This window comes from Pinus tabuliformis, chromosome 3_2 (assembly GCF_031772625.1).
Source record: "Pinus tabuliformis cultivar Carrire ecotype Pingquan chromosome 3_2, CPIR1, whole genome shotgun sequence".
In the NCBI taxonomy this organism is placed as follows: Eukaryota; Viridiplantae; Streptophyta; class Pinopsida; order Pinales; family Pinaceae; genus Pinus; species Pinus tabuliformis.
The window spans coordinates 746,013,331-746,085,419 of record NC_142302.1 but is presented as its reverse complement, the minus strand read 5'-3'; positions in this window follow the sequence as shown (position 1 = coordinate 746,085,419).

Genomic DNA, 72,089 nt, shown 5'->3' with positions numbered 1-72,089 from the left:
GAGTCCAATTCCTGCGCCAACTCCATCCTTAGAAAATGCTCCATCAAAATACATTTTCCAAATATCACTATATGAAAACTGAGGTATATTAACAATATCTTCAATTTTGGTTTGAGGATTAAAGAGGTCACTTTCAGTCAAAGTAAAACATCCAAAATATTGATAAATAACATATATAAGATCATTTATTGCTTGATTAGCTTTACAAACAATATTTATGAATCTTAATTCTATGTACAACCTTAAATGTTCACCTCCATAAACTAGGATTGTATCATAAGACATATCCATCTACAAGCTTCCTACAAGCCTAGCACAACAAGATCTTGATAATGACATGAAAAATTTGGGGGGAATGTCTATAACAACTATATCCAATACTATTCTTTTCACAGGGATTTGAGCAAGTGTAACAACTAAATATTTGATTAATCCAAAGGAAGGTACTTTCTTTGAATCAAATGTGTATAAATCATGATATGGCCTGGTAATTTGCAACTGAAGTTGGTCCATGATAAATTTAGACATCAGATTATGGGAAGCACCAGAATCTAGCATACAGTTGTACAAAATAAAATCATGAAATTTTAATGTAACATATAAAGGTGGCACACTTCCATCAATCATGTCTAAAATAGGCCCATAAACAACTAGAGGCTTCTCATCTTGTAGGCTAATTACATCCCCTTCAACATCTGCACTTGAATATTGTATCCATTTGGAGAGTTTTTGTTTATAAGTTGGATTTTTGGAAAGTTAAAATAAGGGAATTGGAATTTTTACCCTTTCTAATTCTCTTTCAACATTAAAAATAGTTGGAACATGTTTTTCTATAGAAGAATTCTCTGGTGACTGATTTTGTGGTTGGACAGATAGTGTTTCAACAACTTTCATTTGAGGCTTATCAAAGGTAATCTTTTTACAGGTCTACCAGGACCTTGTCTAGGTCTTATATCATATCTTCTATTCAGTTCACGAATGAGAAACTTAGAAAAAGCTTGATATTTAGAAACTTGAGAGGACTCTCGATTTTGAACTAGAGGTTGATCCTGACTAACTGGGAAAATAGCATTTTGAGATGATGGATTTTAAAAATAATTGATATCATTTGTAACAATAGGGACAACTTCTTCAGGGTCTTGATCATTAATCATTAATGGAGGTTGAATTTGCTGGTAAGTATTTGGAATTTGAAAAAATTTAGGTTGGAAAGGTATTCTATATTGAACTGGAGGTCTATTTGAAGCATGTTGGGTTAATCTAGACTGAATTTCCATTCTTGAGATTCGATTAGACATATTTCTTAAAAAATAGTTTCTTTCATCAATTTTCTATTATTCATCTTTATTCTTTGATGATGAAGTACTTTCCTCCCTAGCTTTCATTTTCCTTTCAACGTTTTTTGCCTTTTCTTTCAATTTACTAGATGTTGACCTGTTAGCTTCCACCTCAATTGCATTAGTTTGCATGTCTACTAAGGTTTCAGATTTTCTGTCTCTAAGAATTACAACAAAATCATCATCAAATGATTTATAAAATCTAACTTTAGTTGCAGTGACTAGGGGTTTACAATATGGTGGCATCTTATTGTAAATCTTATTAAATATTTTGATGAAGTCTGCAATATGTTCACCGAGGTTTCTTCTCAAATATTCAAATTCTATTAAATAGTAAAAAAAATCCTTTTTAATTGATCCGAATTGGATCACTATATTGTTTTTCATCCATCTTGATGCATTTGGAGTGGAAAAGTGGAGGAATCAACTCATGGTACTGTTTTACCGCTGGGACCCAATTTGGTGAAACGAGGTTTGAAACCCTCTGGGAGCATTTTGAGGCATCAAACGACTTTTTTTGGGGGAAAAAATTTGTTGGTTTAGCATAGAGCCTTTTCATTATATTCTACACACAAATATATTTCCAACGACGTAAGAAGCATGCAAATTAGATTCTGTATGCAAAAGTTATGCCACTGAGAAGTTAACCTTCTAGTTTTCGCACCTATAGTTCGGGAGGATGGCGTGTTAGCTAGAATTATTCATTGAAAAGGGCATAGCCACATGTTTATGTTGTAAAATACTATAGAAGAGTCTATTTTGTAATGCTAGTTAATAGTTGATGTAGTTAAACTTAACTAGTTGTAGGCTATCGGGTTGTGTTATAACAAGGGCCACTAGGAGGAAGAGTCATTTGATTCTTTTGAGAGCATTTTGTTCCATATCTATGCAAATATAGCTAGGAGAGATAGGAGGTAGAAAAAATAGAGAGGATCTATGCATTGTAGTAGTCCATGGGCCACAAACATTGTTTCTTTGTACTTTTATGCATATTTCCAGACAGAGAAAGAGAGCGAAGCAACCTCACCTTCTAGCTAGGTTTTCTCCCAAAATGGTTTCCCAGAGAGAATATCTTGTGTCTTATGTGTGTCTGCTTATGTTTTCGTTCTCTATTTTTTTTGTAATTTCCATTCACATGCATGCACTAATTATAGTTAAATCCACTGATCTTAAAGTTTAATAAATTGTAACAGTGTAGAATTTTCAAAGTTTCAATATAATACTATTAGATTTATTGTGATGAATGATCCAATGGAATGTCCATGACAGTTTACAGATAATTTGGTATTAGATCAGGTTTCTTTGGATATTCGTGGATATTTACACGGGATCTAGGTCGGCGAGGTCAAAAATCATAAAACCATAATCATGGTCGACGAATCTGTAAATGAACTTCTTGATCCTGTAGAGTTGAGGTTTTCACGGCTTGAACAACAAGTCATGGATATAAATCACAATGTAAACCTCCTCATGGCAGCCATAAGAAATAATATAGGGATACTTGCAGAATACAGGGGTTCGAATGCAGAGGAAAACTCAGAAGGGGGATTACGAGATTGGGAAGACACAGAGAACCAACCGAGGAAAGAACCTAGAAAAGATCAACCCAGTTCGAGTGTCATGAATCAATCCCTATTCAAAATGGAAGGAAAAGTTGCTATCAATCCATACTATGGCGAGATCGACTCTTTGAAGCTGAACCACTAGTTGTAACAATTGGAAGTTTATTTCAATGTCCATTAGATCGAGGAAGGGAAAAAGATCTCATTAGCATGGCTGAAATTAGAGGGCCATGCACTGACTTGGTGGGATAGCCACACATAAACCCTAAGGTTGGAGGGATAACCTCCAGTGAATAATTGGGAGGATTTCAAAAGCCTCATTAAGCCATGGTTTTATCTCATTGGGTACGTGGAGGATCAACGGATCCAGTGGCATTACTTAAGGGAAAAATTGGGCCAAAACATGTAGGAGTAGACCAAAGAATTCAGAAAGATGGTTATAATGTTGGGTGTCTCTCCAAAGAACCCAGATGTACTCCTCAAATATTTGGAGGGTCTACACCACCATCTGTGTGAGCAAGTGATGTTGTTCAAGCTCAAATCGGTTAATCAAGATTGTGTATAGGCATAATACCTAGATAACATAGGCCTGAAAAGAGCACAATCAAGTGGATCGATGCAGAAGGAGCAACATGAAGTTTCTAAGGAGTGGAAGAAGAAGAAAAAAGGGGGAAAAGATAAAAAGGAAGCAACCAAAACACACAAGTGCAAAGATATTAACAACCAATGCAACATTGATGGCCATACAGAGGAGAAGTGTTGGAAGTTGCATATAGAGCTAAACCTGAAGAACAAGAAGAAAGATAATAAGAAGAAGAATCTCATGGACACTAATTCAAGAAACCAAATTGAAAGAAACTTGTACGTGGATGAGAAGATTGTCTATACATTAGTGCACAAGGAGGCGAATTTGAGTAGAATTCAACAATGGGAAGAGAAAGAAATGACCAAACTCTTCCATATAAGGATACAGGTCAAGAAGATAGATTGATGCTTTATTTGAATTAGGATCGTAGGTGAATCTCATTACAACAGAATCATTAAGAATTTGGGGCTCAAAGTTCATGACCATCCAAACCCATATCCAATGGGATGGGTAAATAAAGATGCAGAGTTGAAGGTAACAAAATAGTTCAAATTTAGATTTGCTATCAGTGTTGATTTTATTGATGAAGTAGATCTAGATGTGGTTCCCCTTGATGTATGTGGAGTCATGTTTGGGAGTCCATACATGTACATGCGTGATGCAATATTCATGAGGAGAGCTAACTAGTACTGACTCATCAAGGATGTAAAATCATTCATCATCAACGCGCAAAAATTAAATTCAAAAATTTCATTGGTAAGTGCCAACCAAGCCAAGAAATTGACCAGTTCCAACAAGAAGTATGTTTTATGGTTTTAAGAGAAAGTTAGTCGGAAAAAGAATCAATAAGAGGCAAGGTATCTCTGGAGGGGTGTACTAAGAAATAGAAACAAAAAATGAAGGATTTGTTACGAGCATACAAGGATGTGTTCCAAGAGCCTAAAGGGTTACCATCGAAGAGATAAGTGGGGCACACGATCCCACTATTTCCAGGCATTCTATTATAGAAGCAAGTGAGGTGAAGAAATATTTGTGGCATCTACTGGATCAGGGTGTCATTTGATTGAGTACATTACCATGTGGGCCACCTATCATCATTGTGCCAAAGAAGTATGAGACTTGATGAATTTGTATAGATTACAGGGTATTGAATAAAATCATGCTCAAAATCAAATACCACCTTCCTAGGATAGACGATCTTCTAGATCAGTTGTAGCAAGAAAAATATTTCACCAAGTTGGACTTGAAGTATGGATATCACTAGGTTCGAGTCAAAGAAGAATATACATGGAAGATTTCCTTCAAAACCAGGCATGGTTTGTATGAGTGGTTAGTTATTCCATTTGGCCTATGTAATGCAACAACTATGTTTATGAGATTAATGAATGATATACTGCACCCTTTTATAGATTCATTTTTTATTGTCTATATCGATTATATACTAGTATATAGTGCTACCCGGGAGGAGCATGTTTCACATTTTATGCAGGTGCTGGAAACCACAAAGAAGCACTAGCTACTAGGAAATCTCAAGAAGTTCAAGTTTTCATAGAAATCTTCAGTGTATCTGGACTATGTGATCGGTGGAGGAGAACTGAAGATACATCCTTCCAAGATGGAGGCCATCATGAAATGGTTGGTTCCTACTAATGTTTTTAAGGTTAGGAGCTTCAATGGGACAACACAATACTTGAGGAAGGTCATAGCCTCATTTTCAGCGATAGTAGCACCGCTCGATGCCATAACAGAAAGTGGTAAGATTTTCTAGTGGGGAAAAGGTTAGCAAAGGGCTTTCGAAGAGCTAACGAAGAAGATCATGCAAGAACTAGTTATGCAATTACCAAACTTGTAGCGAACCTTTGAATTGGAGACAGATGTGAGTGGGTATGCTATGGGAGTTGTCTTGATGCATGTAGGAAGGCATGTATGCTACCATTCTAAAGTATTTTATGGGGCAATCTTTAACTACCCTAACTACGACAAGGAGATATATGCCATGGTGCAAGATGTGAATAAGTATAAGTACTATCTAATGGGGAAGGAGACAATAGTCCACACAGATCAACCATTATAGTACTTGCAGGATGAGAGTAAGTTACAACATATGAGACATTACAAGTGGATGGGGTTTTTACAATAGTTTCATTTGCTAATCAAGTATAAGAAGGGAAGCATAAACAAGTTAGGCAACATGATTTCAAGGCAACCCACATAAAATATTACATCTTTGGGGATTCTTATGCACATGGATCCATTCACCCATGCTGCGTACAAAGAGGCATATTCAAAAGATGAGGACTTCAAGGAGGTGTATTAGAAGTTTGAGAGTTAGAGTCATGTGCACGATGGAAATAACACAGTTGACTACCATCTCCAGGATGGTTACTCCATAGGCTGGATAAGCTATGTGTTCCTAAAGGTGAGTGATTGTAGGTAATCAGAGAGGCCCACAACTCCAAGGTTGCAGGGAACTTTGGTGTAGGGAAGACCATGACTAACTTGTAGAGGTATGTGTATTGGCCCAAGATGCAAGAGCAGGTAGCTAGGTTCATAAGAGGATGTATGCTTTTTTGTACCAGTAAGCCTAGCAACATGAAACATGGTCTCTATCATCCCTTACCTGTTCCTATTCTTCCTTGGGAAATAATTCCATGGAATTTGTGGGAGGTTTACTGACAACCAGGAAGGGACATGAATACCTGTTCGTGGTAGTTGAGAGGTTTAGTAAGATGTGTGTTCTCATGCCTTGCAAAAAGAACATGAATGGCCAAGAAGCAACAAACTTGTTCTTTGGATAGGTCTCAGTGCACTTTGGGATACCAAGAAGCATCATTTCAGACAGGGACACAAGTTTTCTCAGTGCATTCTGGACTACATTGGGGGAGAAGATGGATAGAAAGTTGAAGAGATCTACAACATTCCATCCACAGACATATGGGCAGACAACAGTAGTCAAGAAAACTTTGGTGCAACTTCTGAGAGGATACAGCCAGAAGCATCTAAAGACCGAGGATGAAAATATGGTTTATATACAACATTATTATAACAAAGCAGTGCAAACTTCTAGAAGAAAGTCCCCATTTGATACTTGTTTTTGATATTTTCCACCTTCACCTTTGGATATTGCATATGGGTAGTAAGGAGGAGTAAGGGAAGATCTTGCAGGAGATTCTATGATGGATGAGAAATTTATAGAGAAGGTTAGGAAGATCCATCTACAAGTACAAGAAACACTGCAGAAATTGCACAAGAAGTATAACGCCAGACATGATCATCACAAAATAGAGATATCATTCAAGGTGGGAGATAGAGTATGGCTACAGTTGAGCAAGGAGAGGTTGTAGGGGTCTTGTAAGAAAATCAAGGTTCAAAGGTATGGTCCCTTTGAGATACTAGAAAAGATGGGTGATAATTCCTATTGACTCGGTTTATCACCATATATGTGCATTTATTCAGTTGTGAATGTAGAGAATTTGAAACTCTATGAGATTTCCATGCTGGATTAGGAAGAGGAACATGTCCTACCTTCTATGGAGGACTTGGCAATAGATGCTCATGCAGAGTTGAAAAAAGATACTGTTTTGCAGAATAGGTCCAGAACTACTAGACAAGGGTAGCATGAACTTTGATATATTAGGTTGAAGGGACAAATTCCAGACAAAGCTAAATGGTACACTAGAGAGAAGGTGGAGGAAAAATTTCCTCACCTCATTTAGTAAAAGCTTTTGGGGAACCAAAGCCTCCAAAAATGGGGAGGTGTGATTGAAATTAGACCATTATGTTGTTTTTCATCCATCTTGATGAATTTGGAGTGCAAAAAGTGGAGGAATGAGCTCATGGGACTGTTTTTATCGATGGGACCCATATTGGTGAAACGAGGTCTGAAGGAGTGTTTTGAGGCATCAAATGATGTTTTTTTGGGGTAAAGTTTTTCCACTTTAGCACAACACCTTTTCATTCTATTCTACACACATAGATATTTCCAATGACGTAAGAAGCGCACCAATCAGAGTCCATATGCAAACGCTATGCCACTCAGAAGTTGATCTTTTGGTTTTCACACTATAATTTAGGAGGATGCCATGTCAGCCCACATTATTCATAGAAAAGAGGCTAGACACATGTTTGTAATGTAAAATAATTTAGAAGAGTTTATTTTGTAACTCTAGTTAGTCGTTGATTTAGTCAAACTTAACCACTAGCAGGCTATTAGGTTGTGTTATAACCGAGCCATTAGGAGGAAGAGGCATTCCATTCTTTCGAGAGCATTTTATTCCATAGTTGAGAAAAGATAGCCAGGAGAGAAAGGAGGTAGAGCACATAGAGAATATCTATGCACTCTAGTAGCCCACAGGTCGCAGACATTACTTCTTTGTACTTGCAAACATATTTCAAGATAGAGAAAGAGAGCGAAGCTACCTCACCTTCCAGTTGGATTTTCTCCCGAAAGGATTTCCCAAAGACCATATCTTGCGTCGTGTGTGTGTGTGTGCTTTTTTGTCGTTATTTGTTTTTCTGTATAATTTCCATTGGCATGCATGCACTAATTACAGTTAAATCCATATATTTTAAAGTTTAATTAACTGTAATACTGTATAATTTTCAGAGTTTCAATATATTATTATTAGATCTGTTGTGATGAACTGTCCAGTGGAATATCCATGACAGTTTACAGATCATTAATTCCCCATTGATTCTTGAGGATGTTGGTTAATTCAACTCATGAATTTATAGAATTTGCTTGTAATTGTCTAAACCATATTCTAACATTTCCCTATAAAGATTGAACAAATAGTCTTGTATAAACATCCTCATGTTCAATTTTCATATTGTCTGCAAAATCGAGAAATGCAGCCAAATGATCTTCTGCAAATGGTCCTATTTCTCCATTAAATATGGGGAAATGTTTCAAATACCCTTAAGGAAAATCATGAAGGCTGCTGGTGGAAGTTCTAATGCCACATGTCGAGCTCCTACAATTGGCCAAAATCCAACCATTTGGTGCTGTAATAGAACTATCTATTTAGGAGAGACAACTTTTCTTGAATATGGTTGGGATGGAGGTTTAGGTTTCTTAAAAAACAGAAGATGAACAGCCAATTTATGAACTCCAGGTATGATTTTCTCTTGATATTCAAAGGTTAGGGGATTTGTATAAATGCTAAGTTCCTCTTCAAGCTTGGCAGAAATAAAAGGATAAGTATGTATGATAGAGGAAATGAAATCAACTACTTTCAATTCAGGTAATTGAAGTTCAAAATCTTCTTTAGTATTAGATGGTTTTTAATGGGAAATAGGAAAATCAAAAGACTCAAGTTGATGAACTCAAAAGAAATGTAGATTGAAGATCTACTCCTTCATAAAGGAGTTCTAAGACTTTAGGTGGAAGATGTGATAACTTAATGGGGATTTTGATTGAGAATGATTAGTTTGTGAGGGTATCTTAGGTGGAAGAGAGGTAGAAGTAGAAGTGGAAGCTTCTAGTATACATCTGATAAATGCAATTATCACAAGTCTCTCTCAAAATGATAAAGGAGAGAAGTCCTATGGATCTGAATGAGACCGGGCATGCCTTCATGAAGCAAGATTTAACCAGTGAATTCATGAGATGAAATATTTTATCCCACTAACCTCTTATTCACCATTAAGAGGTAAGTTTGATCATTTTCCCAGGGAAAAAATTCAAATTTAGTTCCCCGACAATGACACTAATTTGATGTTGTAACTTTGTAGACTATTCTAGGATAGGGAACTGTGATAAAGCATCTAAGTAAGGCTTTTAATTATGTTGGATGGCCAATCCATTAACATTTAACACTTGTAAAATCAAAATATTTCTAAGAAGTTTCAAAGGGTTGATTTTGAATTATAACAATATAAAACTTTAATTGATTGTGAAAGTAGAAAATGAGAAGATATTTAATAATCAAGCATTCATATTGAATACTTAATTAATTAAATATAGTTGATGTGTGAAAAATAATTCTATAGCAAAAAAAATATATATTCAAGAGATGAAAAAAAGAAACAATTTAAAGATGTAGAGGAAGTAATTTAAACAAATTGTTCAATTATTTAATCTCCATAAAGATAATAAATTTGCAGTGAGATTTCAATGAAGTTAATACTTAACTTAACCTTACCCTAACTCCTATGTTACCTTGAATATATGATGAAAAACATAAATGAATAAACCATAAAAAATCACATGAACATAGAAGATGTTAAGAATGAAGTTAGAATCCTTTGATTATCTTCAGAAATATTTCAGAGTAGTACACTAGTGTCACTGGATCATCACAAGGGTTCAACCTTTATTTCTTCAAGTTACAAAATACTTATAGTGTGTAATTCAAAAATATCTAAATCTGATATAATTCATTAAAAAATACAATATTATCCAAAGCTGATTTGGATATTTTACAAAAATAGAACACAATTTTTTTTTTGAACTGATTTTGACTAATCAACACACTATTCGAGGATGTTGTTTGATGACTGCTACTTTAAACTGATTCCATGATTTATGCTCCTGTTACCGGGCTTTTGTTCCTTATTTCACTGCAATTAGTTGCTGAAATTTTGCATTCTGCTCCTTTTTCCCTCTAACTGCTTCTGAGAAATTCACCTTTCCTATTCGATAAGCTTAAGGAATTTCTCCCATTCCTCTTCACTGGGGCATGAAAACTTAATGAATCCTCTATAAGTTTCATCTAATTTATTATATTTCTCAAATGTGGGTTTAGTTAAGAAGAGGTGGTGAATTTCATGTTCAATAAATAAATCATCTCGCAAACATTCTAGGAAGTCTTTACCAGTGACCATTCCTTTTACCTTAGAAAATTTGGAATTATAATTTTCTATATTGTAAAATCTTTCCTGGTAACTTTCTTGTGAAATGATGTGATTATTCTGATTTGTCAAAGGAGGAAGACCTCTGCTAAGAAAAATAGAGATTTGTTTATTGAATTTATTTATCTGAACTTTCAGACTTCAGCAGTTGTCTTCAAGCTGTAACATGAGGTTTTTCTTTGTCAAACCTCTCCTAACAGAGAGGATTGTTTCAATTCTTGTTATCGATCCTTAAGTCTTCCATCTCTTCTTTAGTTTTTGAATTTAAGAATTTTATAATTTTGGTGGCCTCCCTAGGCTTGTGCTCCAATTATTCTTTGATCTGTGGTATAGCTTCATTTACCTTGTTAACAAGATGTTCTTGTTCGAATATAATTTCTATTGAGGTCCTATTGTACTGTTCAACACCTTGCCCATATTAATACATTATAAATTTCCTATGAAATTTATTATATTAAAATAGGGACCCTTCAATTTTAGAAAAATCTTATAATCAAAGTTTAATACTTAGGATTTTTAATTAAAACCCAAGTATTAAACCTTGATTATCCAAAAAAACCAAATTAAATAGCCCCCGAAACCAAGACTTATTCTTAGGCTTAAAAAAAAAACCTTAAGTAATAAATAATATGGGTTATTTGATTAAAGAAACAAAATAAATAAGAGTTTTTAATCCCCGAAGGTTGAAATCCTCACAAGCTCCGACACTCTACTATACATTGCATTGCAAATAATACAAAGTTTCAAAGGCTCAAGACCCCTTTGACAACCTCCATTGCGATAGCGATTAGACCGGACCCGCGGGAAAATATACAATACAATCCATAAGTCCCCACATCCATGACTATCACAAAAAGTTACAAAGAACTTAAGTTTTAAGCCTTAATCAATTGCAATTGCGATTAAGCCCAGACTCGACGGGATTCAACACCGCAATTCATAAAAAATCTCGCATCCGTGGCTATCGCAATAAAACTTAGAACTTAAGTCTCATACCTTAAAGAATTCCGATACGCAATAAAGCCCGGACCCGACAGGATTATAAAATCCAATCCATAAAATCCCGTGTCTGCAGGCTATTGCAAAAGTTTAAAAACATTAAGTCCATACTCTTGCCGAACACCGATTGCAATATGTGATTAGGCCCGGACCCGACGGGATTATAAAATCCATTCCATAAATTCCTCGCACTAGAGCTATCACAGTTACCAAAGGGTCCTACCTCATCCAAATTGGGATGGCGATAAAACCCCGGACCTAACGGGATTAGTCATTCTAATTCATAAATCCCCCATGTCCACACAATCGCAAGAATCACAGTCTTAAACTTTTCTCATACAGATTGCAATTTGTGATAAGCCCCAGACCTGATAAAAATTATATTTAAATTCATAAAAATGTCTTGTGTGCGGCTATCACAGCTCTTTTATCCGTACCACTAGTTACTAAAGACTCCTGCCAAATGCGATGCGATATACGATTAGGCCCAAGCCATTTGCCACGTCATCCTTGCTGTCATCCATGACGTCCTTTTCCACGTCATACTCGATGTCATCGCCACATCACCCACCACATTACATCATGATGTCATTCATGACATCACTGCCACGTCACCCCGGGACCCCGCAATTGCAAGTTTCAAAAGGACATGGCTAATAACAATTCTACACCCCAGCCGATTTGTGATTGCGATAGTCGAACCTGACGGGATTATTTGCTCCAACATATAAATCCCCTGCATCTGCGCAATCGCAAGAATCATAGTCTCAATCCTTCTGAATGCCGATTTTGATATGCGATTAAACCTAGACCCAATAGAATTATACATTCAATTCATTTAATTCCCGCATCCTTGACTATTGCAAATAAAAAAGGATCACCATATCACTTCCTCCTCCATATATTCTGATTGCGATTGTGATATGTCTTAAGAATGCCCCCTTTGGATTTTATTTGGAATACTCCCGGTTTAATACGATTGCAATTTTTCTGAGTTCTACCCTAGATTCTAATCCGATTGTAATTTTTGTATGATTTGCCCCAAACTTTGATTTTCGTTTGCGATAAGCTGTAAATTTCACCTCCTCACTCCGCATTCCTCTCCTTGATGTCTGTGTTGGGATTTATTGAACTCTATCTTTTTCCTGATTTCCTGCAAAACGCAATTCGTTTCAAATAAAATTCGCTTATCATCTCATTTATGTTTATCTTATCGATTCCTCTTTTCTGTGTTCAGGTTCATGATAGAGGAGGAAAAATGTGCTGATAAGTGGCATATCAATTCAAATAGGAAAACAGACATCTAGAGAATTCGATGGAATAAACAAAGTTGATGAAGACAACAAATAACTTTCAGAAACTTCTACCAAAATATTGTTTTCCTTTAAGCATTGTTGAAGGGATCTGTTTAAATACCCTCAACGCTCTGCACAATAGATTGAATTGTTTTCTGCTATTTAAACTTATTTTTGTATGAAATAAAGGTCTTAAATTTTATGAAGAAAGGCTTACAAAAGCTCGCACTACTTTACTTTCATCATTTTCTCAATAGAATGACTCGAACATTGTTTAGGAATTTTCATAAAGAAAATTGAGAAGTTGCATTACTATACTTCTGAAATCATCTTTGTAGGAAGGAATAAATTAATGTTGTTCTTTTATGAGATGGGTGAAGTGTATCTGGTATTTCTATCATTGTACCTCTGTTTTGTTCTTAAGTAAATAGTAAATTATCTTTTCAAACTACTTATTACTTGATATTTCCAATGTTACAAGTATTCACTACTGATCATGTTGCCATTGATATTTTTATACATGTTAAGCAATTTGCTTTGATATTATAAATGCGATATGAGTTTACACATTATTTTGATTAAATATTTAATCAACCTAATAATCTTGAAATAGTTTCATTTCCCTTGGTGTTTGAGACTTCTATATTGTCATTTACTAAGGAAAATCGTTATAGATTACATCTAGATAAAAGTTAAAAAATCCCGGGTTATAGAGTAGATTAATGCATATTTTTTTCATTTAATTCATTACTGCAAATCCATCCATTTGACTTCACTATAAGCATTAAACACTCATTCAATCACCTTTCATTAGGAAACTGGTCCCATACAATCTAGTCAGAGCCACTGCCTAAATGGAAAAGGATCTGTCTTAAGGTCCAGATCGAGTGGTTTTCCCCCTGTGTTGAAGCAACGATTTTTGAGGCCTCAACACTTTTTGGTGCTTGAAGGAGGGCCTACAGATTATGAATGGAAAGTAAGTCAATCCAGAAACAAAAGGCCATTCCAAGATTCATTCTCCCTCTAAATCTCCTAAAACTTCTAGATCCCCTCCAGAATCTCCTACTTTAAGATCAAGAGTTGTACAATCACATCCCAAGTATCCTAGAATAATTCCTGAGGTAATATCTACAGATTATACTCCAGAATCACCAGAAATTATAGCTTTTATAAAGAAATTGGAAAGCATCTCCATTTAAACAGAAAAAACTGAATCATCCGAATATTTTGAAGGAAGAATAACTTCTATTTTTCAAGGAACTGGTGCTTTAACTTAGTCCCAAAGTGAAAAACTTGGCATCTCTCCATTTGAATTTCCACTTCAATCCCACCAAATAAAAACTGCTACAACATATTCCCAAAATTATACTAGTGATATTACCTCATTCTCTCATTCACCAACATCTCCATTTATTCCTTTTTCATTTCCTTTCTCTCTACCATTCACTTCATCTATTTCCATTTCCTCCATACAAAAAACTAGTGCTTCCTCAAGTAGTACTATCACAACTACCAGTTCTTATTTCATCACATCCACCTCTCCAACTATTACATTGGTAGCTAGACCATGGTCCAATCCGGGAGCTGTTCAAATGCGAACACTAGTTCATCCTCTACCAAAACATCCTGAAAGATGCCTTCCCAAATTCAATCCTGATGATGGGTTACCTGCTGAAGAGCACATTCATAATTATATCTTAGCCATCAATCTCAATGAGGTAGATGAAGAAGACATTGTTGTTAGATTATTCCCGTACACTCTTACAGGATCAACAAAGTCTTGGTACTTTTCATTACTAGCCAATTCTATTACTAGTTGGGATATTTTTGAAGAACAATTTTGGACTAAATGTGGTGATGATCACTCAACCACATCTCTTATCAATGACCTTTCCAATTTAAAAACAAAGATTTCAATTCCATATTTAACAAATTGTTAAATAAAATCCCAGCTACTTCTAGACCTAGTGTTGATGTACAAATTGAATGGTATATTTCATCTCTTCCTTCTAACATAGGAATTTTTGTAGATAGAGCTAATAAAAATACATTGGTAGAAAACATGAAAGAAGTTGTGTTTGTAGAGAAGGGGATAAATGCACTAGAAAAGAAAAAAGATCAGGAAGATAGAAAATTAAAAAGAGTTGCATTTAAGGGTGAAGCTAAAAAGAAAGCACCTAAAGATCCCTTTGATCTTGAAGGCTTACAACAAGTCCTTAAAAATTTATCTAACGAGATGAAAGAGATAAAAAAAAGTAGTTGAATTCTCTTCCAAAAAACATTTTAAACCATTCAGAATAATTCAGGCACCTAATCCTCAACCTCTAAACACAATCTCTAATGTAGAAACTAATGATGAATATGAGGAAGAAGCAACATTTTATGCTGGTGAATCCCAAGATGAACAAATAGCTGAGTTAAATGGAATGTAAGATTTTATTCTTCCTATTTCTGATAGTGAAAATGAATATGAAGCATTACCTGTTAGCACAAGAAGAAAAAGTCCAGTTTATCCTATACAACCAATTCAAAACAGAAACCTTCAACTTCCACTGCTAAAGATAAAGATGCTATTAAAATATCCACTTCCACCTCTCCCCAAGTAATTCAATCTTCATCCAATTCTTCATCTTCACCCAGAACCTTAGTAGTTTCAGATACTATTGAGTATAATATAGTTGAGGATATAGTGAAAATAAAAGAAAACATTTCCATCCATGAACTCACTAAACCCAAACAACAACATAATTTTTCACTGAAAGAATTGAATGCAGTACTTGCTTCTCCTCTTCCTACTATTGTGGTATCCAAAGTTTCTAACGAAATGGGTAAACCTCCTAGTAATCCATTATTAGATTCCTTTGATGCTATTATGATATGTTACAGGTATAACTCACACACTCCTCCTTTTCTTTTGACTTTTGAAATATTTAATAAAATTGTACATAACTGCTTGGTAGATTTAGGGGCTTCTTCGAATATCATGCTATTTTCAGTTTGTCTGAAATTAAACATGTCACCTCAAAAAACCCTAATTCACATTGTGCAACTCGATAGGATAGAAGTAAAATTCATAAGAGATATGAATCTAGTTCTTATTATATTATCTTAGAATCCTGAAGTTCGTCAAATAATTGATATACTTGTTGCTGATATCCCAGATTTCTACGATTTAATTCTTAGTATAAAATGGCCAGAAAAACTACACGGTTATTGTGCCACTGATTGGTCTCCCTTATGGCTCCCATTTAATGGAAAGTCGAATCAAAACATAATCAATTGAGAAAAACATATGAAACATTCATTAACATATTTCGAAGGTGAAAATGAGGCAGTAGTATTTAATAAAAACATTCTTCGAAACTACTCTATTGAATCATTTTTTGAGAATTTGAAAGCACAAACGTCACAATTTCTGAGTAATTCTGTAACTTCTCAAATTGAAAATTGTTCGCAATTTTTTTTTGCAGAGGTGTAAATATGATAGAAGAGCCATTATTTAGTTATTTATTCTAGACATTATATTTTGATGGGTTGAAATCAAGTGATGGTGTAGGAGCAGGTTGCATATTGATTAATCCTGAAGGTGTGAAGACAATGCTGACTTGCAGATTAGAATTCGAATGCACAAATAATATTGTAGAATATGAAGCATTAGTCAAATGTATGTATAAATTAATTAGCCTTGACATTAAATACCTTCAAGTTTATGGAGAATCAGAAATTGTAATCAAACAAGTAAGAAACATGATGCATTGTATCTCTACACACTTGAAGCATTATCAGTCTTTGGTTCAGTATCTCACTTCACATTTTTTAGTGTTTAATATTTATGCTATTCCTAGGATTCAAAATGCCAGCACTGACCTTCTTTCTAACATTGCATCAAAACTGATCCCATCCGAAGATTATAGTCCCAATATATTTTCTGTAGAATTAATATTTAGGCAATCCATTCCTGATAATATCACCAACTGGCGAGTATTCAATGACGATGAAGACATTTTTAAGCTTCTTAACTTTTGAAAAATCATACAATGACCAGATAATCGATGAGGATGAACACGATGATAAATTAAAATAGAATATTGATGATAATCCCATACTCAAATATGTGGTTAAACTTGAGGATATCTATGATTTCAAAGACAGATTTAAAAGAGTTACTAATTCAAAACTACAAAGTTCAACTTTGAGATTTGAATTAATAAATCTTGGGACAAATCTTAAACCTCAGAACATCAATTTAGGACTTGGTCTCTCATCTAAAGAAATATTATCCTTCATCCATTTGTTAAAAAAATATAAGGATGTCTGTGCTTGGAGTTATTAAGATCTCAAAATGTTTGACACTTCCATCATTCAACGTACAATTCCGATGATATCAAATGATAATTATGTCCAACAAAAATTAAGGAAAATTCATCTGAACTTAGAAAATCAAATCAAAATGGAATTGAATAAACCCCTTAAGGCTAAAATCATTTTTCCTGTTAGGCATTCAATATGGGTTTCCAACTTGGTACCAGCTAGGAAGAAAAACAGTGATATCCACATTTGTATAGATTTTAGGAATCTTAATAAGGCGAGTCAAAAGGATAATCTCCCATTACCCAATGTGGAACAGATTTTATGATCAGTTGTTGGTTCCGAACTTATGTCTTTCCTTGATGGCTTCTCTGGATATAATCAAATCATGGTCCACCTAGATGATAGGCTAAAGACTACTTTCAGAACCAAATGGGAAACTTATGCTTGCCAAAAATTCCATTTAGTTTAATAAACGTAGGGGTCACTTTCCAACGAGCCATGGATATATCTTTCAAAGGTATGTTAAACAAAATGGTTTTTTATCTGGATGGCATTACTATTTATTCAAAGAGCAAAATAGACATTTACAAGACTTAAAACAAATTTTTGAACACAGTAGAAAATATGGGATTTCATTAAATTCGAAAAAGTCTTTTTTCGCTCTTTGTGAAGGGAAACTTTTAGGATTCATTGTGTCAAAAAATGAAATTTACATTGACCCTTATAGAATAAAATAAATTTCTCAACCATATAAAAAAAAGCATACAATCGTTTTTTGGACAGATCAATTTTGTCAAAAGGTTTGTCCCTAATTTCTCACAAATTAATTTTCAGTTACAACAAATGATTAAGAAAGACAATTTTTAAATGGGGTCATCATGAAAAGCAAGCATTCGATTTAATCATACAGGAAATTATCAATTCTCCTTCTTTAAATACTATGAATTTCTCCAATCATTTCATCTTATACACTTTTTCTTCTTCAACGTCTTATGCCACTGTTTTGACACAAATTAATAATAAAAAAATTGAAGCACTCATCTCATTTTTCAGTTCAAATATTCATGGTGTTGAATTGAATTATTCAGTAGTAGAAAAATATTCATTTTTTGTATATAAATCTGTAAAGTATTTTAGACCTTTTCTCTTAAAAACACACATGAAAGTAATAGTCCCATTCCCAGCAGTGAGGGAATTACTAATGTAGAAAGAAATAGGAGAAAAGAGAGAAAATTGGGTAACATCTCTGCAGGAATATGATATCGAAACAAAACCAACCAAAATTGTTAGAGGGCAAGGTTTCTGCAAGCTGCTTATAGGAGAATCCAACATACCAACCAAAGGGGACACAGGTAGCAATGAAAACATTTCTGAGGTAAGTGTAATTGATGCTGATTCCCAATACACTGATTTAATTTTTTATTTTGAAAATGGACATGCTCATCGTGAATTCAATTATAAAAGAAAAAGAGCTTTACGATTAAAATCAAAAAATTATGAGATTTTTGATAACGTGTTATTTAGGAGAAACTATGAGTCCATATTGTTAAGATGCTTAGAAAAGTTTGAAGCACAAATAGTTTTGTAGGAACTTTACGATGGACCAGCAGGTGGGCACTTTGGAGGAGATACTCTTATCACTCAGGTTGTTCCCAAAAGTTGTAAGAAAGGGAATATGGCCGAGGTAACCATAGACCAATCTTTTAGATACAGAACCTAGCCAATTTGTACCCAGAGAGGGCTCTCTCTTTATGATTTAGTTTTGTTTTTCAAAGGTGTTAGGCTAGTTATGAAGTTCAAGGGTTTTGTTTTGAGTTTGGGTGGTGAGATTCAATAGAACAATGAGGAAAAATAGAACAGTTCAGTCCATTGGGCATGATGAAGTCAAAGAAGGATGGCTTTCTGGATTTGGTTTCTCAACAGAGGATGGTTTCACAGAGCAAGGTAGTCAAAGAGGGAACAAATCAAAGAGTTGAAACAGATGGAATGGGCTCAAATGGGTGAAGGGCAGTTAAGAATCCTTCAACATATTGAAAGAGGGAAGATGGATGATTACTGATAAGGAGCAATTAAGAATTTCTTAGCAAATAAACAACATGAGAGAATCAGGAAACATGAGCAATTAAGAATTCACTTTTTATGCTAATTCTGAAGAAAACACAGAGAATAATAAAGACTAAAAACAGAGTGCAGTTAAGCAAATTCTGAATTAACCTTTTTCTTTACCATTTAGATTATGAAACACAGGTGATATAATAAACATGAAAACTATAAAACACAAGATATAAGGGACTTATTAATTCGGAGGTTGATTCAAGAATTCTGTGACAAGTCCTCTGCTTCAATTCTTCATCTAGTAGGTCAAACAACAGTTGGTTCCAACAGCTTTGTATTCCAAAATGTTCAGTATTACAACACAGTCTAGGAATTTACACAACACCAACCTCTTTCACTACTCTAATGGAGGGGGTATATATACAACAAAATATGTACAACCTAAATCTCATAATAGCTGTGAGATAATATCTATTTTTAACCTAAAATAGTGTACAAGTATCATAGAAGCAGCTTGAAAAAGACAACTCATGTGGTGCTGGATGCAGGCCTTTAGGGTTCGGCTTGCAGCTGTCCTGTAGTAGCTCTGCGCCGACTGTTCGTCTTAATTGTGCTTTTAAATTCTGATCTGCTTCACTTTGTCGGCTCCGATACTCTTTAATGCTGAACTGATTTGCCTTTAATTCTACACTGATACTCTTTGACTTGCTTTAATGCTGAACTGATACACTTTAATGCTTTAGCTGATGCTCTTTAATGCTGAACTGACCCCTGCTCACCGTTGTCTGATATTTAGCCCAAAATTTCTCTTTTCCCGAGGGTAACAACGCAGCTATGGACAAACACCTGTTTGTTGGGATGGTGGAGGTTGTTCTGCGCCTTTTGATTCACTTCCTTTAGATCTTTCTGTGGCAGCAGAGATTGCTGAGAAGTCCTGGCAATTGATGCATTGATGGCCATGTTTTAAGAAAATTTACAGGTACCTGTGTCAAAGAGGAGGAAACCATACATTGGAGGGTCGGTTGACAGGCGGCGGAGCTCGTCGATGGAGCCTTTTCTGGTCCGGAGGTGGTCGAGAATGAACTGTGAACCCAGTCGCTTTTACGCCCGGAGCGCGCGGGGAGCTGTATGCTGAGAAACATAACAAAAATGACCCTTTTCCCTTTTATTTGACATAATTATTTTTGGCGGGAAATTTTAATTCGAAGGATGGATGACGTAATCATGATGTCAGTAGGAGGTATGGGACAGATGACATGGTGGTGACATGGCAGTACAGATGGCAGTGACGTCAGCGAAGGGGTGATGTCAGTGGATGACGGTAGCAAAGGGTGGTGGTAAGAAGTTTTTGCCCACACCGCTTTTGGGGCTGGGTGGTTTCGGGTGGGGAGGGAGTGAGCAGGCTGGTGGAATGACGTGTGGCAGTGGTATGGGGGCAATACTGCCGGTTCCCCGGGAGTTAAAGCTCGACAGTTATGGGGACACGAAATGATTTTGGACCGTTAGATGCATGGGCGGAGATCTGACGGTGGACGATCGTTGGAGATGGCAGGAGATTAACTACCATGGGCCTGGTACAATGAAACATGTTTTAATGGTTTCAGGCACGTTTTGATTGGTCGGCGGGTTAGTTATTAATTAACCTAGGTGGTTAATTAATCCGTTGTATGCGCGGGGAGGGCTATTAATAGGTTCCAAATGAACCATTAATTCCCGACAAACAGTGCTATGGTTTATAATTTAACCAGCGGCGGGATATATAGTATTTTTGGGGTTTTTAATGTTTTTTACATAATACGGGAAGGGAAATGATTTTTACATGGGAGTTTTATAATAAAAGTCAGAAAAAATGAATTTGAGTTCTAAGCCAATGTTCACAAATCATTTTAAACCTTAGGCTTTTTGAAGTGGAAAAGGGGTTTATGAAATGAGACGAGTGGTTAAGTGATAATAAGCAGATCTTAATATTTGGGGGAGTTAGTGAATGTTTTGGGGAAAAACCTAAAGGGAAGTTAGTTATGAATCTACCTCGCTTGAGCTGCATCAAAATATCTACCTTGCACTTGTGATAGGGATAAGATTAACACATTTTTTAGAGACAAAATCAATCACAAGAATGCTTCTACAACACCAGTCTACCTAGCCTGCCTACTTTACTAACATTTTTTTCTTCTTTAGTTGGGTGCACTTGGACTTGCAAACCCTCATCAACTTTTATTTTCTTTTCATGGTAAGCCTACCTAAGTCTACACTTATTACTTCCAGGGGCTCAGATTAAACTGTTAAGCTCCTTTGCTTCTGTACTTATCTATTTCTCTGCCAAGATTAAATAGTTTGGATAGATTTTATTCTCTATCTCTAAGACATGAAATTTAAACATGAACTGGCCAAGACTAAGCTGTTTGGCCATTCATCAATTGTGGCATGAGTTAACAAGCTGCACGCAATGCTTTATTTGCAAAAATGAAATATTAGTGGCATTTTGGACTAGCACACTTTCCTGGTCTTTCTTTATTTGGGGTTCATTTCTTCTCATTTTTTCCTTTGACCATTTTATTCTTTTTACCCTTTGATTTTTCTTTTAGGGCATACCCTCTTTACATTTTTTAATTTTTAATTTTTATTTTTTGATAATATGGAAACCTTTACAACAAGAACGAACATATTACAGAGCTCAACCAGTTAATCATGAAATATGACACCTATTGGTATAGGAGTACAACAGCGGCTCCACATGGGGATGGCTTTCCCTGGTGGAAAGTCAAGAACAATAGGTTAGATGGCCTTTTGCATAACTTTTGCTCTGCTATGAAATTTCCTTGGCTGGTTGCTTTATTTGTATATATGACAGCACACTTGTGAAGCTTAGGGTCTTCTCTTCAGGCTTCAACTGCAGCAAGTTACTATCCAATCCAAAACTGTGACATTATCAGGGATATAGTATGTACATGTTAAAGTCGGAATACATAAAAAAATCGGATCAAAGTAATGTTTTAGAATTTGACCATTCACTGGTCCATCTTCTGTTTCTGTACCATCCAGGCTCTTCAGAAAGTAAGTTTTGTTCCCTTGCAATGCATGGATGATATATGGTCCTTTCCATAGGAAGTCAAACTTCCCATGTTTTTCTTTGTCTTCACTCCTAGAATCCCACCTTAGAACTTTGTCTCCAATGTAGAAGTCTTTTGCTTTGGTCCTTTTATCAAATATCTTCTGGAGTTTTTCTTGTAAAACTTGGGATCTTCGGTGCACTTCTTCTCTGGTCTGCTGTAAATGGATAGTCTGATTTATTTTTCTTTGAATGGCATTGGGTTCCACCTGAGCTTCTTTTAGTAATTTCATTACAGGAACTCCTAAAGATGAAGGAAACACAACCTCCATGCCATAAACTAACTCATAAGGTCTAGTTTCAATAGATCTTTTTGTAGTAAGTCTGTCTGCCCATAGTGCATTTATAAGTTTCTTGTGCCAGTTTTTCTTGTTCTCTTCCAACAATTTCTTAATAATATTGATCAAGCTTTTATTGGAGGATTGAGCTAGACCATTACGTTGAGGGTAATAGGCTGTGGAATGGCCTAAAGTGATATGGTATTTGCTGCAAAAATTTATCAGTTTCTTGGATTTGAAGGCAGCAGCATTATCGGTTATGATCTTTTCAAGACAACCAAACCTAGACAAGATGTTGGTCTCTAAGAATCCTATAATCACTGTATCATTGGCTTGTCTAGAAGGAATGGCTTCTCTCCATTTGGTGAAATAGTCTGTGGCAGTAAGGATCCATTTGTGTTGGCTAGAAGAGGAAGAGTGTATTTCTCCAATGAAGTCCAAACCCCATTATTGAAAGGGCTTTTCGGTGGAAATTGGTCTCAAGGGTAAGGGTAACAGTTTCCTTTTGCCTTCAAAAATTTGGCATTTGTGGCAAACAGTGACAAACTTCTTTACATCAGCGAACAAGGTTGGCGAGTAAAATCCAACCCTTAGGATTTTGTCTGCAGTTGATTTCCAGTAGAGGTGTCCACCACAGTCCCTTGCGTGAAATTCTTTGAGATGTTTGTCAGCTTCTTCTTTTATTAAACAATTCAATAGAATACATTCATGATTTTCCAAAAAAGAGCATTATCTAAAACATAGAATTTTGAAGCTTTCATCTTTAAAAACCTTTTCTTTGTTCTGGATAACCCTGTAGGAGCCTGCAGGTTTAATAATACATGAATTATGTCAGCATACCAAGGTGATTCTAAGAAGGCCTGGCTGATTTGTGGAGTTGCCATCTCCTGTTCGTTATCCAGTTCATTAATATACAGGGCTTGAAAGTTTGTTTCAGTCATGAGTTTAGCCAATCCCTGTCCTTTTATCAACTTTGTAGGTTTTATTTCAATGTCATACTCCAATATTTTAGCTATCCATTTACCTCGTTTTCCTTCAATTGCATCCTGAGTTAGGATGTCTTTGACAACAGCATCTGGCACATAAGCTACTACATGTGAGTACAATATATAGACTCTGAAGTCTTGAATAGATTTCACCAATGCAAAAGCTTGTTTTTCCATGATTTTGTAATTCAGAGGTGCATCTCTAAGTGCCTTACTGAAAAAGGCTATGGGTTTTTTTACATCCTTGATCATCTTTTTGTAGTAAAACAGATGCTATGGTGTTTTCTGATGCAAATGAGAAGATTATGAAGTCTCTATCGAATTTTGGACTTGTGAGGATTGGTGTTCTGGTTAAAGCCATTTTAATTTCTTCAAATGCTTGTTTGGCTTCTGCTGTCCATTTAACATTTGAATCCTTTCTTAACATGTTGTTCAACAATCTGGTTAATTCAACCAAATTAGATATGAATCTTCTTAAAAAGTTGATCTTCCATAGGAAATCTTGAAGTTCTTTGACATTTCTGGGGTGGGGCATTTGTAGAATAGCTTCTATTCTAGCAAGATCAATTCTGATGCCATCTTTGGAGATGATGTGACCTAAGAGTTTGCCTTCTTTTAGACCAAACAAAGAATTTTTAGGATTTAATGAAATACCATATTCTCTACATTTTAAGAACACTTGTATCAAATGATCTAAATGTTGGTGATCTGATTTAGAAAACATAGTGAGGTCATCTAGATATACAACCAAGAAATCGTGAATTTTTTTTTGCAAAAGCTATGTCCATTGCTTATTGAAAGGTTGCCCCTGCATTCTTAAGTCCAAATGGCATTTTGACATATTTGAATGTACCCCATGGTGTTGTAAATGCATTATTTTCCTGGTCATTAGGATGAACTAGAATCTGATTAAAACCCGAAAACCCATCCAAAAGTAAAATCCTAGAAGCGCCTACTACCCTTTGTAAAATATGATCCATCTTGGGTAAAGGGTAGTTTTCCTTCAAAGAAACCTTGTTTAAATTTCTTAAGTCAACACATAACCTGATTTCTCCTGTTTTTTCCTAGTAGGCACTAAATTAGACACCCACTCTGAAAATCTGATTGGGGCAATTATTCCTGCATCATGCATTCGTTTGATTTCTTTTTCAATGAAAGGAAGTAATACAGGGTTGATTCTTCTGAGTTTCTGTCTAAATGGTTTTTGATTTTCCTTGAGGGGTATTGTATGTTGAATAACAGGGGTGTCATAAGACTCCAGGTCTTCATAACTCCAGGCAAAAACATCCTGAAATTCTTTTATCAGTTCAACATACTTAGTTTTTTATCAGGGGGCAAAGACTTGGACAATTTTATCATTTTTGGATTTTGTTCAGTTCCTATGTTGTAGTCTTCAATTTTTTCTTTTGGAGGTTCCATCTGAGGTTTCTTTGGAATGTTGTTCAAATCAAAGAGATCTTCCAAAGGAGTTAATCCTTTAGGCAAATGATTGTCTTCCAAATTGATAATTTCAAAGTCTCCTTCAATAATCTCATCAAAATCTGTTTCTTTAAGGTCCTGCATTTCCTCTTTGGTGAATTTCGTTGGATGAAGCATTTGAGTTGCATTTTCTACTAAATGTCTATTTCTATCCAATTTGTTTGATCAAGCTCACTAACCGTATCTCCATCTACTTTAGTGCTGGAAAATTATTCTTCCAGGGCTAAGAAATTATTGATCTGTTTATCACTTTCAAACACTTGCCAGTTTTTTAAATTATCAGATATGGCTGGCCTGTGTTTAGTTTTAGCTGTGAATTGATGATTTGGTTCAAATGGCAATTTACAGGTGCTAGCAAACATTGCTAGGTTATGAGCTTGCAAGTTATGTTTTCTTGGAATTTTGGCAAGCTGAGTTTCTACAAATGTATTGAGGATTTTTATGGCTATCCCTTTGTACTCTCTCAATCTAGGATCATTTGTCAAGAACTTCCCTTTTATCTGTTGAATGATTAAATCAAAATCTCCTAGGACTGACACTCTAGTTGCTCCCAATTTTTTGACCAGTTTAAGACCTAGCAACAGAGCTTCATATTCAGCCATATTATTAGTGCACCTAAAGTTTACCCTGTAGGCATGACCTTCAGCATGTTTGTTTTGAAGATTGTGCACCCAGACTCCTGCTCCTGCTCCTAACTTGTTGATGGAACCATCAAATTCTAAGTACCAAAGGATTTCATGTTCATAATTAGTATCTGGGGTTTCATGGATCTGTTTAACAGGGAGATCTGGTTTTTTGGTTTCATCTGATTTATCTGATGTTTCGTGATTTTCAAAAATCTCTTGGATTCGGACAATAAATCTGTCATTTGTAATTCCTTCTGTTTCATCTATTAACCCTTTCATTTCATGTGGGGGACCAATTTCATCATTGTAAAGGATAAAATAATCCATATAAGAATGTACTGAGTAGATAGGGAAATTTTGAGGTTTCTCTTGACTACTTACTACATACTTCATAAGGGTTTCTCTGTATAATCTCTTGGGTTGACCAAACACTGAAACAGTAGCATAAGACATGTCTAACTGTAGGGATCCTTGGAGCTTTGCACCCCAAGATCTAGACAATAACATACCATACTTTGGGGGAATATCAGCTACTACTATGTCCATCAAGATGGTTTTGCCAGGATATTGGACTAGTGACACACATAAATCTTTGATTAAACCCAAACATTTGACCTGACTTGAATCAAAAGAGAAAAAGTCTTTACATGGGCTCGCGATGTCAAGGTCAAGTTTCTCCATTACAGATTTAGGCATTAAGTTATGGGAAGCACCAAAATCAAACATGGCATTATGGAGTATTTTATCATGTACATTTAAACCCACATAGAAAGGAGGAACTTCTCCCTTTACTGCTTTTCCATTTGCTCCAGGACCAAATATCAATTCAGGTTGGTCATAAAAAATGTTTACTGAATCTTCATTCACAGAAATTTTGAGTGATCTATTGATTTGGCATCTATATACATCATGTTTAGCTAATTCTGATAATGGAACAACTATTTTTATTTTTCCTACTTCTGTCTCAAGATTGAAAGGTTTTTCAGTTGGAGTTCTTGCATTCCAGACAACTGAATTTTCTGCGTTTTTCTCTTATTTAGGAGTGGGATTAGGGGCTGAAGTCGCTTCCAAATCAAGTCCTAGAGGCTCTTATGCTTTTTCTTTAGCAGGAATAGCAGTGGAAGTTTGTCTATTAGATGGCTGACTATCTGATATATCTTCAACAATTGGGTTATCAGGGTTAGGACCTATTTAAAAAAAAATATGTACAGGAGGGGGACTGATCTTACCTTTGTTAGGCTGCTTGGTATCTTTCTGTTTGCTGATTTCAGGGGCATCTATCCTTCTGCTCCTCAGATTGTATTTTTTGTGGACTTCATTAATGGCTGTATCATATCCCTCCCTAAAGTCAAATGATTCACTTGACTGAGTTTGGAATTGTTTCACAATGTGAGCTTCTTAATCTTCTTGGGTCAAGAAAACTTGTTGTTCATTATTGAGTCCCATCAAATTAATTTGAGTGTCTTCTATTGGTTCATCAAAAGTTGAAGCTTCAACATAATTTTCTTGAAATGGGGGCCTAATATTTTGGTTAGGCCCTGTCTTTCCAGTGTTAGGATTTTGGTTCTTCCTGAAATTTGGATTTCTCCCAGTGTTGCTTGGTTGACCATCCCAAGGGGATTTTCTCTCAATTGTTTCCACTCTATCTCCAAGTCTGTCCATTCCTTTAATGATGGCATCTAATTTCTATTCAAAGGCAGAAGGTTCTTCTTTGAAAGGTGTCCTCCTTTCAGCTCTAGCTCCAGATCATTTGGATATCAGGTTGGCCTCAACACTGACAGCTATACTCTGCATCTCTTCTAAGTTTCAAGGAGCTCTTTCCCTAAGTTCGTATGCCATATCAGAATCAAATGCATCAGGGAATTTGATCAAGGCCAAATCTGGAGGAGGTCTAAGATTTTGAGGAATAGCATTGTAGACATTATTGAATCTGGCATAGTAATCTTGGACAGTTTCTTGTGCACCTCTTCTTAGGTTTTCATACTCTGATAAAATGTGGAGAGGATCTTTCTTCTTTTCCCATCTGTTCAAGAAGGTCTGATAAATAGCTTGTGGGTCATTGATACTGTTTGGAGGGAGGGCTCTAAACCAGGTTCTAACATCTCCAGTTAAACTTTGAACAAACACTTTCATTCTTACATCATCATCATCAATCTCATACCTCTCAAAATAGTTGGTCATTTTGTTTGTATGTTGTTGAGTTGTGTAAGTGCCAATATTGTCAAAAGAAGGGATTTTACTTTGATATTCTTGGGGCACAACCCCTGGATTAGCAGGTAAGTTCAGGGGAGTATATCGGTTTGCCATGTTTGCATAAATAAATGTGACAACTAGAGGAGTAGGGATAATAATGGGAATGAGAGTTGTAGATAGAGGAGTGGGAAGGGTGGCTTGAGGTGTTGATGGTGAACTTGGAGAAGCTGTTGTAATCACAGAAAGATTTGGTGTTATTTCAGAGGTAAGCTCAGATTGAAAGGAGTTCTGTAAATGTTTGTCAAAGTGTGAACTATCAGAATTTTCTTGGCTCTCTTGTCTTCTAAGAATCCTAGGAATCAGATTAGGATTTTCAAACACGGATGGGGGATTGGGATCAGGATTTTATCTGGTGTAACGAATCTTTTTTGAAGACAGTTTCTAGGTATGTTTTTGGTTTTTTCTTGAAGTAGTTTTAACAATATAACTTTTAACAGTATCTTCTAGGAGGTTTTAGATGTGGGAATTTTGAACTTACCTAAAGAGTTTTTTGAAAAGAGGAACTAATCAAGCATTTGAAACCAACTGTTCAATACGTAAACTAGACCGGAGATAGACTGAAGCAACATTTATTTACTTGTGCAATTTCAAAGCAAAAGCATTTCAAAGGCTACCTAGCTAAATTCAGGCTCCGTCTGTAGCTTGTGAAATAAACAATAGTAACAAACAATTATTCAGGTCCCCAGTGGAGTCGCCAATGATGTTATTAATCAGGTTGCTCCCAAAAGTTGTAAGAAAGGGAATATGGTTGAGATAACCACAAACCAATCTTTTAGATACAAAATCTAGCCAATATGTGCCCAGAGAGGGCTCTCTCTTTATGATTTAGCTTTGTTTTTTAAAGGTGTTAGGCTAGTTATGAAGTTCAAGGGTTTTGTTTTGAGTTTGGGTGGTAAGATTCAATAGAACAGTGAGGTAAAATAGAATAGTTCATTCCATTGGGCATGATGGAGTCAAAGAAGGATGGCTTTCTGGATTTGGTTTCTCAACAGAGGATGGTTTCACAAAGTAAGGTAGTCAAACAGGGAACAAATGAAAGAGTTGAAGCAAATGGAATGGGCTCAAATGGGTGAAGGGAAGTTAAGAATCCTTCAACATATTGAAAGAGGGAAGATAGATGATTACTGATAAGGAGAAATTAAGAATTCCTTAGAAATAAACAACATGAGAGAATCAGGAAACAAGAGCAATTAAGAATTCACTGTTTATGCTAATTCTAAAGAAAACACAGAGAATAATAAAGACTGAAAACAGAGTGCAGTTAAGAAAATTCTGAATTAACCTTTTTCTTTACCATTCAGATTATGAAACATAGGTGATATAATAAACATGAAAACTGTAATACACAAGATATAAGGGACTTATTGATCCAAAAGTTGATTCAAGAATTCTGTGACAAGTCCCTTGGTTCAATTCTTCATCTAGTAGGTCAAACAACAGTTGGTTCCAACAACTTTGTATTCCAAAATGTTTAGTATTACATCACAATCTAGGAATTTACACAGCACCAACCTCTTTCACTACTCTAATGGAGGGGGTATATATACAACAAAATATGTACAACCTAAATCTCATAACAGCTGTGAGATAATATCTATTTTTAACCTAAAACAGTGTACAAGTAACATAGAAGTGGCTCGAGAAAGATAATTGATGTTGTGCTAGATGCAGGACTTTAGGGTTCGACTTGCAGCTATCCTGTAGTAGCTCTGCACCGACTGTTCATCTTAACTGTGCTTTTAAATTCTGATCTGCTTCACTTTGTCGGCTCCAATACTCTTTAATGCTGAACTGATTTACCTTTAATTCTACACTGATACTCTTTGACTTGGTTTAATGTTGAACCGATACACTTTAATGCTTTAGCTGATGCTCTTTAATGTTGAAATGACCCCTGCTCACCACTATCTAATATTTAGCCCAAAATATCTCTTTTCTCGAGGGTAACAGCGCAGCTATGGACAAACACCTGTTTGTTGGGACGGTGGAGGTTGTTCTATGCCTTTTGATTCACTTTCTTTAGATCTTTCTATGGCAGCGGAGATTGCTGAGAAGTCCTCGAAATTGATGCGCTAATGGCCATGTTTTAAGAAAATTTACAGGTACCTGTGTCAAAGAGGAGGAAACCGTACACTGGAGGGTTGGTTGACAGGCAGTGGAGCTCGTTGATGGAGCCTTTTCTGGTCTGAGGGTGGTTGAGAATGAACTGTGAACCCAGTCGCCTTTACGCCCGGAGTGCGTGGGGAGTTGTATGCTGAGAAACATAACAAAAATGACCCTTTTCCCTTTTATTCAACATAATGATTTTTGGCGGGAAATTTTAATTCAAAGGACGGATGACGTAATCATGAAATCAGTGGGAGGTACGGGACAGATGACATGGTGGTGACGTGGCAGTACAAATGGCGGTGACATCAGCAGATGATGGTAGCAAAGGGTGGTGGTAAGCAGTTTCTGCCCGCACCGCTTTTGGGGCTGGACAGTTTAAGGTGGGGAAGGAGCGAGTAGGCTGGCGGAATGATGCGTGGCAGTGGTATGGGGGCAATACTGCCGATTCCCTAGGAGTTAAAGCTCGACATTTATGGCGAGGCGAAATGATTTTGGACCGTTAGATGCATGGGTGGAGATCTGACGGCGGACGATCGTTGGAGATGGCAGGAGATTAACTACCGTGGGCCTGGTACAATAAAACATGTTTTAATGGTTTTGGGTGCGTTTTGATTGGTCGGCACGTTAGTTATTAATTAACCCAGGTGGTTAATTAATCTGTTGTATGCGCGAGGAGGGCTATTAATAGGTTCCAAATGAACCATTAATTCCCAACAAATAGTGTTATGGTTTGTAATTTAACCAAGGGCAGGATATATAGTATTTTTGGGGTTTTTAATGTTTTTTACATAATATGGGAAGGGAAATGATTTTTGCATGGGAGTTATATAATAAAAGTCAGAAAAAATGAATTTGAGCGCTAAGCCAATGTTCACAAGTCATATTAAAACTTAAGCTTTTTGAAGTGGAAAAGGGGTTTATGAAATGAGACGAGTGGTTAAGTGATATTAAACATATCTTAATATTTGGGGGAGTTAGTGAATGTTTTGGGGAAAAACCTGAAGGGAAGTTAGTTATGAATCTACCTCGCTTGAGCTGCATCAAAATATATACCTTGCACTTGTGATAGGGATAAGATTAACACATTTTTTAGAGACAAAATCAATCACAAGAATGCTTCTGCAACACCAGTCTACCTACCCTGCCTACTTTACTTAAGATTTTTTTTCTTCTTCAGTTGGGTGCACTTGGACTAGCAAACCCTCATCAACTTTCCTTTTATTTTCATGGTAAGCCTACCTAAGTCTGCACTTATTACTTCCAAGGGCTCAAATTAAACTGTTAAGCTCCTTTGATTCTCTACCTATCTATTTCTTTGCCAAGATTAAACAGTTTGGACAGATTTGATTCTCTATCCCTAAAACATGAAATTCAAACATGAATTGGCCAAGATTAAGCTGCTTGGCCATTCATCAATTGTGGCATGAGTTAACAAGCTACACACAATGCTTTATTTGAAAAAATGAAATAGTAGTGGCATTTTGGACTAGCACACTTTCTTGGTGTTTCTTTATTTGGGGTTCATTTCTTCTCATTTTTTCCTTTGACCATTTTATTCCTTTTACCCTTTGATTTTTCTTTTAGGGCATACCCTCTTTACATTTTTTTATTTTTTTTGATAATATGGAAACCTTTACAGCAAGGAAAGGACGGACATATTAGAGAGCTCAACCAGTCAATCATGAAATATGACACCTATTGGTATAGGAGTATAACAGATACTACAACACACAACATCTTACATGCTCGATACTACTGGCCCACTCTCTTCAAACATACCCACACATATGTGAGGAAATGCAAAAAATGCCAAAATGCTTTTGGAAGACAAAGGAAACCAGCTTTGCCTCTGCAGCTAGTCATCATCAAACAACCTTTCGAACAATGGGGATTGGATATCATAGGTGAGATCGTTCCTCATTCTTCTAAACAACATAGATATATTTTGACTGTTATAGATTACTTCACTAAGTGGGTGGAAGAAATTCCGCTAAAGGTAGTCAATTCTAAATCTGTTATGGAATTTATTGATCAATTTATCATTACAAGATTTGGTTTACCTTCTGCACTTATATTTGATAATGCATCTTCTTTTTTGGGTACCAGTATGATTGAATTTACAATTAGGAGAGATCAAACTCAAATATTCTTCTAATTATTACACACATGGAAATTTTTTGGCAGAGTCCACTAATAAAAATATCCTTAGAATAATCAAAATAACTGTCGATCAAAATCAAAGGAACTGGCACAAAGCTTTAATATTTTCTCTATGGGCTGATAAGATAACTCAGAAGGTCTCTATAGGCATTTCTTATTTTAACCTAGTCTATGGGAAGGAATCCATCCTTCCATCACATTTATCTCTTCCTTCATTATCCCTAGTTCAATTTATTGAAGAAATACCTTCTTCTTTCTTACAATTAAGAAATTCACAAATCCTAAAACTAGAAGAAGAAAGGAAAAAGGCCAAACTCACACACACCAAACATCAACAGATGGTGAAAGCTTCTTTTGATGAAAGTTCATTCACACAAAGATCGTTCCAGGTTGGAGATCTAGTTCTCAAGTGGGACAAAGAACACAATGAAAAGGGAAACATACCAAATTTCAGAAATTATGGCTTGGTCCATTTCAAATTGTTGAATAGATAAGCCCATCTACATTTATACTTCAAGGTTTATTAAGAAAAAGAGATTCAATCCCTATAAATGGGCTCATCTTAAAGAATTTCTTTTCTTAATTTCCTTAACAATAAATTGAATAAAGAATAAAATCTATAAAAAATCACTCCCATTGTACATTCCGTTGCAATTTATTTTTCCTTTTAAAAATTTTGTTAATCAAATGCTAAATAGTACTCTATTGACTTTTCAAACATCTCAAAGTTATTTTTATTTTTTCATTTTGAAGGTAGGAATTTTTAAGAAGTGATTACCAAAATTGAAAATTAGAAAAAAGTTATAGAACTTTGGAAATCTTTTCCATTAAGTCATAAAATCTTGAAAAACCTCAAAAATTATATCCTTTTATTCTAGTTTCAGTAAAAAAAGGTTATCCTTAAAAATTAAAGACCGTCTTATGACTAAAACACTTTCAACTAAAAATTGTCATCCAAAACTCTTAAGAAGTCAATAGTCCTCCCCATCCATTAAAAAGGGATTTTGTTAGCGTGTAATTTTAAAATACAATAAATCTAAAAAGATGAGAGGTCGCATCACGAGCCTGCTTACCATATTCATAGGGAACCAATTAAACTGACATTACCACACTCAACACCAAATTAGGGTAATGGCTTATAATTTTTAATTGTAAGACAAGGGCTCTCATCACGAGCCAGCTTGTTCAGTTTTGATTGTTACCGGTGAATGGCATTGTCGTTATCTAGCCACCAAACCAGGACAATGGATTTTTAGCATAAAAAAAAAGGAGAAAAGAAAAGGGAAATAAAATCTACCTGTAAATTATTGCACTATTAAATGGATGGGATACTGGATTGTTTTTGGTTAAAAGGTTAACCTATCGAGGCTATGAACGCCTACTGGTAGTAGTGGCTCTACTTGTGACAAACAAGTACATTACAAACTAAGTCGTAAAAGGTCCCCTACTTTATTTTTATACACTGATTAATGACTGTTACAAGTAAATAAGAGTTTTTCATTCACAAAAGGTTTTTAAAAGAGATTGCAATTTAATGTGTTTTATAGTCAGAGTAATTTGATTTATCTAAATGTTTCGAAAAATAGTTTTCACTTCTTAGATTATTTTTACTGAATTTTTGGAAAATTTCATTTATCAGAGATAGTTGGTTCTTCCAATGAATCGCCAATTGTTGTACTGTTCAACACCCCTCCATTTTAATACATTATAACTTTCCTATGAAATTTATCATATTAAAATAGGGACCCTTTTATTTTAGAAAAATATTATAATTCATGTTTAATACTTAATCTTTTTAATTAAAACCTAAGTTTTAAACCTTTATTATCCCAAAAAACCAAATTAAATAGCCCCTAGAACCAAGAATTATTCTTAGGCTTTGAAAAAAAAAACCTTAAGCAATAAATAATATGGGTTATTTGATTAAAAAACAAAATAACCCATATTCTTAGGCTTAAAAAGGAAAAACTTAAGTAATAAATAATATGGGTTATTTGATTAAAAAAACAAAATAAATAAGAGTTTTTAATTTCCTAAGGTTGAAATCCTCACAAACTCCGACACTCCGCTATACCCCGCATCACAAATAATACAAAGTTTCAAAGGCTCAAGACCCCTCTACTAAACTCCATTGCGATAGAGATCATACTGCACCAGAGGGAAAATATACAATACAATCCATAAGTCCTTGCATCATGACTATCGCAAAAAGTTACAAAGAACTTAAGTTTTAAGCCTTAACCGATTGTGACTGCGATTAAGCCCAGACTTGATGGTATTTAACACCGCAATTCATTAACAATATCGTATCCGTGACTATCACAATAAAACATAGAACTTAAGTCTCGTACCTTAAATAATTGTCATATGTGATAAATCCCAGGCCTGATGAGATTATAGAATCCAATCCATAAAATCTCGTGTCTGCAGGTTATCGCAAAAGTTTAAAATATTTTAGTCCATATTCCTGTCGAACGACGATTGCGATATGTGACTAACCCCGAACCCTACGGGATTATAAAATCCATTCCATCAATTCCTCGCATCTAGAGCTATTGCAGTTACCAAAGGGTCCCGCCTCAGGCCAATTTTGATTGCGATAAAGTCCCAAACTTGATGGGATTATTCACTCCAATTCATAAATCGCCCGAGTCTGCGCAATCACAAGAATCACAGCCTTAAAATTTTCTCATACTAATTGCGATTTGCGATAAGCCCCAAACCCGATAAAAATTATATTTCAACTCATAAAATATCGTGTCCGCAGCTATCTCAGTTCTTTTAGCTATACCATGTTGGGTTGTGTTATATTCTTTTCACGACTAACCTACGTAGTGAACCGGGGGGTTAGAGGGGGGGCAGAGCCCCCCCTTCATTGTACCGATTGCGCATGGGGGGGTGACAGCCCCCCCTGTCTAAGGGGTTTGAGGCGGGTGGGTAGCCCCCCTCTATGGGGTCTGGGGGAGCACCCTGGGAAATTTATTTTTGGACCCTATATTAGGTTGGACGAACCTACCTATGGTTTTTGGTCCATGGTTTTGGACGCGATAGTTTTCGGCCCATGGTATTGGATGCTTCGGCGTGTATAAATATGTATTGTAACATTGAAAGGAATAAAATGAAAAATCAAGCTGGTAGTCCCGGTTTGGGATCCAGGGGAAAATCTCTGTGTATATGTGTTTTATGTGTTATGCTCTCGCATTGTTTATTTTCTATGTTTTAGAATTCGTATGCAAGTAATTTCTGTATAGGGTTAAAACCTACATTTGGTATTAGAGCTGTTTTGGCTTCAAGGGGACGCCTTTGTTGCTGAGGGGTTTCACTCGAGCCTGTGGTAGACCCTGTTCAGTGGGAGATCTGTGAGATTGATTCTGGTGGTAAAAGAAGATGGCGAGCAGTGGAAAGATAGAGATCGAGAAATTTAATGGTCAGAGTTTTGAGTTGTGGAAACTCAAGATGGAGGATCTGTTGGTGGATAAAGATCGGTGTATCGTGGTAGATCCAGGTACTAAACCAACGGGAGTGTCCAATGAAGAATGGAAGAAGTTGGATTGGAAGGAAAAAAGCATAATACGATTGTGTGTCTCAGATTCAGTATTGCTGAATGTATCAGGGGAAGCTACGACGAAGGATTTGTGGGATAAGTTAGGGACTTTGTACCAATCTAAGTCTTTGGTGAATAAACTATTCTTGAGGAAAAAGTTGTATAACCTGAGGATGAAAGATGGAGACTCGGTGACAGAGCATCTAAACGCATTTAATACTGTGGTAAGTCAGTTAGCATCTGTTGATCTTAAAATTTCAGATGAAGATAAGTGCATCAGTTTGTTGTGTTCTCTACCAGATTCGTGGGATAGTTTGGTTATTGCAATAGGTAGCAATGCAACTGCCTTGCAGTTTGATGAAATAGTCTTAACCTTGCTGACAGGGGAGATGAGATGGAAAAATATGGAGAGCCAGAATGGTGATGCCTTGTCTGTATGAGGACGGTCCCAGAACAGAAACAAAAATAAGTGATCGAGTGGAAGATCTAAATCTAGAGGGAGATCTAAATCTCCAGGAAAACCTGTAAAGGTGGTGTGCTGGAAATGCAGAAAGGAAGGGCACTTCAAAAGGGACTGTAAATCTAAAGCTCTTGATAAAGGAAAGAGATCTGATGATTCTCCATCTGTAGAAGCCAGATGAAGGTGGGGATGTGTACTTGGCTTCTTCAAGTACACATGTAGATCATGAGGCATGGTTGATTGACTCAGGTGTATCCTTTCAGTTCACTCCACATAGAGAGTGGTTCTGCGAGTATGAGAAATACGATGGTGGTGATGTCTTCTTGGGGGATGATAGGAAGGCTAGAATCATTGGTCACAGAAAAGTAAAGTTGAAGTTGCAAGGTGGAAGGGTTAGAACATTTCCGGGTGTTCTACATATTCCTGCATTCGATAGAAATGTGATTTATGTAAGCAAGCTAGATGATGCAGGTGTAAAGACAGTGTTTGAGAAATATACCTAGAAGATGGTTCGAGGAGCACTGGTATTCATGCAGGGATTTTGGATTGGAACTCTGTAAAAGATGCAAGTTAGCACTGTTGTTGATGGGTGTAACAGTTCTGTTGTTCCTAAAAGTGGAGCTGAAAATCTAGTGGTCTCTGGAGAGAAGACCATGTTGTGGCATCAAAGGCTTCGACATATTGGAGAGAAGGGCCTTCAAATACTTCATGGTAAAGGTATGGTAGAAGGTATGAGTAATAGCTCTCTGGATTTTGATTTCTGTGAAAATTATGAATATGGGAAGCAAAAACGTGTGAGTTTTCCCTCTGGTGGTAAGAGGGAGAAACAGATATTAGAGCTTGTGCATAGTGATGTGTTTGGACCTGTGAAGGTTCCATCACTGGGTAAGTCTGTGTACTATGTATCATTTAAAGATGACTTCTCAAGGAATACATGGATATATTTCCTTAAGAAGAAATCTGAAGTCTTTGATAGGTTTAAGGTTTTGGTGGAAAATCAGACAGAGAAGAAGATAAAGGTGCCGAGGACAGATAACAATGGAGAGTTTTGCAGTAAGGAATTTGAAGAATTCTGTAAGAAGTGTGGTATAGCACGGCAGAAGACTACTCCATATACACCTCAGCAAAATGGATTTGTAGAAAGAATGAACAAGACGTTGATGGAAAGGGAAATAAGCATGCTTAGTGGTGTCGGGTTAGGACAATAATTTTGGGCAGAGGCAATGGAGACAGCATGTTACCTGGTCAACAGATCGCCTTCATCAGCATTGGAGGATAAGACTCCACAAGAGGTATGGACTGGTAAGAAATCCTCTCTTTCACATCTGAGGGTATTTGGATGTGATGTAAATGTACATGTTCCAAAGGAGAAACAAACCAAGTTGGATAGTAAATCTGAAAAGTGCATCTTTATTGGGTATAACGATGGCTTAAAGGGTTATAAGCTTTGGAACCCAACAACAAGGAAGGTTGTGTACCACTGAGATGTGGTGTTCAGAGAGGTGAAAGATGTTATTAAACATGAAGTCCAACCAAAGGAACCTAAGAAGATAGAGTTTGAGCTAAAAGAGGAAGAATCAAACTCTACAGCAGAGGAGGAATCAGAAGATGAAGAGCCACAAACTCCGGGTGTAAGAAGATTAGTTCGAGAAAGAAGGAAGCTAGAAAGGTATAGTCCATCTGCTTTCTGTTCAAATTTTGCTTTATCTATCACTGATGATGATCCTAGAACTGTGAAGGATGCAGTAGATTCAAAGGATGGAAAACTCTGGAAAGAGGCTATGGTTGACGAAATGGCATCTTTGCACAAAAATGAGGCTTGGGATCTGTTGGAGTTGCCGGATGGAAGGAAACCCATTGGAAGAAAATGGGTGTTCAAGAAGAAGACAAATACAAAAGGAAAGGTGGAGAAATACAAAGATCATTTGGTAGCAAAATGTTATTCCCAGGTGTCGGGAATTGATTTTGGTGATATTTTTTCTCCTATTGCCAAGGTAACTTCTATTAGGTTACTTTTATCTGTTGCTATTGCTTTTGATTTTGAGGTAGAATAGATGGATGTGAAGACAACATTTCTTCATGGGGATTTGGAAGAGGAGATATACATGAAGCAACCTGAAGGCTTTGTGGTGAAGGGTAAGAAAGAATTGGTATGCAAGTTAAAGAAGTCGTTGTATGGGTTAAAACAACCACCAAGGATGTGGTATCAGAAATTTGATACATTTATACGGGGACTTGGCTTCACTAGAAGCAAAGAAAATCACTGTGTGTATTTCAAATTAAATGGTGACTGTGTTATTTATATGGTCTTTTATGTGGATGATATGTTGCTTGTTGGAAATGACAAAGAAATTATCCAAGATTTGAAGACCCAATTGTCCTCCAAATTCGACATGAAAGATTTTGGTGTTGCAAACTATAATTTGGGCATGGAAATTAAAAGAGATCGGGCCAAGAGGAAGCTCTGGTTAAACCAGAGGAAGTATGTCAAGACAATACTTCAGAGGTTTAATATGCAGGATAGTAAATCGGTGAAGGTTCCTATTCCTGTAGGTGTAAAGTTATATGCTAAACAGTGTTCCAAGACACAAGAAGAGGAGGAGGATATGTCCTGTGTTCCATATGCAAGTGCAGTCGGTAGCCTGATGTATGCAATGGTCTGTACTAGACCAGACATTGCACATGTAGTAGGAGTATTGAACAGGTTTATGTCAAAACCAAGGAAGGAGCATTGGACAACAGTGAAGTGGGTTTTCAGGTATTTGCGTGGCACTAGTGATTATGGTTTGTGCTACCAAGGAAGACTAGGATTGGACAGAGTTTTGGATATTCGTGGCTTTGTTGATGTAGACTAGGCTAGAGATTTGGATCAGAGAAGATCTACAAGTGGGTATGTGTTTAATCTATTTGGAGGTGAAGTCAGTTGGATGAGTAAGAAACAATCTGTCGTGGCACTATCAAGTACAGAGGTAGAATACATGGCAGCCACTCATGCAAGCAAGGAAGCAGTTTAGTTGCATATATTATGTTCAAGTATGGGGTTAGTATAGGGAGCTATAAGGATAGACTGTGATAGCCAAAGTGAAATTTTCTTGGCAAAGAACCATGCTTATCATTCAAAGACAAAGCACATTGATGTTCAATATCACTTTGTGAGGGATATGATAGAAGACAAAAAGGTGTTGCTGGTAAAGGCGGACACTTCGAAGAATACTGCAAATGCATTGAAAAAATATGTGAGCTCTGAGAAGTTCTCCTGGTGTAGAGGAACAATGGGCGTTTCAGGGCTGGAAAAATGACTAAACTCTCCTGTGGCCCCCTATGGAAAGAAAACAACTAGCGGGAGAATGTTGGATTGTGTTATATTCTTTCCACAACTAACCTACGTAGTGAACTGGGGGGTTAGAGGGGGGGCAGAGTCCCCCCTTTATTGTGCCTATTGCGCAGTGAGGGGTTTGAGGGGGGTAGGTAGCCCCCTCTACGGGGTCCGGAGTAGCGCCTCGGGAATTTCTTTTTTGGACCTTATATTAGGTTGGGCGAACCTACCTATGGTTTTCGGTCCATGGTTTTGGACGCGATGGTTTTCAGTCCATGGTATTGGATGCTTCGACATGTATAAATATTTATTGTAAGATTGAAAGGAATATAATGAAAAATCATGCTGGTAGTCCCAGTTTTGGGATCCAGGGGAAAATCTCTGTGTATATGTGTTTTATGTGTTATGCTCTCGCATTGTTTATTTTCTATGTTTTAGAATTTGTATGCAGGTAATTTCTGTATAGGGTTAAAACGTACATACCACTAGTTATCAATGACTCCTGCCAAATGCGATGCGATATGTGATCAGCCCCAAGCCATTTTCCATGTCATCCATGTCATTCTCCACGTCATACTCCATGTCATCGCCACATCACCCACCACATCAAATCATGATGTCATTCATGACATCACTGGCATGTCACCCCGGGACCTCGTAATCATAAGTTTCAAAAGGACATGGCTTATAACAATTATTCACCCTCGCCGATTTTTGATTATGATAGCCGGACCTGAAGGGATTATTCATTCCAACTTATAAATCCCCCACATCTGCTCAATCACAAGAATTACAGTTTCAATCCTTCCGAATGCCGATTGGGATATCCGATTAAGCCTGAACCTGATAGAATTATACACTACAATTCATTTAATCCCTGCATCTATGGATATCACAAATAATAAAGGATCACTATATCACTACCTCCTCTACCCATTCCGATTGCGATTTCGATATGTATTAAGAAGGCCCCCTTTGGATTCTATTTGGAATATTCCTGGTCTAATCCGATTATGATTTTTATGAGTTCTGCCCCTGATTCTAATCCAATTGTAATTGTTTTATGATCTACCCCAAACTCTGATTTTTGATTGTGATAAGTAGTAAAGTCCACCTCCTCACTCCGCGTTCCTCTCCATGATGTCTATGTCGGGATTTATTGCACTCTACGTTTTTCCTAATTTCTTGCAAAATGTGGTTTGTTTCAAATAAAATTCACTTATCATCTCATTTATGTTTATCTTATCGATTCTTGTTTTTTGTGTTTAGGTTTAGGACAGAGGAGGAAAACTATGCTTATTAGTGGCATATCAGTTCAAACAAGCAGACAAACATCTAGAGAATTCAATGGAACAAACAAAGCTGATGAAGACAACAAATCACTTTCAAAAACTTCTACCAAATAACTATTTTCCTTTAAGCATTGTTGAAGGGATCTATTTAAATGCCCTTAATGCTTTGTACAATAGATTTAGTTGTTTTCTGCTATTTAAACTTCCTTTTTTTATGAAATAAATGTCCTAAATTTTATGAAGAAAGGCTTATGAAAGCTCGCACTATTGTACTTTCATCGTTTTCTCAATCGAATGCTTGGAACATTGTTTAGGAATTTTCATAAAGAATTTTGAGAAGTTGCATTACTGTACTCCTAGAATCATCTTTGTGGGAAGGAATAAATTACTACAATTTCTTTTATGAGCTGAGCAAAGTGTATCTGGTATTTCTACCATTGTACCTCTATTTTGTTCATAGGTAAATAGTAAATTATCTTTTCAAATTGCTTATTACTTGATATTTAAACAACAATGTTACATGTATTCACTACCGATCATGTTGCTATTGATATTGTTATACATGTTAAGCAATTTTCTTTGATATTCTAAATGCGATATGAGTTTGCACATTATTTTGATTAACTATTTAATCAAACTAATCATCTTGAAATAGTTTCATTTCCATTGTTTTTTGAGCAATGATCTAGGTCCTGGTGTGAAGAAGGACCCTTCTAAGACCTTTTACTTTCGTGATGTGTTAAATTGCATTTTTAAAATAACATAAATGAATACATCTGCATGTTGTAAAGAAGAGGAACATGACAATCATCAGCACATGAAAATATAAGCCATTGATAACGGAGTTCGTCCAGGAGGGACTACATCTCTGGGCCCCGGTGTCAAGATTGTGTAGGCCGGTGCATTAAGTGTTGTCAATAGCGATGATGTACATAAGAGATGATGTTGCGATCATACAAGGAAAATTCTATCACACAGGAGTGGCTCCAAGAGATGTTCCCCTACAGGAACTCTCAGTCAAAAGGACTCCTATCAGCATGACACAAGACTCATGCATGATGATCATCCCACCAACATGGCATAAAAGGGATGTCAATGCAAACATACATGGCGACACATGAGTATCCCATCAACATGACGACAAAGGGATCTCGAACAAAACATGATGAATCATGACAACAAGTACATCCCACAAATGATTCTGTGTCACATCAAGTAGGAATCGTGAGACAAGTAAGAAACAAGATCCCACATCAAACATCAAACAGGGATTTGTGCAACACAATGCATGGCAAAAGGAGTACATGAGCACACTACATATACCTCACATCTAGGGTCCATTTGAAGAAAAGGATGTTAAGTCGCTGAAGCTGTTCGTACCATCAATCTCACGACGTCAAATCCCATGGAAATGGCTGCTTGCACAAGAATGCTGACACCTACACTCCACTTTGAAAAGTGGCTGAAAAATGAAATGATCAAATGGAAAATCTGAATGCATCATTAGATTTGTGGCATCGAATAGGGTAAAATCGATTGTCAAATTTCTGAATTTTGAGAAAGTGGAAATCTTGGGCTTAAGGAATCTTTTAGATTCCCCCTAGATTCCTCAAATATTTCCTCCTTTGAGTCATCTAAAGATCTTCTTCTCATATCAAATTCTTGACTCTGCCATTAGGTTCCCTGTGAAATTCTAAGAAAAATGAGTATGAAGTTGGTTGCATTCTGACTCTGGCGAATTTTCAGCCTCCAGGGAATCTGGAAGATTCGCTCAAGATTCTCAAAGATTCCCCTCCACTAGTAATATGAAAATCTGCTTCTCAAAAGGTGAATCCAACCTCACCATTGTGTTCCTTGTGAAAATCTGAGAAAATTGACTATAAACTTGGTTACGTTATGATAAAATGAATTTTTACCTCATAGGGAATCTTTTTGGCATCTTAAGATTCTCTGCAAAATTTTGTCTTGAAAAGCATGCCATCATTTTGCCTCCTAGAACTGCGTCATGTTTCCATCTTTGGTCTGGTTCACGGTTCCACCATACAGAGCCCTGTTTTTAGCCTTCGTTTTGCTCTTCGTTCCGTTCTCTGTGTGCAAATGAAAGGTTCTTAAATATTTTTGCGCGGAGATATCAATATGGAACAGTTTGGCGTAGTGGAAAATATAACAAATATTTGGAGAGAGGTTGGGGGATCAAATCCTGCCCCTCTCAAAATAGCCACATGGTTTTTTTTTTTACATACGCTTCATTTGTTTTAAGTTTGGGGTCTGGAACGTATTACGGGGCTGCCCGTTGGGGAATGGCCCACATGGGTCGGGCGGGTTCAACTCCCACTAGGCCCTCATTAATTATTTTAATTAATAATGTATGGTCGTTGGGGGTGGTGGGGTTAGTGGTGTTATCACTTGGATTGAACCTCAGGCTGAAGGAAGGCAATGCCAGGGTAACCACAAACCACGTTTAGCCAAGTAGCTAGCCCTACTAGGACAGGAGAGGATTCTCTCCATAGGGATCCTAGCTAAGATGAATGGATCAAGAAAATTATATTAGGCTAGGTATAGTAGCACAAGGTTTGATTTGGTATTGAAGGGTTTTGCTAGGTCAGGAGGAGCTGGATAGTTTGGGCAAGGAAATTAGGTCAAAATTGCAGGGTTTCGATGGGGCAAGGTAGGCACAAGGCTCAACACTCTAGGGTTTTATGCGTGAGGTGTTTCAATATAGGTGAGGAGCTAGAAAGAGCATGTGAGAAATATGGATTCTTCCTAAACTGAAGAAAACATGGACTGTGAATATTTTCCCAAAACAGAGCATAAGTATTACTGGTTCTGCCTATCAACTTGAAAACATCCACTTAAAGAGTATGAAATGATGAAATGAAGTCAACAATACATTTTAACACATAAAAACATAAGAAAAACTGAACTGAACATCATACCACATGGATCCCAAAGAAATAGCTGCAACTTTTCATCAATCTCCTGCTAAAACTGATACAAAATGGTGTTAACTCAAAGCATGAGCATCTAGCTGAGTCCAACCCTTTACATTGAGAAAGAAGAAGAAGATATAGACATTGATTCAACCTCCTCCCATCCTCAGGGTTTGAATTCCTAAGGATGAGGAAATAATCCATCAAAAACTGAACAAGAAACTGGAATCTAGGCAACCTATCAACTTGCCTCTAAAAGTGAGGAAAATGATTCATTTGTCCTCAAGATAACTTTTAATCTAATGAATCTACATTCTAGTACTTATTATCCATCCTATTTATAGGCCTAGTCACCATTTACATTAGTAAAACACCATCCATGAGAAGAAACTAGAAATTACAGTCAAGGCATAGTGAAGTGGAAACCCAACACAATTTTTGTCCTATGCGTAGTGCCTAAGCTCTATGCACAAGGCTTTTTTTAGGGCCATTTTGGAGGCCTTCCTTGTGTCCAAATTGTGCTCAAGATATCTCATCAGAAAGCTCTTCAAGTATTACATCCAAAACATCTTGAATTTTTTCATTTGAAGTTCATTTGACCCCTCGAAAACTGATTCTCCCAAGATTGCTTCTGTGTGTCCAAAAGAGGGCAGAAAGGTCATCTTTAGGGTGTTTTTTGACATTTTTGTTGACTAGCTCTACTCTAAAAGCTTAGAAAATGAACAAAGTGCATGTACTCATCATTATGAATCCAAAATGCTGACCATTTCCTCATTGGAGGCTCCTAGGAAAAGCACAATGCCAGTGGCGTTGCGCATAGAGCCAAAATTTATGTGTCAAAAATTGCCAAATTCTTCAAAAGGAAAAAATTCTTCAAAACTTGCTAAAAATTTGTGGAAAACACCACCATTAAGTATCTTGGTTAGCCAAGAAAGCTTCAGAAAGCAACCTAAGCCTATCACCCTCCTTTTTGCCTTTGAGTGCTTGTTTTAGTCTTGTCCTCATTTGCTTCACCCTTATGTTGCAAATCCTGTTCCAGGTCCTGTAATGGCGAGACGAATGCCTAATGATTCGACTGTCCCTGTTGGCATTTTGTAGCAGCTTCTCCAAATTCAAGTTGACCCTGTCAAGCCAATTTTCTCTATCCTCCTCAATTTCCTTCTCAATTCTTTGGTTTGCAGTCAAGGTAACTGGTGTTTCTTCCTCCTGCATTAATGATTTGCCCTTGTCACTTTGCCTCTTTGCTTTGAGAAGTTCCAGCTCCATGAGGACTTGTTTGTCACTTAGCTACTTTTTCTCTTGCTCAAGGTATGAAATGACATACTTAGCTCTCACCAAGTTGTCCATCAGTGCTTGGATCTGTGCATCTTTTTCCCTTATGGTTATGCTTTCGTTTGTTGCCTCATCTTGAGCCTCTAAGTCAACCATCTCAATGTCATGATGGATGTGTGGCTGTTCTGGATCATCATCTTCCATCAAATCAAATTCCCTTTCCTCCTTATCATCAAGGCTTTCCTCCAACATCTTTTCCTTCCCTTTATGTAGCTGCTACTCCTTTTGTACCTGTTGTTCCAATGAAGAAGGCAAAGCCCCTTCCACATTTTGTGGAGCAAGAATTTGCCTATGAGCTAATGCAGAAGGCAAGGCCCCTTCCACATTAAGTGGAGTAAACACTTGCCTATCTGCTGCAAACAACTTTCTATCCCCTCTCTGATATGTCTTATAGGCTTCTGGCTCCTCAATAGCTTTAGTCTCTTTAACCTTCTCGCCTTTCTTTACTTTAGCACTGCTGGAAGGCCTTTCTACTTCTTGGGGCACTGGTGGAGGAATTTGAGGATCATTGAAGATGTCATTGGCAATGAATGCATCCCAGGAGATGTTGAGGAGGTTGAGATGATGTAGCACAATCATCTTAATCAAGGAATAGTGATAGATACTACTCATTTTCTAGGGGTATGGCTTTTTCTGTACAATGTAAGCCATCTTCTCAATGTTCCTGAATAAGAAATATGGGATGTTCAACATTTTCACTCTTGTGAAGTGCATAAGAAGCCTAATATGATAAGTGTACAATCTAGAAAACCTGCCCTCACATGTAAAATACTTCATAATGATCCTCATCATAGGGGCATACCTGTCTTCAAGGAACCTGAAAGGAAAGGTCCTCCTCTTTTCATTCTTGTACCTAGATTTGATGTATGGCTCATAGTAGTGCTCATCCAAATATTGTTCCTTACACCATTTTCCCCCACATTTGGAATCCTTGTAGCAGCAATAATAATGGAGGATGAAACTGTAAATGTCACCCCAGCAAGAGTTAACTTGTTATGACGAAGATTGGCTACAAAATCCTAGTCATCTGAGGATGATGTTGAACTCTTTCCACCTACTCACAAAACTCATAACACCCTAGATGCCTGAAACAAGAGGCAGTCATATGAGAAGCTTGTAACTCTATGATGCTTGATGGTTCCTCTCTGATGATTCTGCCTCCATTATGTGGTTTTCTCTGATGTCGAGGTTCATCTCCCAAACTTTCACTGCCACTGTTTTCCTCCTCCTCATAATCTCTATCCTCTTTGTCCATGTTTTTTGAATTTTGAAGCTTTGTAACCCTAGGGAAGGTAATGAAAGAGTGAGTTATGGTGAATAGGGATAGGGGAAGGGGAGATGAGCTTATGCAATGTAGGATGGATAATATAGGATATGAGAGTGAGAAGGGGGTATTTTTTCTTTGGTAGGGACTGTTTAGTAAATAGGGTTTTAGGATTTTGTTTTGGGGATTAGGGTATAAGGGATAAGTGGAGGGATTTGTATGAAGGAATTAGGATAGGTGAAGGGATTTGTTTGAGGGAATTAGGGTATCAAATTTGAAATAGAAAACTAACTTCAAAATGAAATGCCGAGAGGATAGCTCAAGGATTAAACATACTTGTTTAGAAGTCCTAGATGGAAAAAAACATGATTTGGATGGTTGAGATGATGTTTTGGCGCTTACTGGTCCTATGCGCAATGCCACCTACAGGTGCGCATTGCTCCGGCTCTATGCACAACATCGTTCAAATTTGCATTGGAGAAACTACCCTATGCGCAATGCTCTGGCCTATGTGTGTAGTGCCTCCTAACAAATTAGCTTTAACTCCCCTCTCTCCTTCAATTCTCTTCCTTCTCTTTGCCAAATGAAAGTGATGAATTTGGAAAAGGAATTTGACATCTTATATAAAGGTTGATTTTTATTTTTCTTTAGAAAAACCGACTTTCTAATCTTTTGGAACTTTTTCTTTGACTTCAAATCCCTGTTTAATGGCTTTTCCTTCTTTGTCTCTTTTTAGGTGGATGGATGCTTTGATTGACTTGATTTCTTCAATGGTTTCATTTTCTTGCAACAAGGAGAAATGCCTGAAGCAGCTAGGAACACATATTACATAAAATGACTTAACTTACACCAAGAAATATAAATCAACAAAAATACTCTATTTTCATCTCAAAAACATGTTTTTTGAGATGAAAATTACATTAGTGACATAAAATCTCTGTACAATAACCACGAATTACTAGCAATCATTCTTTGTTTATTGTCATCCTCATACTTTTGCTGCTCTTTATTTACACTTGAAACCATGCTTTTGACCTTGGAAATGAACCCTAAGATCTAATGAAAACACAATTGCTTTGACCCTAAAAATATCATAACTGAAACCATACTTGAATGCAACATGGAGACGGGTCAGCAAATATATGTTATGAGGGATCTTTTGATTTTTTGAGAAGAGGACAACCATCAAAGGATCATTTTGAAATGACCTAATTGAATGATCCAAAAATTCAGTATGAGACACCTAAAATGAAAATGTAAAGAGCAGATCTGATCCCTGATGGAAGTATGTAGATACTATCACTAACATTGGCCTTATTGGGGATGGAAGCTCCTTGGAGGTGTCAATAACACCGTAGACCAAGTGCTTAGCTGATTGGGCCAATACGGTCAAACAAATGTGTTACACTAAAAAATGTCACCTTGACTACTTACAGTTAGTATGGCTCAAATCAACAGTCATGCTACCCTCTTAGGCAAGTCTCATGCCTCTGTTATCCATCTCAAACTCAAAGAAGAGAGAAAGTCTTGTAAAAACTATGTTTATCTCTGGGGTCGTAGGTTCTCTCTAGCCTTACCTGCGGGGACGCTGACCATGTTCACAAAATCTGCGTCCATGGACGCTCTGTATGTTAAGGGACAGGTGCGTCCCTCTGTAAAAGGCAAAATGCGCGAGTTTTATCTTGAAAAAGTTACTTGTGGTTACTTCTAGAACATTCTAGAGGTCGGTTTGATGAAATGGATGTGCCTCCAGTTGGTTCATGTATCTCTATTAAAGGGGAACTTATCCCATCAATAAGGGAGCTATCCCACCCAAAGAGGGGGATGATCCCATTGATAGTGGACCTGAATAACCTCTTTACAACACTATAAATAAAGGCATTGAGCCAGAAGGAGGAGAGGTTGGAGCTATACATTTTCTTTGGGTAAATGCTGCAGGATTTAGGTCTTCCATTAGAGCCTTTGTGAGGAGAGATTGTCTTCACTTGATTCTACTTGGGAGAGGGTGAGCTTTGTCAAAGTAGAGGAAAACCCTTGATGGACCCTGGGAGGAACTTGCACAACACCAAGGCCAGGTTGTAAGAGTTTCTTTGTTTAGTTATTAATACAAACTGGTTTATTTTTCTCAATAGCTTGTGTTAATGAGTTATTTCATGTGTGCCTTGGTCTGCATGTTGAATATATGTTTTATTATATGAAATGCAAGTGCTTGGTAATTGTTTGATTGTTTGTGGTTGCAGGAATTGACTTGAAGGAGGATCTCATCCGGATCGTCAAGAACGGACTTCAACAACAGCGTTTTGGAATAAGGTAAGCCTAAACACTTGTAGTTTTCATGTTGTAAAAGGTGTATTTAGAGAAAGATCACTCCATTTTGTCTTGTTTGTCATTAGAATGTCTTAGACTTCTAGGAAGGTCAGTCGTGTCCGCACCCTTGACAAATTCCGTGTGACAAATTGGCGACTCCACTGGGGATAAGTTTGCGACTCCTTCGAGTTTACGCCAACTCCAAAGTTTGCAAGGGAAAGCGAACTTTTTACGCCGATTCATCCCAAACTACGCCGAGGTCACTAAAGGTTTTACACGGTTGTTGAAACAGAACGCACAATTCTTTTGGGACGAGATTGCCCAACAATCTTTTGATGCACTGAAACACGCGTTGACCCATGCACCGTTATTGCATCCTCCCAACTACAACCAGGACTACTTCTTATACCTCGCAGCTTCGCATTCCACCATTGGAATGGTGTTAGTTCAAGAAGATGAATTCAAAGCAGAGCATGTGATATATTATCTTAGTAGAACCTTAAATCCCACTGAGTTAAAATATTCGCGTGTGGAGAAATTGGCCCTGGCAGCCGTTCAAGCTATCCAGCGTTTTCGTCACTACATTCTTCTCCGCAAGACTACAGTTATTTCGGATTGCAACCCTATGATTTATATTTTGACAAAACAACTGCTAGGGGGCAAGTACTCTAAATGGATTGTTATCCTGCAAGAGTTCGACTTGGAGTTCGAGAAGTCCAAGTCTAAGAAATCTTTAGTTTTTGCGGAATTGATGTGTGATTTCCCGAGTGCTGACACAGAGACTGTGGCAGAGGAGTCCATTGCGGACGAATCTTTGTTTCTTATTAGCACTTTAGATCCATGGTATGGGGATATAATCATCTATCTTCAAACCCAAACCTTTCGGCCTGAAGCTTCCAAGGAAGACCGTCGAAAAATTCGGTTTCGATCCCAGCAATACAGAATTATTGGAGATACACTTTATCGCCGGGGGGCAGACTTAGTTTTTCGACGTTGTTTAACTCACGACGAGGCTGAGAGAGTTTTGAATGATTGTCACTCTGGAGCATGTGGCGGTCATATGTCTGGGTATGCCACAGCTCAGAAGGTGTTGCGCGCTGGCTATTTCTGGCTGTCTATGTTTAAAGATTGTATCCTTGCCGTCAGAACATGCCACAACTGTCAAGTGTTTGATCGAAAGATGCGCGCTCCACCTGCTCCTCTCCACCCTATAATTGCCGCTGGTCCATTCGCCAAATGGGGCATTGACTTTATTACTTGTAACCCTCACTCGACCGGGGGGCATGCGTATATCATCCTCGCGGTTGATTATTTTACAAAATGGGCCGAGGCGATGCCTACATTCGACGCAAGCGGCAAGATAGCTGCAGTTTTCGTATTCAATCATATCATAACTAGGTTCGGTGTCCCACAAGCAATCATTACTGACCATGGGAGCCATTTTCGAAACGTCATGATGACTGAGCTTACAAGCCAGCTTGGTTTGCGCCACGATAGCTCTACTCCTTATTATCCGCAAGCCAACGGTTTGGTTGAGTCAATCAACAAAGTTCTAGTCATCATGATTCGACGGATCATTGGTATCCATCGAACAAATTGGCATAACATGTTATTTTTGGCGCTATGGGCATATCGAACTTCAGTGAAAAATTCAACAGGTTTCACCCCTTTCCAGCTAGTTTATGGCTTAGAAGCTGTGTTACCTATTGAATGCGAAATCCCATCACTTCAAATGGCTGTCGAATTACTTCCAGCTACTTCCGAAGAGGAGAAACGGTTATTATACTTGGCTAAATTAGATGAGACTCGACGTGACACTACTTTAGCTATCGAGACTCACGCGAAACGAATGAAAGCTCAGTACGATAAAAATGTAACCCCTCGAAGTTTTTCGGAAGGAGACCTAGTACTATTATATGATCAAGCTAACGATAAGCTAGGTGCCGGAAAATTCGTTCCCATGTGGCATGGGCCCTACATTGTAAAGCGAAAGCTAGCAAAAGGGGCTTATGAGTTAGTTGATTTTGATGGGGACTCTTTGGGTAAACCCAGAAATGGACTTTACCTAAAGAGGTATTATGCTTAAAATGATGGGTATGGAGAAATTTTTAGATAGGTTAGATTTCTTTTCTAGCTAGCAAGTGTGTTAGTTTAGTCAGTGTGCTTAGCGTGGTTTTTCGTCATTATTCTGGCTTATCTTGGTTTTACTCTTGATATTGTAGATGTCGACGCCTCTCCAAACATACATTGGATTTGCTGATGGTGCTTGTCGTAATACACGGAATATCTCTTCCGCAGCTTGGGTTATCTATTCGCCCTCTGACGAGTTAGTTTCTATGCATGGGGTAAGCCTCGGTCAAACAACGAATAACATTGCAGAATACAGTGCAGTAGTTGAATTATTATCCGAATCAATTTCATTTGGAATTCGACGTTTGATAGTGAGGTTAGATTCTGAACTTGTTGTATTACAGCTTAATAGAGTTTATGCCATTAGAAATCCTGTGTTATTAAGGTTGTTTTTTGAGAGTGCGTCTCTTGGAACGTGAATTTGATTACATTGAATATCAACATATTCCAAGGTCTTTGAATACATTAGCAGATGCAATTGCTTCTCGAATGTTGGACAGACATTTACGATAATCATGCAAGTAAATTTAAAAACATTTCATCACATATGTTAAACAAGATAAGCCGGTAATAGTGATATATATAGATAGAAGTGTGTCAAAAAATATATACATCGTCTTCGATCATAGGTTTAAAACACCTTATGATCGGCAAAATGATAGTACAAAAAGTCAAAAATGTCACATGTGACTACAAAAGTGACTAGTCAATCACTGGTGGTGCTCTCTGTACGACACCACTGCGCGGGCTACCTTACGCAAAAATCTCCTAAACGGTCCAGGGACCGCGACTACGAAGCGCTGAAGCCTGATAGGAATGTCGTCCATAGTAGTCTCAGGTATATCTGCCGTGAGACGCTCTAGATCATGCTCCAACTCAGCTAGTACTTCTGCTGTCGCGTCCTGTGGGGCCGGTACCGGTGCAGCTGGATGTAGTCTATCATAAGGCCGGAGGTTGGCTGGACGCTGTGGACCAACATCTGCATTTTGAAAGATTTACTATTAATTTTGAGACGATATATATAAAAAATACAAAAAATACATAACTAGAAAACTTGTGAAAATAAAAAGTACCTCTGTCGTCCCATTGTTTTCCCTGTGGAAGAACCATGTCCGGATCACCTCTGAAATCCATTCCGGCATACGAAAAGTCTTGTATCACAAAAAGTTGGCCCTCTAAATAGTCAAAATAACTATCTGAGAATCGAACTACTGTCGCGCCCTCGTCAGGATGCCGGGCCATCACCGCAACCCATCGTATCAGCTTTGGCTGCTGAGGACCCAAGATATCAACAGTGAGTTGCTGAGGGATCAGCATTGGAATTCTCTCCAAGGCAAAGCTCACGACTATAGGCCCATATCCAAAAGTCTTTAGTCGTCCGTTCTTTGCCTTGGTCAGTTGGCTCTTCATATGAGCCGACACAGCTTCACACCAGTTGAAAATGGTGCCTTGGTAACAGTCAATTGCCATCCGCATTTGGGATCCGGAAGCAATGTGTAAAGCGGCCGCGCCGCAAATTCTGGTAACCGTGAACGCTATGACTTTGAGTTCCGGTAGAGTGATGTGTTTTATCTCTATGCCTTTTGAATGGTGAGCCCCACGTGTGCACCAATCCTCGCGGAGACTATCAAGGGATTGGCCACCCGGCCTAGTCCCCGCAAGACTGAGTTGCTCACCTCTGTTTGGCAAGCCAGTGAGAAAGTATACATCCGAGGGCTCTATCTCGAGCTGGTGCCCTCCTATGTAAAAGCATTGTTCTTGTACGTTCCATCGCTCAACCAGCCATTCCAAGAATCTTACCTGGCCCCTCATGCCCGGTATGGTCCAATATTTGTATAATCCGCATGCTCTTAGGGCATCCAGGGAAGGTTGATGATTTATTGCAGCTTCATCTTCCTCTACATGCTCTCTTTCTCTCCAGTCTAACATGATTAATGCCCTGCATATCAAAAATAGCAATTAGAAATTGATTTGGGAATTTTTGGTGGTTTTTTGAGAGAGTTGGGGTTTTGAAATGCGCGTTTCTCGGAGGACGCACCCCGGCTTTGTAGCACAGGGCGCCCGGACACATCTGGCCTGAAGGCGGGCTACGTCTTCCGACCGTTTTCCCGTATGAGAAAAAGTCGGGCGACGCAGGTCACCCGAAGGGCACCTGCGTCCGCCGAGAGGCGCATTCCAAAACCAAAACCCTCCCAAAAAATGAAACTAAGACCTAAAAATTAATTCTAAACGGATAGAAATGCAGAGTAGGATGTGTAAAATACCTGGATGAGACGGCGTTCGATTCCGACGGTCAGATTTTCCGCAGCGACCACGGGAAGTTTCTTGTCAAAAGCTCCTTTTTCAACCTCAACAGTGAAACGGTAAAAATGATATGGTAAAAGGTCTTTTTATAGGTTTTTTGGATGAATTAGTTCATTTTTTACCATGAAAAGATGTTTTTGAATGTATTTTTGCCTATTTTAAACAGGTATGAGTAATGTGTTGCTTTTGTGCAGGACAAAGGGATTTCGAGGGAAATTGTAATTTTTCACAAACAAAAATATCAGAGTCATCTTTTAAGCCCTTTTCTGACTCCTAAAACATGAAAAGATCGCCGAGTGTTTCTTTTTCACTCGTTAAAACGGAATTAAAAGACGGTCCCCTTTTAGCTCTTTTCTGACCGCAAAATCAGGAAAAGATTGCCGGGTTTTTGTCGTTTCGAACTTGATAAGGAAATAAAACGACGTGTCCTTGATCGCTTTTTACTTTTCAGGTCAACGACACTATTATGAAAGTACTCCTTGGTCGCAAGATCAAGCGGTTCCCCCAGGTATTATTTTATACTTTTTCGGGCTTGAGGGACACAAATATACGAAAAAGTTCAACGTGGAGTCCTCTTTAGTTTTTTCAGATTCTCTAAAATTGAAAAACGCCGAGTTTCTCCTATACTGGGCTCGTTAAAAACTTTTACAGTAGAGGACCTGTTCAATTACAAACAGGAACGAACCACTCCTTCCTAGGGTTCGAATTTAAACTAGGTTGGACTCATCCGAAGGATGAGCTTATAATCAAGCATATGTTATCCTCCTCAAGCTTGTTAAAAATAAAGAGGTACTTGCCAGAAATGGTGGGGGAAAAGAGAGAAGAATGAACCTGTTTGTCACCTTTTGTCTCAGAAGAAACTTTATTACCACTCTTGAACACGACACTTTTCATTCACCTGGGTTGGGAAATCTTTTACCTCACAGTTGACCAAATCACTTTGAAAGTCTTTAACCGGGTTTCGGGGATTAACTTTGAGTTATTCGTCACCAAGCCATCTGTTGTGTCGTTATGTGTTCAAAAGGTCTGCAAGCAAAACTTTCATCTGCAAAATACTTGTCATCCATTTGACCATCCCTGAGTCAGTCCTTACAGCAACATTTCTTCAACTTGAACAATGATTTCGTGTTGCGGGCTTGCCTGCAACGGGTCGCTTTCTATCGACATCGACACATTATCTAGAAAGATGACTTAGGAATCGACAGTACCTTGAAGTCTGCATGCATCAATGGCAGGTTTCTCGCCTTTGACGTCAGTTTACATCATTGACTTTCGATCAAAGGATTCCGTGAAGTGTTCGACATCAAAACATCTATTCACATTTCACGGGTTGTGCTTGGTACTTTGAGAACCATTGACATTACTGGTGGTTTCTCTCACGCTTGTTAACAATTTACATCATTGACTGGTAATCAAGTGGTTTCTATCATGTTCGACATCGAATCATTTAATCACATGGCTAGAATCGTACCAATTCGGGAAGTAGAAGTGAAGACCCTGGATCTAGTTTCTACCATCCAGGCTGCGAGGAGTTTTGTATTCATTATCTATGTAGACTAATCATAAACAGATGGCTGCGTCCATACTGTGTCTACAAAAGTCTATTAAAATGATGTACTGCAAGATCATTCATGTATCAGAATAGTTAGTCCATTAGTTAAAGTTTTGAATCTGAGTATGGGAATGCCTACCTCAGTGATGATATAATCTTATCCATGTATTTTGTGTTGAAAATTGCAGGTTCCAACCAGGCCATCCACAAGACAATCCTTGAAATGATAAAGCGCTTCACCCTTCCTAGAATTACAAAACCCTATTCTATTCCAGGCTTCGCACTTTAGGGGGCAATCTGTTACACTAAAAAATGTCACCTTGACTACTTACAGTTAGTATGGCTCAAATCAACAGTCATGCTACCCTCTTAGGCAAGTCTCATGCCTCTGTTATCCATCTCAAACTCAAAGAAGAGAGAAAGTCTTGTAAAAACTATGTTTATCTCTGGGGTCGCAGGTTCTCTCTAGCCTTACCTGCGGGGACGCTGACCATGTTCACAAAATCTGCGTCCATGGACGCTCTGTATGTTAAGGGACAGGTGCGTCCCTCTGTAAAAGGCAAAATGCGCGAGTTTTATCTTGAAAAGGTTACTTGTGGTTACTTCTAGAACATTCTAGAGGTCGGTTTGATGAAATGGATGCGCCTCCAGTTGGTTCATGTATCTCTATTAAAGGGGAACTTATCCCATCAATAAGGGAGCTATCCCACCCAAAGAGGGGGATGATCCCATTGATAGTGGACCTGAATAACCTCTTTACAGCACTATAAATAAAGGCATTGAGCCAGAAGGAGGAGAGGTTGGAGCTATACATTTTCTTTGGGTAAATGCTGCAGGATTTAGGTCTTCCATTAGAGCCTTTGTGAGGAGAGATTGTCTTCACTTGATTCTACTTGGGAGAGGGTGAGCTTTGTCAAAGTAGAGGAAAACCCTTGATGGACCCTGGGAGGAACTTGCACAACACCAAGGCCAGGTTGTAAGAGTTTCTTTGTTTCGTTATTAATACAAACTGGTTTATTTTTCTCAATAGCTTGTGTTAATGAGTTATTTCATGTGTTCCTTGGTCTGCATGTTGAATATATGTTTTATTATATGAAATGCAAGTGCTTGGTAATTGTTTGATTGTTTGTGGTTGCAGGAATTGACTTGAAGGAGGAGCTCATCCGGATCGTCAAGAACGGACTTCAACAACAGCGTTTTGGAATAAGGTAAGCCTAAACACTTGTAGTTTTCATGTTGTAAAAGGTGTATTTAGAGAAATATCACTCCATTTTGTCTTGTTTGTCATTAGAATGTCTTAGACTTCTAGGAAGGTCAGTCGTGTCCGCACCCTTGACAAATTCCGTGTGACAAAATGAAAGACTATTTTTTTTTTAAATGAAATTTTTGAAAAATGACTCGATACAAATTGAAAATGGACTAAAGAATGACTCTAGAATGACTAAAAAACCAACTAAACACCACAAAAAGAATTTAAGTTTTATAACCTTCACTTCGGGACCCAAGCTCAAATGACATTGTACTTCAAAACTTGCAAGGAAAGCAAACTGGTATATACAAAGAAAATGAAACAACTTCATCAAGTTGAATCAGAAATAGTAGTGTTTCAGGAGCCTACCATTCACTGGCCCTCCTGAGCATTCTTGACCATCCATTTCCTTTAATAAAAATGCATTATGTCCTCAATAGGCTGAGATTTTATAAGGTCCTTTCCACAAATTATCAAACTTACCATACTTTCCTTTTTCTTCATTTCGTGCATCCCATCGCAGCACTACATCTTCCAGTTGAAATTTTTCTGCCTTGGTTTTGCGGTCGTAAATCTTCTTTATCTTCTCTTGCAGCCGGAAAGTGTTTTGAGAAACATCTTATCTTGTTTGTTGAAGGTGAATTATTTAATTGATCCGACGTTGAATATCATCTTCTTCACTGCTGGCTTCTTGCAATAATCTCATGACCGGGACTGCAAGGGATGTGGGAAACATTGTATCAGTACCATAAAGCAATTCCAAAGGTGACATACCTATTGATTTCTTGCTACTCACTCTGTCGGCCCACAAAGCATTAACAAGCTTTCGATGTCAATTCTTTTTGGTTGCCTCCAACATCTTCTTAATAATGTTTACCAAGGATTTATTTGAAGACTCAGCTAGTCCATTTCCCTGTGGATAGTGGGCCGTGGAATGACCCAATGTGATGTTGTATTTGTTGCAAAACTCAACCATTCTCTTCGACTTAAACACTACTACATTATCTATAATAATCTTGTGAGGGCAACCAAAACGAGACAAGATATTAGACTATAAAAACTGAATGATTACCGTGTCCATAGCTTGCCTTGTTGGAATGGCTTCAATCCATTTGGTGAAGTAATCGGTAGCTGTCAAAATCCATCCGTGCTGTGTTGTTAATGTAGGATGAATTTCACCTATGAAATCAATCCCCCACTGCTAGAAAGGTGCATTGACTACAACTGGCTTCAAAGGAAGAGGAAGCAGCTTCCTTTTCCCTGAGAAACTTGACATTTGTGGCAACTCATGACTGTCTTATATAATTCTGAAAACAAGGATGGCCAATAATACCCTGCTCTCAAAATTTTGTTAGCTATGTTTTTCCAACACAAGTGACCCCCACAATCTCCTTTATGAAAATCATTCATTACCTGCTGAGCTTCATTTTCAACGAAAAAATTAACGAGAACCCCTCTCGGATCTTTCCAATAGATAGCACTATCTAAAATGTAGAATTTTGCAGACTTTAGTTTTAGTGATCTACCTTTACTTCTTGAAATTCTAGGAGGAAGAGAAAGATGCTAAACATATACTATATCAGAATACCAAGGTGAGTTGAGAAACATCTCTGATACCTGAATGAGTGTGCTACCATCTTCGTCATCTGACATTGCTACAATAAGATTTATGTCTAGAGCATGAAGATTCTACTCAACCATGAGTTTTTCCAAGCCTTTACCTTTGATCAGTTTCATGGGCTTAATCTCAAGATCATACTCTAACGTCACTGTTATCCACTTCCCTCTTCTTCCTTCTAGATCAGTTTGCATGATGACATCTTTGACAGCCGTGTTGGGAACATATGCTATGGTATGTGAATGCAAATGTAAACTCAAAAATCCTTTAATGCCTTTATGAGAGCCAAATCTTGTTTATTAATGATGTTATAGTGCAGAGCAGCATCTCTGATTGTCTGACTGAAAAATGGACTGGGCTACTCCACTTGATCCTTATTTTGCATCAACACCACAACCAAAGTGTTCTCAGATGAAAATGAAAATATGATAAAATCATGAGTATAATCGGGACTGATCAAAATGAGGGCTGTGGTCAAAGCAAGCTTTACCAAATTGAAGGATTTCATGGCATCTTCTGTCCATTTCACAGTGATGTCCTTCTTCAACATATTAGTTAACTCACACAAATGTTCAGTTTAATTTGGTATAAATCTATGTAAGAGGTTCATCTTACCATTGAAGGCTTGAATCTCCTTTTTTTTGTGTGAAAGTCTATTTGCTGAATTGCCTCCACCCTAGAAGGATCAATGCGAATACCATCTTTGGAAATTATATGATCGAGGAGCTTACCTTCCTCCATGGAAAAAAGACTCTTCTTTGGATTTAAATAAATTCCGAACTCCCTGCATTTCTGAAAAACAATCCTTAGGTGGTGTAAATGCTCATCATCAGAACCAGAAAAGATTGTCAAGTCATCTAAGTAAACCACTAAGAAAACATCCTTCTTGTTAGCGAAAGCTATATCCATGGCCCGCTAAAAAGTGTCCCCGACATTCTTCAGCCCAAATGGCATCTTGGCATACTGAAAAGTCCCCCATGGTGTTGTGAAGGCAGTTTTGTCTTGGTCTTTTTTGTGCACCAAAATCTGATTGTAACTTGAGTATCCATTTACTAGTGACATTCATGATGCTCCAACTACTCTTTACAGAATATGGTCCATCTTAGGAAGAGGATAATTGTCCTTCAGGGATACTTTATTTAGGTTTCAGAAATCAATGCATAACCTTATCTCTCTGGTCTTTTTTCGTACCGGGACAAAATTTGAAACCTAATCAGAGAATCTAATTGGAACAATGATACCAGTCTTAAACAATCTATTTACCTCTTTCTCGATGGATGGAAACGAATTTGGATTGATTCTCCTCAAATTTTGTCTAAAAGGTTTTTGATCTGGATTGATAGGAATGGTGTGCTGAATGATGTTCTTTTCATATACTTTCAAATCTGAGTAATCCCATGCAAAAACATCAGAAAATTCAGAAAGCAATTTAACATACCTAGCCTTTGACTTAGGAGATAATGTTTTTGATAACGTAACAAGCTTGGGCTGGTCCGCTGTTCCAATGTTTACATCTTCAACTCCTTTGTCAGTAGGAACCAAGGTTGGTTTTCTCACCACATCATCTTGATCAAACAACTCCTCTAAAGGTATAAGACCTCTAGGAATACCATTATCCTTCAGCTGTAAAACCTTCATCTAATTTTCCTCAATATCTTGTTCATCAAAATCACAAACATCATCAATGAAAGCATTATTAAACTTCCCTTCATTCTGCAAAAGGAATTAATTTCATTTTCATCCCAGAAAACTTGCCAATATCTCAGATTGTCAGGAACAATAGGCCTATGTTTGACATGAATTTCAAATTTATTGCTAGAATTCATTGGAATTTTCAGATTCCTCACTGCTATAACAAGTGAATAAACAATGATGTTTTGAATTCTCAACACCATTGTCAATGTGTATTCTGGAAACATTTTCAAGATATCTAGGACTGTGTTCCTATAAGCTCTCATCCATGGACGCTTCGCTTGATATTATCCTTTGACTTGCTTAATCACTAGCTCTAAATCACCATAAACATAAATCCTTTTTGCCCCTAGCTTCTTCATAATCTTTAGACCTGTAATCAATGCCTCATACTCTGCTTCATTATTAGAGCAATCAAAAGCTAATTTATAGGAACATACTCTAACATTACTTGGGACTTTGTCTGGCTGAAAAACAGGATTTTGAATCCAAATTCCAATACCTGCACCATCTTTACCCAAAGCACCATCGAACTCCATGCTCCAAAGGTCGTCTTCATCTTCCAGATGTTGGAATTCTACTTTAATTTCGGTCTCACCTTTGCTGGTTGCTTCATTTTTTTGCTCTTCACTGACCTTCTGCTCCTGTGGAGGCTACTCAGAAGAAATTGCCATGTTTTCCTTTTCTTGATTAAGAACTGCTCTAAAACTCTTGGAAATTTCTCGTACATTATCTACTTCTACAAGCTGAATATCTAGTGACCATATACTTCATCTTTTTTTCCTGGTACAACTTCCTCAATTGACTGAAAATAGGGATTGTAGCATAAGAAAAGTCAAGTTGTAAAGTGCCTTTAAGTTTGGCTCCCCACGATCTAGACAACAACATACCAAATCGAGGTCGTATATCAGCTACTACCACGTCCATCCAGACATTCTTGGCTGAGATTTGATCTAAGGAAACCACCAAATATTTAATGAGACCAATGCAATGAACTCTACCAGAATCAAATGAGTACAAATCATGATATTTTTGGGTGATATCCAGGCCCAACTTTTCCATGATGGCCTTCGGCATCAAATTGTGCGAAGCTCCAGAATTAAACATAACATTATGAAGAATATACTCATGCAGTCTAAGACTCAAATAAAAGGGTGGGACTTCGCTATCTTCTAACTGACCTTCTATAGCTGAACCAAAAATAAGTTTAGGATGATCATCCTCAACATTCACCATGTCGGACAAAGGATCAATTTGCAGTATTCTAGATACATGATGTTTGCAATTTCTATTCTTAACATGCTGAGTCAAAGGAATGGACACTTTCAATTTAGCAATTTCACTTTCTAAATTAAAATATGAGATATTTTCTACCTCTTTGACACTGATGTCCCTTTTATCTGTTTGCTCCTTCGTTGCACTATCTTTTGCTGATTTTCTTTCTCTTTTGCAACTATACTTATTGATGGTTGATTTACCTTGCTAGGATTCTGATCAGCAAGCTCCTTTCCCTTTTTCTAATTGTTTGAGGGATCATTCTTCGATTGAACATCCTTCCTCTTTTGAATAGGATTGACTGGTACATCTCTACTCCTTAAAGGATATTGTCTCTATTGTGCGCTCAAAGCATTCATGTAACCATGCTGATAATCATCAGATTCAGCCTCCAAAACAACATCATTTTCCAAGATGTAGTTCTCATCTTTTAGAGTGTCAGAACTTTCTGCATACTCCTCATCTTCAGTTAGAAATATAGGCATACCATCAATAGTGAAGAAGTGATTTGTTTCAATTATCGGATCTTCCTCGTCATCTTCTTCCACTCCTTGAACATAATTATGCTATAAGGGAGTTTTGATCTATTGTTGTTGTTGCTCTAGTTATTTCGGTGCTTTTTTCTCTCTTTGCTTGATTCAGAATTAGGGCTGCTGCTACCCTCTAAAGTTTGGGTTCCGGATCTGCGGTTTAGGTCTATCTGTGATGGAAAACCGGTCAACCATCCTTTCCATTGTTCAAATCAATGTATCCATTTTTACATTTGAAGTAGATGCTTCTTCCTTCATGGTCACTCTTTTCTCTGATCTCATTCTTTCTCTTTTGGCCAGCAAGTTCGCTTCTATGCTCACAACATTCTTTTGCATGTCTTCTAGAGTTGTAGGATCATGTTCATGCAACTGATATGCCATATCGACATCAAATCCATCTGGAAACTTAAGCAAAGCCAATCCATCTGGAAGCTTGATATTGGCAGGGATAGCATTATAGACTACATTAAATCTCACACAATAGTCTTGCACACTCTCACCAACATTTCTTTTGATGTTCTCATATTCAGACAAAATCTGAAGGGGGTTCTTCTTCACCCCCCACCGATTGAGAAACTGCCTTTGGAGAACAAGTAGAGTAGTGATAGAAGCTGCTGGTAGGGCTATGAACCATTTCCAAACTTCTCCTCCAAAACATTGTACAAAAAACCTTATCATCACATCTTCAATTTCAACTTCATGGAGGTCAAAGAAATCATTCATCTTTTCTATGTGTTGTTGAGCTGTGATGGTTTGGGTGGCATTGAAGAAAGGTATTTTGGTTTGATAATTAGGGGGCATGGCACTAAGATTTTGAGCAAAAACAACAGTAAAACACCATCCATGAGAGGAAACTCAAAATTACAGTCAAGACACTGTGAAGTACCAACATAATTTTTGTCCTATGTGCAGCGCCCAAGCTCTATACGCAGTGCCTTTTGCAGGGCCATTTTGGATGCCTTACTAGTGTCCAAATTGAGCTCAAGATAGGTCATTAGAAATATCTTCAGTATTATTTCTAGAACATCTTGAATTTTTTCAATTGAAGTTCATTTGACCCATCAAAAACGGATTCTCCCAAGACTACTTCTGTGTGTGCAAAAGAGGGAAGAAAGGTCATTTTTACAGTGTTTTTGACCTTTTGGTTGACTACTTGTTACACAAAAATATCGTCACCATGATTATTTGCAGTCAGTATGGGTCTATCATCACTTGTATTGTCCTCCTAAGCAAGTCTCATACCTCAGCTCTTCAAATCAAGCTTTGGAAATGGGAGAAAGACACTAAAAATCAATGTAACTCTGGTTATGCACTTTCTCTCATGGTCACCTGCGGTCCCACACCTTCTGTGTACAAGAACTGTGGACGTGCCCACTCTGTCCCTAACGGTGTAGGTGCGGACCCCTGTGAAAGTCAAAAGGCGCAAGTTTTATCTTAAAAAACTCACTTTGGGTTAATTCTAGAGGTTTCTAGAAGGAATTTTGACGTGGATTGTTCGCTCTGAGGTGGTTCATGCATCCCAAAAGAGAAGGAGCTAATCCCTTGATGAGAGGAGCTATCCCTTTGAAGGAGGGCTTTATCCCTTTGAAGGAGGACCTAGTAACCTCCCTCCATTGCACTATAAATACAGGCATTGGGCTGGTTGCTGGGGAGGTTAGAAGCTGAACATTTTTTAGGGTAAATTCTGGTGAAATCAAGACTCCCTAATTAAGCCTAAAGAGGAGAGATCACATACCTTTTTGGTTTCATTGGGGAGTGAGTGAAACTTGTCAAAGTAGAGGAGACTTCTTGCTGGACCCTGGGAGGAGCTTGTACAACGTCAAGGCGAAGGTTGTAAGGTTCTTCTTCTTTTGAATTAATACAATCAAACTCATTTTTCTCAACAAGTATCTTATGTTATTTGTTTCATGGACTCCTTGACTTTCATGTTAAATATGTTTTATGCAATTGGCTTTTCAGGTGCTATTTAATTTGTTTTCCTTGTTTATGTTTACAGATTCGCGAAAAGGAGCTCATTTGGATTGAATGAGCGAGGGCATCCAAAAGCTAGCATTGGACCCAAGGTAAGCCCTAAAAACACTTGTTTGCTATTGTTTATTAAATCATATTTAGAGAAAGATAGTGTCTGGTTGGTTTGCTTGTCATTAGGTCTTCTTTAGATTCTAGGAAGGTCTATCTTGTCCGCAAGATCGACTTATTCCATGTGACACTAGTTCTACTCTAAAATCTTAGAAATGAATAGGGTGCATGTACTCATCATTTTGAATCGAAAAATTCTGACCATTTCCTCATTGGAGGCTCCTAGGAAAATCATAGTGCCAGTGGCGCTGCACATAGAGCCAAAATTTCTGTGTCAAAGATTGCCAAATTCTTCAAAAGGAAAAAAATTCTTCAAAACTTGCTCAAAATTTATGGAAAACATGACCATTAAGTATCTTGGTTAGCCAAGGAAGCTTCAACAAGCAGCCTAAGCCTATCACCCTCCTTTTTTCCTTTCAGTGCTTGTTTTAGCCTTGTCCTCATTTGCTTGACCCTTATGTTGCAAATCTTGTTCCAGGTCTTGTAATGGAGAGCCAAATGCCTAATGATTCGATTGTCCCTGTTGGCCTTTTGTAGCAACTTCTCCAAATGCAAGTTGACTCTGTCAAGCCAAGTTTCTCTATCCTCCTCAATTTCCTTCTCAATTCTTTGCTTTGCAATCAAGGTAACTGGTGTTTCTTCCTCCTGCATTACTGACTTGCCCTTGTCACTTTGCCTCTTTGCTTTCAGAAGTTCCAGCTCCATGAGGACTTGTTTGTCACTTAGCCTTTTGTTCTCTTACTCAAGGTATGAAATGACATACTTAGCTCTCGCCAAGTTCTCCATTAGTGCTTGGATTTGTGCATCTTTTCCCATTATGGTTATGCTTCCATTTTTTGCCTCATATTGAGCCTCCAAGTCAACCATCTCAATGCCATGATGGATGTGTGGCTGTTTTGGTTCATCATCTTCCATCAAATCAAATTCCCTTTCCTCCTCATCATGAAGGCTTTCCTCCAACATCTTTTCCTTCCCTTTATGTAGCTGCTGCACCTGTTGTATCTATTGTGTCGATGAAGAAGGCAAAGCCCCTTCCACATTTTGTGGAGCAAGCATTTGCCTATGAGCTGATGCAGAAGGCAAGGTCCCTTTCACATTAAGTGGAGTAAAAACTTTCCTATTTGCTACAAACAACTTTCTCGCCCCTCTCTAATATGTCTTGTAGGCTTCTGGATCCTCAACAGCTTTAGTCTCTTTAACCTTCTCACCTTTCTTTACTTTAGCACTACTGGAAGGCCTTTCTACTTCTTGGGGCATCGATGGAGGAATCTGAGGATCATTAAAGATGTCATTGGCAATGAATGTATCCCAAGAGATGTTGAGGAGGTTGAGATGATGTATACCAATCATCTTAATCAAGGAATAGTGATAGATACTACTCATTTGTTGGGGGTATGGCATTTTCTGTACAATGTAAGCCATCTTCTCAATGTTTGTGAATAAGAAATATGGGATGTTCAACATTTTCACTCTTGTGAAGTGCATAAGAAGCCTAATATGATAGGTGTACAATCTAGAAAACCTGCACTCACATGTAAAATACTTCATAATGATCTTCATCATAGGGGCATACTTATCTTCAAGGAACCTGAAAGGAAGGGTCCTCTTCTTTTCATCCCTGTACCTAGATTTGATGTATGGCTCATAGTAGTGCTCATCCAAATCTTGTGCCTTATACCATTTTCCCCTCATATTTGGAATCCTTGTAGCATCAACAATGATGGAGAATGGAACTATAAATGTCACCTCGACAAGAGTTACCTTGTTATCATGGAGATTGGCTACAAAAATCTTGGTCAACTCAAGATGATGTTGAAATCTTTCCACTTGCTCACAAAACTCATAACACCCTAGATGCTTGAAACAAGAGGTAGTCATATGAGAAACTTGTAACTCTCTGAAGTTTGATGGTTCCTCTCTGATGATTCTACCTCCCTTATGTGGTTTTCTCTGATGTTGAGGTTCATCTCCGAAACTTTCACGGCCACTATTTTCATTCTCCTCATAATCTCTATCCTCTTTGTCCATGTTTGTTGAATTTTGAAGCTTTGTAACCCTAGGGAAGGTAATGAAAGAGTGAGTTATGGTGAACAGGGATAGGGGAAGGGGGGATGAGCTTATGTAGTGTAGGATGGAATATATATGATATGAGAGTGACAAGGAGGGTATTTTTTCTTTGGTAGGCACTGTTTAGTAAATAGGGTTTTAGGATTTTGTTTTTGGGATTAGGGTATAAGGGATAAGTGGAGGGATTTGTATGAAGTAATTAGGATAGGTGAAGGGATTTGTTTGAGGGAATTAGGGTGTGAGGGATTTGTATGAGGGAATTAGGATAGGTGAAGGGATTTGTTTGAGGGAATTAGGGTATGAAATTTGAAATAGCAAACTATCTTCAAAACGATGAACTTAATGCCGGGAGGATAGCTCAAGGATTGAACTTACTTGTTTAGAAGTCTTAGATGGAAAAAAACACGATTTGGATGGTTGAGATGATGTTTTGGCGCTTGCCAGTCCTATGCGCAATGCCACCTTAGGTGCACAACACTCCAGCTCTATGCGTAGTGCCGTTGAAATTTGCACTGGAGAAACTGCCCTATGCCCAACGCTCCGACCCTATGTGTAGCGATCTGGCCTATGTGTGCAGTGCCTCCTCAAACTGCTCTGTGCGTAGCACCTCCTACCCTATGCACAACGCCCATTCTCTGTTCAAAAACCAATTGGATTTAACTTCCCTCTCTCCTTCAATGCTCTTTCTTCTCTTTGCCAACTGAAAGTGATGAATTTGGAAAGGGAATTTGACATCTTATATAGAGGTTGCTGTTTATTTTTCTTTGGAAAAGCCCACTTTCTAATGTTTTGGAACTTTTTCTTTGTCTTCAAATCTCTGTTTAATGGCTTTTCCTTCTTTGTCTGTTTTCAGGTGGATGGATGCTTCGATTGACTTGATATCTTCAATGGTTTCATTTTCTTGCAACAAGGAGAAATGCTTGAGGCAGCTAGGAACACTTATTACATAGAATGACTTAAATTACATCAATAAATATAAATCAACAAAAATACTCAGCCCACTTTCTAATGTTTTGGAACTTTTTCTTTGCCTTCAAATCTCTGTTTAATGGCTTTTCCTTCTTTGTCTGTTTTTAGGTGGATGGATGCTTCGATTGACTTGATATCTTCAATGGTTTCATTTTCTTGCAGCAAGGAGAAATGCTTGAGGTAGCTAGGAACACTTATTACATAGAATGACTTAAATTACATCAATAAATATAAATCAACAAAAATACTCTGTTTTCATCTCAAAAACATGTTTTTTGAGATGAAAATTACATTAGTGACATAAGATCTCTACATAATAACCATGACATACTAGCAATTATTTTTTGCTTATTGGTCATCCTCATACTTTTTCTGCCCTTCATTTACACTTGAAACCATGCTTTTGACCTTGGAAATTAACCCTAAGATCTAATGAAAACACAACTGCCTTGACCCTAACAATATCATAACTGAAACCACACCTGAATGCAACATGGAAATGGGTCAGCAAATATACCTTATAAGGAATCTTTTGATTTTCTGAGAAGAAGACAACCACTAAAGGATCATTTTGACATGACCTAATGGAATGATCCAAAAATTCAGTATGAGACACCTAAAATGAAAATGCAAAGAGTAGATTTGATCCCTGATGGAAGTATGCAGATACTAACACTAACAGGTGGCCTACCACCTCATAAAATATATTTTTTCTTGTTTTTTTTTTTTTCTTTAATATAACAAAATGTCATTTTTTAAAATCTCCCAAATTTGACTGTAGGAGAAAATTTAACGAGGCCACAATTTCACTCAGAAGTTGGTTGGAATCCAGTGGTCAGATTTTTGTGAAATTGTGCCTTCCTTAAGCCTGTTAAGTCACCCGGTCAACCATGAACTTTGAATGCCTCTAACTTTCGCATACGAGCTTGGTTTGATGAACCGTTCACACCATTGTGATCAAGATGACGAAATATATGCTCAAGTCCTAGTTCAAAATCATTCTAATCACTTTGAGTTTTGAGCTTCCATAAGCCCTTTTTGTCCTGTGTGTCCCTGGAGCCACCTAAATAAATCCTCCCCATTGAGGAGCTTTTGATCCTCCAAAAGCATGAAGAATAATCTGCAAATTTTCTGTACCTTGTCTTCATCACAATCGTCCTGAAAAGGTCTTGCTTCCATCTCCTTCACCTTTGTTCTTCGGAGCCTTAAGTGATGAGACGACACCTACAACCTCTGCAAACCTGTAGTATAATTCTGCAAATTACATGCTTGATTTACATGACCAACTAATGACCCAAGCATCCCATACTTGCCATGAGTTTATAACACATACTCGGTGGTCAAGTTTACATCAAAATGGAAACAATACCCCAGCTACCAAAAACAAGGCCAACATATCATCGTTTCTTCAACAAGTGACGAAAAACACATCATCACTGCAACACATGATTTACAAAAATAAGTCCAAACACTATTGTTTCTTTGACAAGTGATGGAAACATGAAATCACTTTCATAGTTTTATCATGCAACTCAAAATAAGACCAGACATCATTGTTGCTTAACAAGTGATGGAAACATGTCATCACTTTTACATTTTGAAATGCAACAAATGATTTACAAAAGCATGACCATGACAAGCTAACATATCTAGAAACCATTTTTCACTTATCGATGTGAATGGGTCATCCCCCTGTGGTGGTTTTTCTTGTTGAACAACCAGTTCATCTGGTTCATGCATTGAAACTTTGCCTTTAAGGCACTGCTTTGGATGGAGCCTCCAACAAGTGGCTCTTTGATGTCCACCTCTATTGCAATGACTGCAATATATCTTCTTCCTCTATATCTACTTAACATGTTTCTTTGCCTACTGTTGAGAGGGTCTTTCACGCCTCATACTTTTGTGTGCTGCTATTATTTTCCAACACTTAGAAAATGTATGGTTATGTAATCCACAAAAGGTACATGTTTTTCGATGCCTTAATTTATGTCCATCTTTAAAAACATGATTATAATTGAAGTGAACATTCAAATGTCAAGAGTGGTTACACCTTTCCTTGTTGTCTCTGGTGTAAGTATGGCAATGAGAGCTTGCCTCAATTCTTTCCCTGCCATGGGCATTGCCATGGGATGATGGGGATGTGTTCCCATCATTCTCTTTCCTCAACAATTTCAATGATGTCTCGGAAGCATCTGACACCTTTGATAATTCTCCCTTGGTGTATCTCAAGCCTGCAAATTGAGGTCTCTACACAACCTCTAATGGTTGAGTTATGCCTTGGTTATTAACATCAAGTTCTTTTTCCTCCTCGTGCCTCGTCCTGGTAAGGAGCCTCATGTTTGTCCCTGTAATTGGGATCTCCAAATCTCCAACATAAATCATACTATGTGAAGATGAAACTGAAAGGAAATCAACATATTTCACCTCCTTTGTCGATTTGGAAAGAACTGATGAGGGCTTCTCATCATCTATTGTTGGTGGTTCGCTAGTTGTCTCGACGCATTCCCCAACTTCTTTCCTGACATACCCAAGTCCTGCCTAATGGGGTAATTCTTCTACTTTGATGGGGTTGAAAATGCCTTGGCCTTTAATTCCTAAGCCTTTTCCTTCATACCCCATTTTCTTATCTGTTCATTTCAATCCTTCATCCTTGCACTAACTTGGGATCTCCCAAAGATGAAATCCATCCACATCTACCTACCTTGTAGTGTTGCTTCTAGCAATGGATGTATTCGTAAAATGAACCAAAGACCTTTGAAAAACTCTAAATGGTTGGAAGGATGTGCATAGAGAAAATAGAAAGAGTTGGGAGCAGGTAGTGACAAGTATGTTACTAAGATTCCAACCATCTCAGGAATGGGAGCTAGTAAAGAGATACAAGGGAACAGAGGAAGAACCCTGAAGAACACATTTGGCAACAATTTGGAGCGAATTCCTATGGTATGATTTTCAAGGACAGCGAAATCATCATCAGGAAACATACATGAAGATGGAGAACTACTTTTTACCTCACATGGGTCATGCTGCAGCTTTTCCAACACCTTGCCCTTAGCTTGCAGCCGTCGTAGAAAACTATGTTTCTCCTCTTTCTCTTCATGTAGAAGCATATTCAATTTAGTGTTCTCTGTTTGAAGATTCTGTTTGTTGTTCTTCAGTTCTTCCAGGGCCTCTTCCGTGGCTCACAACTGAAGCTGCAATTGCTTCTTTTCCTCTGTCTCTTTTTGTAGAGCTTCATACATTATTTCCACCCTTTTGGAAATTTTGAGCATGGTATCGTACATCACTTTTTCATCCTCTATCGCTACGCATTCCATTATTCATGCTTGTAATTCACATCCATGAAAACACCGCTTTGATACCAAACTTGATCTGAGTTGGCTCAACTCTCGGATTTAACCAAGATCTTTTCACTATGAGATGCATATATGCTCCTTTATGCTATTTTAAATCCAATTATAACCACATCATGAAAGCAAAAGATCTTGGTTAAATCTGGGAGTTGAGCCAACTCAAATCAAGTTTAAAAATTCAATTTAACACATCAAGAAAGTAAAAGGTCTTGGAAGGGTCTTTCATCACACCCGGACCTGGATCAAGAAATATATATTGTCATTTACTAAGGAAAATCATTATAGATCACATCTAGATAAAAGTTAAACAATCCCTAGTTGTAGAGTAGATTAATGCATATTTTTTCCATTTAATTCATTACTGCAAATCCATCCATTTCACTTCACTATAAGAATTAAACACTCATTCAATCACATTTCATTGGGAAACTAGTCCCATACAATCCATTTGGAGCCACTACCTAAATGGAAAAGGAGTTTCCTTAAGGTCCGAACCAGGTGGTTTCCCCCCTGTGTTGAAGCAACGATTTTTGAGGCCTCAATAAGTCCATAATTTTGAAAAAATCAAATTGATATCTACCCAAATTTTCTATCTGGCTTCTGTCAAAGTCAGAGTAGTGGCTGAATCATTCATATATTTATTTAATTGTTTATTTAATATGAAGGTTTTTTGTACTTCATAAAGGTATGCATTGTCAGCCTTGATTTTATTTTCTTGGGCCTTCTTCAACTAAGCTCTTAGTTTTTCAATTTCCATGTCCTTCAATGATAAGTCTCCTATAGCTTTTGACAATTTTTCTAATAGATTCTGTCTCTATTATTGATACTGCTTTTGCTGTAGATGTCCATGATCCAATACTAATTTGAAGTGATTTTTATTTGATTAATTTATCCATCTCTGCTGCCATCTTCTAAATCTGTACATTTTGTTCCACAATCATATGAATCACACTTTCCTTTTCCTTCTCCAACTTTCCTAGTGCCTATGCTTTAGGATGTTCAACTGTTGGTAACTTCAACTATTTCCCTAGAGCCTGGATGTCTCCATTTCTGCTTTTTATTATGTCTTCAACTTCTTTTACATATTTAGGATTCAATCCTAACTTTAAAATTATATCTTCTAGCCCCTTGATCTTAGTATCCTTAGATAGAGAAGACATCTTTTCTAGCTTCAAATGAGAGTGGATGTTATTTAGAGATGCTCGTAGCTTACATGATGCCATGACCAAATTGGTCAATGATGTATAAATCATTTCACCTACTTTCTTATGGAGATCAATTTGATCTATATGATGTATCTATTTAGTATCAAATGAAAATACAAAGTTCTTATAATCATTAACCCTGTTAGGAACAAGGACCTTTGGTTCTAAAAATTCTAGCTGGAACTATCTTCTTTCACTATCTAAGGCAGATAGTAATCTCGTATGAGTTGTGGAATATTATTTCCAAAATTCTACATATGTTGAAGTTTTTAATGCCTCATTTTTCTTCTTCTTCTCTAAAAATTCACAATGGTTTCTTCTGTATGCAATAATGAAAATACAAGCTCTCCTGAAAGTATGATTGTGGTAGGCTCTTTAGAAGTTTGGACTTCTGATGACTCCTCTTCAATAGTTATAGACTTTCTTCTCTTAAACACTTTGAATGACACCTTCTGAAACTATGATCCTGCTAGGGTGCTTTGTCTAGGTCTTTTTAATTCCTTTTCTTTTAGTCTAGTAGTTTCTAATGCTGTTTGACTGGAAATGTGTTCTTTGAATTCTTGCAGTGTGTTCCCTTCCCATTCTTCTTTGTTAACATATTGTGTAATTTAAGGCTTTGTAATGCGTACATATGGTGGAAACTTCTATCCAACTGTCATTGATGATATTACTCCCAATGGATCATATGACTAGCTAAAACTCAATCTAAACTCATCTGACTTAACAAATCATTAACTTCATTTTCTTCATCTCTAGTGTTGACTATGAATGGGCCAACCTGTGCCTTTATTTTAAATTGAGCTTTTTGCTTCCTAGAAACAAAATGAACAACATCCATGTTCATCATCTATCTGATATATTCTAATGAAAAAATTCTCATGGGGAGGAACACTGGTAGTTTGTAAGGTGGAAGCTCACAACCATAGATTCTAATATCTGTAAGATTTTGGTACAAATACCAGTATCCAACTTTAGATTGCTCGAACAAGTGTAGAATCCCTTTAATATCTGTAGAAACCATGGGAATTGAATCACTACTTAACAAATAGATTTCCATATACAAAAAATGATTGAAAAAGTCACTGAAAGAGAAATCTTGAAAATGTTTCCCCACTAAAGAAGTCGAATGAATCACTGATTGTGGTTTTCCTTCACCATCCAATTTTTGTAAATGAAACTTGAATCTTTATTACTAATGGTATAAAAACAAGTAAATGAAAATAGATTTTTTCCTGAATGATCCTTCAGTACTTAACTTTATGAATTGATCATGAATTGAGTTAACAAAAATTGCCTGTAATTGAACATATTTGAAGGTTTTTTACCTGAATAAAAGACTAATAAGAACCCTGAGATAACATCATCTACCCACTGATCATTTAGATGAACTAATAGACAAGAAACCATGTAAATAACCTACCTAGACATCTAAGCAAACATTACAGAGGGATAAGGTGTGTTTGTCCTAGCTAATTCGGAGTTCTCTAGTAAGAACGACTAAAAAATATGAGCACTCTATGAGAAAGAAAGCTTATGATAAATATGCATAAGGGCATCAATTGAAAGAAGGTGAAGAGAGTCCAAAGGTTTTATTTCCAAGGCTTGAAAATTGAATAAGAGGTTATGG